The sequence below is a fragment of the Medicago sativa genome, chromosome 5 (assembly GCF_051527215.1).
Source record: "Medicago sativa cultivar Bolivia chromosome 5, Bolivia_mono, whole genome shotgun sequence".
In the NCBI taxonomy this organism is placed as follows: domain Eukaryota; kingdom Viridiplantae; phylum Streptophyta; class Magnoliopsida; order Fabales; family Fabaceae; genus Medicago; species Medicago sativa.
The window spans coordinates 71,404,724-71,464,484 of NC_140753.1; the positions used below are offsets into that span (position 1 = coordinate 71,404,724).

At 33.9% G+C, this 59,761-nt stretch overlaps 1 protein-coding gene, 1 long non-coding RNA gene, 1 other non-coding gene and 1 pseudogene across 4 annotated transcripts; all 4 read left to right on the forward strand.

Annotated features, from left to right (window-relative positions):
• The first annotated feature begins 11,395 nt into the window (after window positions 1-11,395).
• On the forward strand, window positions 11,396-12,694 carry LOC146924627 (uncharacterized). Its single transcript, XM_085711881.1, has one exon. The coding sequence runs from the start codon at window positions 11,396-11,398 to the stop codon at window positions 12,692-12,694; it is 1,299 nt and encodes a 432-aa protein (XP_085568007.1).
• A 7,310-nt stretch (window positions 12,695-20,004) lies between these two features.
• LOC146924628 (deoxyuridine 5'-triphosphate nucleotidohydrolase-like) lies at window positions 20,005-20,623 on the forward strand (annotated as a pseudogene). Its single transcript, XR_015011196.1, has 2 exons — window positions 20,005-20,164; window positions 20,263-20,623. The product of XR_015011196.1 is annotated as a deoxyuridine 5'-triphosphate nucleotidohydrolase-like (transcript).
• A 7,054-nt stretch (window positions 20,624-27,677) lies between these two features.
• LOC146924629 (uncharacterized) lies at window positions 27,678-28,299 on the forward strand. The gene is made up of 2 exons (XR_015010219.1): window positions 27,678-27,791; window positions 27,908-28,299. It is a non-coding gene; the product is annotated as an uncharacterized LOC146924629 (long non-coding RNA).
• Window positions 28,300-54,135: 25,836 nt separating this feature from the next.
• LOC146924630 (U1 spliceosomal RNA) lies at window positions 54,136-54,297 on the forward strand. Its single transcript, XR_015012994.1, has one exon. It is a non-coding gene; the product is annotated as a U1 spliceosomal RNA (small nuclear RNA).
• The last annotated feature ends 5,464 nt before the right edge of the window (window positions 54,298-59,761 follow it).

Genomic DNA, 59,761 nt, shown 5'->3' on the forward strand with positions numbered 1-59,761 from the left:
CACAAATTCTGCAAAGTGCAAACAATTATGCATAACCCATGCTATGCTATGTTATGGATGGAATTGGTGTTGGCCACAATGGAAGATCAAGTGAAATTATCTACAATGATTGAAACCCATGAATCTCATAACCAACACCATAAATCCTGTTAGTCTTCAAGCCGCTAACCATGATAAGGATGAAAAGTTCTCACTTGAGATCCTCATATTCACCAACTGCCATTCTGATTTATACATATAAGCAAAGTAGTGAATGAATGATTCACTAACATGAAGAAAAGAGGTTTTTCTTTGGTAGTGTACCCAATTTTTTTTTGGTAGTGTGAAGAAAAGAGGTTTAATATAAGGCTTTGTGTTTCAATCTTTACCCTTCTTTGAGAGAGAGAAAGAGACAAAGAATTAGAGTGACAGATGAAAATGGGGTTTTGTAAAAATAAGGATATTTTTAGTATTATGATTATATTTTAAAGAGAATTTTTGTGTAACCTGATATTTTTACGGTGTGACTAGAAAAAAACCATTCACTATTTAGAAATTTAGAAATTTTAATTTTAATGAAATTATCAACTATTTACAATAAGTTCTTAATTTGGAAAACTACTGTTTTTTTTCTTCTACAAATTGTTTGTTTGGTTTAATTGATTTGATTAAACTGTTTGAAGGAAATATTATTATTATTTTTTTATAAAAGTATCTCATCCATTAGATTTAAAATATAAATAAATAACAATCTATTCGATTTGGTTTTAAATAAGTTGGATAGATTGAATACAATCCATTAACTAAAATTTTATTGGATTAATTGTTGAAAAGCCATATAATATACATTTTCAAAATTTCTATTAGATTAATTGTTGAAATAAGCCATGTAATATACTATTTCAATCTTTCCACTATAATATTAAACTCAATTTTTACCATCATAAACAATGACATGATTCTTCATCCCTTTGCAAAAATGTAGATCTGCATCTACATTTTTAACAAAAGAGAAGAAGAATAATGTCATTGGGACAGCAATAGACAATAAGACATTGACATAGTAGACATAAACAAGTATGTATATACACTTGGAAAAACATGATATGTATCTTTACCAGCGATGTGGGACTAAAACACCATGCTTCTAGTTTCTACTATCTTCTACACTTCCACACCTCACTCACTTGCCACTTTGTAATATTAACATCATTAGTTCACTATACTACTTAATTACTTCCACTTCTATGATCGAACTGTACTGTACTGTGGCCTCTATGCAAAAAATAAAAGGAGGCTACAACGAGTTCCATATGCAAAAATTAAACTTTTGTTTGAGAGTTCATAGTGTTCTGTTTAAATTGCCAACATACAAGAGCCGGACTGAATCAAGATGACATCAAGTTCAAATTCAGCAATTACTATTAATAAACGGGATACATAACTATTTTGGTATAGTCTATTTTCAATACACCTAATTTAAATTCAAATCTATTAATTGTTAATTGTTTATTAAAAATATATGTTATGGATAAAAATAGAAGTAGAGAGAGAACTGAAATTAAAATCGGAAAAACAAAACCAAAACCAAGGTCAAGAAAGGTATGAAGAAATTTTAGACTCAATTTATACCATCACAAACAATGTCATTACCCCATGAACGCAAAACACAACACAAATTCTACATTGTATGTTGCGCCATGGAGTAATGTCATTGGGACAGCAATAGATACTCCTCTTGCAAATACACTTGATAAAGCATCGTGATTGTTTTATATATATGAGACAGGATCCGTTGACACCAGGTGTAAGTCTAAAGACTTACACCAAATATAAGCCATTAGATTAGATTGATCCAAAGGATGATATCACACCATCCTTGTAAAAGAAAAATTGAGAAACACTTGATCTTTGGTTTTTATCGTGATAAATCAAAACTATGGTGGTGATAACCATCAAATTCAGTCCCGCCATGCTTTTAATTAATCACCATCGTAATCCAGGACTCATCCCTCATTCTATTAGGTTTTTATATTTATGTCAAAAATATGAAAGACAATAGATTTAATGTTTTGCAATAAGTTTAGGCATCAAAATTGAAAAGCCTGTGCAATTCCGATGGTGTTTATATTAAAATTGAAAAGCCTGCGCAAAACTGCAAATGAGTTTTTAAGGTTATCAAATATTAAAATTATAAACAATGAAAACTCCATTAAAAAGAAACGGCAGTGGAAAGTGGGAATGTAGTTGATAAAAATTAAAGAAAAGAAACCAAGAGCGTGGAAGTATTCGGTACATGAGCGTTTTTTTTCTATTGCTGCATATTTATTATTGACCGTGTGATTAAATAGATCTAATGACTTATATTTGGTGTAAGTCTTTAGACTTACACCTGGTGTCAACGGATCCTGTCTCTATATATATATATATATACACACACACACACACACACAATAACTCCACTTATCTTTACTAGCAATGTGGGACTAAAGCACCATATTTCTACTCCCTACTTCCACACCTCACTCACTTGCTACTTGTAATATTAATATCACTATACTACTTGCTTCCACTTTTATGATCCAATTGTTCTATGGCCTCTGCAAAAAAAACTTGCGCAACAATTTCTCATTACATTTTTTTAGTTTACTCATCTTTGATTGAATACGAGAAGGCATATAATTCAGATGACAACCGATCCTTTTGTTTGTGAGTTCATCATAGTGTTCAGTTTAAATTTTTGCTATGGATAAATTTTAGTTAACAACCCAGAAATTGTGAAGTGAAGTCAGAAAAGGATCGTGACGTTTTACTTTGTCACACTTTTGTGTATTATGCAAAAAACTGAATTTTGATTGGTGTTCCTTCATTAGTTCAAAGTTCATTGAATAGGTAACATTTCTATACTTGTTGCATGGTGTATGTTTTTCGGTTTCTTTTATTTAAGAAAGTTCCAAAACCGAGAGCTTTTAGTTCAAGAAACTTGAGTCTACTCTTGCCAATAAAGTGATCATACAACGTAATGTTTCAGTCTAAGTAGTTATTGTTGTTTCTGGATTTCCAAACTGTTGTATTTGGATTTCCAAATTCTATTATCTACTAAGTAGTTATTGTTGTTTCTGGATTTCCAAACTGTTGTATTTGGATTTCCAAATTCTATTATCTACTGAAGTTGTTACTAGGTTGAGTCACGACCAGGTCGCTCTCTTTAAGACGTTTCGTGGCACTGCCCAAAATTGTGCAAGGCAGACTATCAACCACGCCGCTTCCAAGATAAAACAAGTCCAGCTACAACTGTTCGATTAACTACTGCACTGTAGAAAACCGTTCGAGAATTACACCCTCAAATATGGTACTAAGACCACTCTTTAATACTGAAACCATTTTAATATGGTACTGTTACCACTCTATTATGGTGCTGAGACCACTCAAATATGGTGTTACCACCATTCTAATTATTAACTTCTCCAACTATGATATTATGATCACTCAAATATGGTTTTACACTATTCTAACGTCTAACTTCTTCAAGAATCGAGGAAGAATATATTTTAAGATCATTCATAATTTTGAAGGGATATTATACCGAAAAGGGACTATGATCTTAAATTATTATTTATTTCGAAGGACATAAAGTTATCGAAGGGACTATGAACTTAAGACCATTCTTAATTCCGAAGGGACATTAAACCGAAAAGGGACTATGGTCTTAAGAACAATCTTAATTCCGAAGGGACAGAAAAATGAGATGAAGGGAAGAAAGACTCGTCAACACAAGTCAAGAAAGGGAGAAGAGAGAAAGAGTTCCTGACAACTCAATAAAACTCTTTGGTGTGATTTTCGAACTAGGTGAGCTCTCCTTTTATAGGGAGAGTTTGTAACTAATTTGGAGAAACTTAAGAATTAAGTAAACTTGAAAATTAAGCAACCCACAGATCAGCTCAAGTAACAAACTAATCGGATAAGTTTAGCAAGAAACAAACCCACAAGATTAGCTGAAACAAACTAATGAAGGAAAGATAGGAAATTCAGTTGGATTCTCAATCTTATCACAACAAACATAACCTAAGATTATGTGAAGTGATATCCATGAATAAAGAATAATAATAATTATTGTTTTCATTATTATTTTCATAATAATAATTATTATTTTCAATCATTATCAGGTATTTAAAATTAAATACCACTATTTAGACAATACTAATGTGTGTTCTATTTTATGTGGGACCTCCACACTCTATTTTTTCAATTCACACAACACTAGATCAAAGTTTAATTACTTAGTGTTTAATCTTCCAACCTTCCAATTTCTTTCCATTTTCACACCAATGTTCCAACAATCCCCCACTTGAATTTAAAAAATGGTTTCAATAATAACGTCAAAACGTTTCTATAAGGTTGCTAATAAACAAAGGTGTCGCCTACAACTTGAACCTTTGCATAACGGATAATATTTCGATTTACAATAGTTGCTTACAACATTGAACTCTATCTCAGACATAGAATCCACACACACATTAGTATTGTCTAAATAGTTTCTTTTCTCTTTGACTCAATACACGGAAGTTATCAAGCAATAAAAAGCAAGTTAAAATTCATGCTAAACAGTAAAAGAAGCTTCGAAAATTCTGCTCAAAATGTATAATCATTTCACGAGAAGGAAAATGGATGTAAGTCTGCTACCTTAATTGTCATATTTGATGGTGGAGTTTACTTTGAGCAACCAATATGAATTGAAGAAAACCAATATGAATTGAAACAGGCACCCAAAGCATTGTATACACCATACACATGCACACACTTTCTTAACAATGATTTTGGAGGAGCAACCGAATCAACAATGTGTTAAACGTCCAAGTAGAGACTTAGATACCACATTTCTACTAAAAACCTTGGTTTTGAGTATACAACTTACCTCACTTATATACAGTAGAAACTCTTTGAATTAATACTCGGTAAATTAATAAACTCTCTTGTACCAAAAAAAAAAATTAATAAACTCTCTAAAATAATAAATTTGTCCGGTCCCGACTTGGGCCAATGTAAAAAATTTAAAAACTCGATAAAATAATAAGATAATAATTTTTCGGGAGATCCCTTTATAATTTTCGGTCCCAAGAAAATCATAAATTAATAATTCATAGAAACTGAAAAAAAAAATATTAAGAATACATTGAACACATTTGTTCCTCTTGTTTACATTTATTGTACTTCAAAAGTCATTATTGATTTCCAATGCATATGAACACAGTAGTTACTAATTTACGTTGAGTCTCAAGGTTCGCTGCAACGTAATTCTAAGAGGCATAGACTAATTTGCCTTTTTGTTTGGTATGTACAGTATAATTACTTAAAAACTATTTAAATTAATAATTATTAATTTATCGATAAATTAATAACTCTCTAAATTAATAAATTTCTCCGGTCCTGACATTATTAATTTATAGAGTTTTAACTGTATTAAACAATTAGTTAGTTCATTGATAATCGATGTGAGACTAACCAATCACACTTGAATTCAACACTTATATGTCAAAAACAGCAAGCATATAAATTTTGTTTGTGTGTTTATAGTTATTCATGAGGAACAAACCACTGAATCATATTTCCTAAAAAACTAAGACTCGAAGTCCTTATTTCCAAACCGTTAAAAAATCATATTTTTATTCTTGTCTCCCTAATCCTTATTTTTATTCTGTCTCTCTGTTTGTATGCGTATTTTGTTTGACTTTTCATATTCAAATATAAGTTTGTAGTATTAATTAGAAGTATGTTTAGGAAAAAAAAATAATAAATGCACCTAGTAATTTGTATAGAGGCTTATGTTTACATATAAAACTGATTTTAAAATGGTGTTTATAATTAGTGACGGAGGGAGTAGTATATAAATGAGTTACATAATTTTTTTTTGTTATAGCTTATTTACAATATATACCTAAACATTAATTATGATTTAGTTGTTAAAAATAAATTGTCAAGGATAGTACTGTTTTACAAATAATTATGATTTAGTTGTTAAAAATAAATTGTCAAGGATAGTACTGTTTTACAAAAAACTTGAGTTGAGATCCTCTCAATTTATAATTCTCTCCATTTTTTCCATTTAAAAAATATAGACACAATTTTTTTTTAAAGACTACAATAATTAATGATGGCGGCACCCATTTATTAAAAGTATTTACTATCTTTATATGCTCCATTTATTTTGATAAATGGAGAGGAACCTTACTTGTTATTGAAGGTCAATCAAAGTCGATGGTTGAAGAAATTTTAAACTCAATTTTTGGCATCACAAACATTGTCATTCTGCCTTCACACCTTTTAACAAAACGTCTACATTGTCAACCAAGTGTGCAGGCAGAATGTCATTGGGACAACAAATACATTTGAAAAAACAGGTCATCATGTTATTATATATATAGAATAACTCTACATATGTTATGCATGATTACTAGCAATGTGGGACTAAAACACCATATTTCTACACTCTACTTCCACACTTGCCACTTGTAATATTAACATCATTACTTCACTATACTACTTACTTCCACTTCTATGATCGAACTGTATTGTGGCCTCTATGCAGAAAATAAAAGGAGCCTCCAACGAGTTCCTTATGCAAAGCTTTTGTGATGCTAAATGAAAACTTTGTTTGTGTGTTCATAGTATTCTGTTCAAATGGCCAAGACAGTATCATGATTCATGATGCAGGTTATGAAGATGACATCAAGTTCATATTGTCTAGAGAATTTGTCATTGAATTTGTTTGATATTCTTAATCATTAAAACTATTCTTTTTGTTATATGGTTGAAAGTTATGGACTATGGAGACATGTCACGGAATCATTAAAACTATTCTTTTAAAATTTAATTTGCTTAAAGTGATAGAAACTCATCAAGTGGCATTAGGTGGAAAATCTTCCATTATGCTTGATGTTAAGCCTTGGGACGATGAGACTGACCTGAATAAACTGGAAGAGGCTGTTTAGTGTTGAGATTCCCGGTTTAACTTGGGGAGAATGTATGTTAAGCTTTAGAGTTTGTACGGTAGGTCGAATTGAGACTAAAATGTGTCTTTGAGAGAAAAACTACTACTCTCTAGTTTAAGGCTATGAAGTGAAAAATAAATAATGTGGATCGGTTCATGAATCAAATCGTGGAGGCTAATGAGAGATTGTATCACTTAGCAAATTCAAATTTGTTATATTAATGAATTTTGATTGTTTTCACTAAAGATTTGTCATATTATTATACAGTACTTAGTTTTAAGTTTTTTTTTTTCCTCTCAAAAACAAACTTCTTTTCTTTTATAATGTTTCAAATTTTATTAGTGTACTTATCAAAATTTTCCAATATTAAACTCTTTGCTGATTTTGTAATTAAATTTCATACGGCGTGATTTCAGTTCACAGAATAAATAAAATAATTTGCATTACTAATTTCAACAATTCCGTAGTAGCGCAATGGAATATGTTCTCAACTTCAAAGTTGAATTAGGAATTAGATATCCGGGTTCGACTCCTACGGAAAGTATATCCGGGTTCGAACACAAACCCTTACCGACTCCTACGGAAAGTATATCCGGGTTTGAACACAAACCCTTACATATATTATGTAATGTCTACCAACCGAGTTAAACTCACTTGGACCAAATGAACATTTTTTTTGAGTTATCTTGTTATCCTTACATATATTATGTAATGTCTACCAACCGAGTTAAACTCACTTGGACCAAATGAACATTTTTTTTGAGTTATCTTGTTATTGGAATGAAGTTTTCACCATCTTTTAACGGCACACAAGACTGATTCTTCCTTTGTTTGAGAAGTTTAAACCCGTTACCATTTTTTTTATTAAGAAACCCCTTACCATTTAAACTAATTCATTGCTAGTAAATAAATAGCAATGATATATTACGAAGAAAATTGCATAGGAAATGCAGAAATAATTGATCGTATTTTTTTGGTCAAAGAAAAGTATGTGCACTTTTTAGAGGAAAGTAAAGTATGTATATGCTATACATTCAATTGTCGTTAGTGCTACTGTACTATAAAACTACATGTTACAAATAACCTTAAATTGAATTCACAAAGTTGCAAACTATTTCAAGTGATTCACCTACAATAATTTTAGTAGAGTAATGAAACCACTTAAGATTCAAATTGAATTCACCTATACAATGGAGTAGTGAATGTGTGATTCACAAACACAAGAAAGATGGGTACTCATCCGACCACAACCATACTTGGCACGCATAATTTGGACCCATAATTTGTTCTTGTCTGCCACCAATTTTCATGGGTTTGCAAATTTGTTCCCAAGAGATGAGATGACACTTCCTTTGTTCATTCATATTATCCCTAATGAAGTTACAACATAGTTTTTCCGCTTCGTTTGAAATAGAAGCAGAAATATCCACCGTTTGCAAGATATATCTTGGAATGCTAGCAAGTGAAGATTGAGCCAAAATAACTCTACGTGCAAAGGAAACAGGAGAGGTTATACATCATAGAAGCTCCAAATAGGTGCCATATCATCTTGTTTGTAGGTTCTTGGGAAGTTAATTTTGCCCCAGGACGCACCACAAAACTCATCCATCAAATTTTTGATCATATGAGCTTAATTGTTCTAAGGATGTTTTGTCAATAAATTAAAGACAAGGTCATCTGCAAAACAAACATGGAATAACTTAGGGCCCATCCTCTACCATGTCCTTGATTTTGGGACTTAATCTTTGGAAGGTTTTAAATTTTCAGTTCGAGCTCTACTAAGTTCTTAATCTAGAAAAGGGTCTTGCTAGAAGTGTTAAGGGAACTCTTTAAGAATTCTTAATTAAGAAAATGTTTATTGAAAAAATCGATTAGTTCAATTTTCAATGCATTAAATTCATCAATTTCTATAAAAGACTTACAAATAAGTTGGATGGATTGATTAATGAATACAATTTATTAACTAAATTTTTATTGGAATAATTGTTGAAATAAGCCATATAATATACATTTCCAAAATTCTTATTAGATTAATTGTTGAAATATAAGCCATGTAATATACTTTTTCAATCTAGCCACTATAACATTAAACTTAATTCCCTAAAAAAAAACATTAAACTTAATTTTTACCATCACAAACAATGAGATGACTTTCACTACCCCATTAACATATGGATTTACACCTACATTGTTAACAAGGAGATAAAGTCATGTCATTGAGATAGCAATTGACATTGACATTAGACATAAACAAGTGTATGAAAAACATGTGATGTTATGTATATATATATATATATATATATATATATATATATATATATAAAATATCTCCGTGTATGATATGTATCTTTACTAGCGATGTGGGACTAAAACACCATATTTCTACTCTCACTCACTCACTCACTCACTTGTCACTTGTAATGTGGCCTCCTTGCCAAAAAACTTGCACACCAATTTGTCATCACTTTTCATAGCTAGTAAATTTACCTTTGTTGTTGTGTGAGAAGTATAAGAAAAATTAAAAGGAGCCAAAACCAGAGGAAAAGTACCTTAATTACGAGAAAGTCTGCTCCAACTTATAAGTAAATGCATGATTTCAGTTCGACAATCATTAAATTGGCAAACAACAAAATGAATTTTAAGATATATAAAAAGGTACCATGTGAGAAAGTACCATATGAATACTACTTATCATTAAACATATAGTTATAATAATTCTCACCAAGCTAAATTCTTGTTGATACTTTCCTCAAGCACAAACAAATCAATGATCAGCTTCAAAAAAAGAGTGATAACTAAGAAACCAATCCAATCCTGCATTATTAACAATGAAATCAAATCACTATAATAGTCTTATTTAACCAAGGCTTCAAATTCAGCAAAGAGTTTGATGTAAACAAATCTTCGCTAGAAACAAGTTTTGATATCTCAACTCCATCATCAAAAGTGTGACCACTTTCCATCAATCATTGTTTGGGAATTGGATTAGGTGCAATCAAGATTGGATGCAACCATGTTCGTTCAACACCTTGGATCCGTCCAATCAAGATTGGGCGATTTAGATCTAAAATTCAGAGGTTGAAATCTAAACTGTCAGATCTTGATCGATTGGCCTCGAACTCACTGATAGCATGAGTGTACAGATTTTTCGATTGCATCTAAACTTGATCCCATTGTTTGTCTGTCCTCTGTAATTCTTATGTGTAATTTTCACTCACCTTTACGGGTCATTTACGGGTAATCAAGGAATTGCAATAAAAAAAAATTATACTATTAATAAGCCTTGAGCTGTTATCTTAAAAGGGTCCAAAGAACATTTATACCCCTATTAGTAAAGTTTTATCAGTTATACTTCTCTTAAGTAAGAAACTTTTCACGGTCAGTATATACAAATAAATCTAATAATTTATTAGTAAGAGTTTATATCATTAGTGCTTATGTTTTTTGGATTCTTTCAAACTCAATATCCTGCATTGGGTTTATTTATGTAAGTAAATGTTTGATTTTGATATTGGTGCTCTCTTCTTGATGGGTGTGCTAAATTAAGTCCTTATTTATATACTGTTAATTTGTTTTTTCTTCCAAATTTCTATTATTTTGTCAATTCAACTTGAAGAAGACACTCCGATCGTGAACTTGATGTGGCACTGCAGCGACAACCCTAGTGTTTAACGACTCTTGCTTCCTTCCAGTATCGATTAGCACGATTGAAAGGTGGTAGGTTGCCGAGGAATGAAGCCGTCGATGAATGGAAGGGACAGTGGTGGCTGTCATTTAAAATTTATGTCTAATCATTGATACAACAATTTTGCATTAGCAGTTCTGTTAAAAAAAATTAAATCAAGCCATCTAGAATAATGGAGAAGAGATGCAATGTTACAAAATTTGACTTAGTCTACTACTTGCCTATTAAAGATTTATGATTAGTCATTAAGTAAAATAAAGAAATATGTAGAACCACCTAGAATAGTTTTTTAACCGCCAATGTAAATTACTTAGCCATTAAGAAGTAATCTAAGTGTAGCACAACCTAGAAAAATCTAGTGTGCACCGCCACTTTCTACAAGGTGCAGCATCGCCTCATAATTGCTTATGTATTAAGGATTCTAAGCCTATAAAAGGCTGTGTAACTCTCCTCTCCATGTGTATCAAGTTTTCATGAATAAAAATAGAGTTCAATAGAAAGTCTCTCCTTTGTTCTTTGTTAGTTTGTTTGTGAGTTTGTGTGTTATATGTCCCATTGATATCAAATTGGTATCAGAGCAGGTTAGGTCCTGCAAAGTGTCAGCGTCAAAAATAGTTTGAGTGTGTGAGGAACAAAATAGTTCTCACTCTGTCAAAGTCAGTGTCAAAAATAGTCCGAGTGTGTGAGGAACAAAAGAGTTCTCATTGTGTCAAAGTTATTGTGAGCATATTTTGAAAAAGATATGGCAAACAATTTCAATATCGTTTGGTCCGGTCCCAAATTGAATTCTGAATTAGATTTCAATTATTGGGATTTTATGATGACAACACATCTAAAAGCTCACAACATCTGGAGTTATGTGGAGTCTGGTTTGCAACAAGGAGCTGATGAACTTGCTCGTAGAAAGGATCAGCTGGCACTATCACAAATTCTTCAAGGAATAGATTACTCAATTTTCGGCAAAATAGCAAATGCGAAGACTTTGAAAGAGGCGTGGGACATATTGAAGCTGTCACACAAAGGAGTTGAGAAAACTCAGAAATCGAAGCTGCAGTCTCTGCGTAGAGAATATGAAAGGTACGAAATGTCTAGTTCTGAAACAGTGGATCAATATTTTACTCGTGTTATAAATCTTGTCAACAAGATGAGGGTGTATGGAGAAGATATTCCGGATAGCAAGGTGGTGGAGAAAATTCTACGCACCATGCTGATGAAGTTTGATCATGTGGTGACTACGATATTAGAGTCCCACGATACCGATACCTTGTCGGTAGCAGAGTTGCAGGGGAGTATTGAAAGTCATGTCAACCGAATATTAGAGAAGACTGAAAAAGTGAAGGAGGAAGCCTTGAAAAGCCAGGTGAACCTCAACAACGCTGCTGAATCCAGTCAGATGGGTGAAGCCAGAGCACGTGACAATTTCAACAATGGAGGAAGAGGAAATTTCAGAGGTAGAGGCCGAGGAACCTTTAGAGGAAGAGGACGTGGCAACTTCAACCAATGGAGAGACAACAATTACAACAATTTCAATCAATCACATCAAGGAAGAGGTGGAAACAACTTTGGGTCCAACAATCGTGGCAGAGGAAGAGGTTATTACAACCAAGAGAGGACAAATAATGGTTGCTTTAATTGTGGAAAGTACGGGCACAAAGCAGCCGATTGCAGATACAAACATCAAGCAAACATGGCGGAGAATTCATATCAAGACGCTGGTGTGTCTTCTCAAAATCAACAAAGTTTATTTTTAGCAATCGGAAGAAGTTGGTATTTGGACACCGGATGTAGTAATCATATGTGTGGGAAAAAGGAATTATTTTCTTCTCTGAACGAAATGGTAAAATCTACCGTGAAGTTTGGTAATAATTCAAATATTCCAATTGAGGGGAAAGGCCAAATTGCTATCAAATTGAAAGATGGATCGCAAAATGTTATTAGTGATGTTTTCTATGCTCCTGGTCTTCATCACAACCTCTTGAGCATGGGACAACTGTCAGAGAAAGGTTACAAATGCGGATTCACAAAGGTTATTGCACTTTGATCGATAGAAATGGAAGATTCATCACAAAGGTAAAAATGTCATCTAATCGCCTATTCCCTCTGAAAATTCAACATGATCAATTTCCTTGCTTGAGTTCAATAATTCCAAATGATGATTGGTTGTGGCACATGAGATTTGGTCACTTTCATTTTTCTGGCTTAAATTATCTGTCACGAAAAGAATATGTTTCTGGTTTGCCTGTTGTGAACATTCCAAGTGGTGTATGCGAGACATGTCAAATTGGAAAGAAGCATAGAGAATCATTTCCAACCGGAAAGTCTTGGAGAGCAAAGAAACTCTTGGAGATCGTTCATTCAGATTTGTGTTCGATTGAAATACCAACACCTGGTGGTTGTAGGTATTTTATTACTTTTATTGATGATTTTAGCAGAAAGGCTTGGGTGTATTTTCTGAAGCAGAAATTAGAAGCTATTGATGCCTTCAAGACATTCAAAGCGTTCGTAGAAAAACAAAGTGGTTGTCCAATCAAAGCACTCAGAACAGACAGAGGCCAAGAATACCTCGTCGGCACAAATTTCTTTGAGCAACATGGAATCCAACATCAGTTAACCACCAGATACACTCCTCAACAAAATGGAGTAGCTGAAAGAAAGAACAGAACAATCATGGATATGGTGAGATGCATGCTGAAAGCCAAACAAATGCCAAAGGAATTTTGGGCAGAAGCAGTTGCTACTGCAGTTTATATTTTAAACAGATGTCCAACAAAAAGTGTTCAAGAGAAGACTCCCGAAGAAGCATGGAGTGGAAGGAGGCCCTCAATCAGGCACCTCCGAGTTTTTGGATGTATTGCCTATGCTCATGTACCAGATCAAATCAGAAAAAAGTTAGATGATAAAGGCGAGAGATGTATCTTTATTGGTTACATCTCAAATTCAAAGGCATACAAGCTTTACAATCCAGAGACCAAAAAGGTGATTATTAGTAGAGATGTGACTTTTGATGAAGGAGGAATGTGGAATTGGTCATCAAAGTCACAAAAGGAGCCAATAATCACTCCAAATGATTATGAAGAGGAGGCTGAGAATGTAGATACAACACCTGATGAACCAGACGAGCCTGATGAGCCAGAAACATCAAACAGAGCACAAAGAATTCGAAGATTACCAGCTCGACTACAAGATTGTGTTTCGGGTACTGATAATGATCCATCCGATGAAGAGATTATCAACTTTGCCTTATTTGCAGATTGTGAGCCAGTTACTTTTGAAGAAGCTGCTGGTGAAGAAAATTGGATAAAAGCTATGGATGAAGAAATCAATGCAATTGAGAAGAATAAAACATGGGAACTGACTGCATTACCAGCAAACAAGAAGTCAATAGGAGTGAAGTGGGTGTACAAGACAAAGTACAAACCCAATGGTGAGATTGATCGCTATAAAGCGAGGTTGGTGGCTAAAGGCTACAAACAAAAACCAGGTATTGATTATTTTGAAATATTTGCTCCCGTTGCGAGATTAGATACGATTCTCATGCTTATTTCACTCTCAGCTCAGAAAAATTGGAAAATACATCAAATGGATGTTAAGTCTGCATTTCTTAATGGTACTTTGGAAGAAGAAGTGTATGTTGAGCAGCCTGCAGGATATGTAGTTAGAGGAAAGGAAGATAAAGTTTATAGATTGAAGAAAGCATTATATATTGATCGCTATAAAGCGAGGTTGGTGGCTAAAGGCTACAAACAAAAACCAGGTATTGATTATTTTGAAATATTTGCTCCCGTTGCGAGATTAGATACGATTCTCATGCTTATTTCACTCTCAGCTCAGAAAAATTGGAAAATACATCAAATGGATGTTAAGTCTGCATTTCTTAATGGTACTTTGGAAGAAGAAGTGTATGTTGAGCAGCCTGCAAGATATGTAGTTAGAGGAAAGGAAGATAAAGTTTATAGATTGAAGAAAGCATTATATGGCTTGAAGCAGGCGCCAAGAGCATGGTACAAAAAGATTGATTCTTATTTCATTCAAAACGGCTTTCAGAGATGTCCATTCGAGCACACACTCTACATCAAATTCATTGATCCTGGAGATGTTCTTATTGTGTGCCTCTATGTTGATGATCTGATATTCACCAGCAACAATTCAAAGATGATTGTTGAATTCAGGGAGGCTATGATAAATTATTTTGAAATGACAGACTTGGGCCTAATGTCCTATTTTCTCGGCATTGAGGTCGTTCAACAGAAGGATGGAATCTTTATCTCTCAGAAGAAGTATGCAAGTGATATTTTGAAGAAATTCAAGATGGAGCAATCAAAGCCAATTTCCACACCCGTTGAAGAAAAGTTGAAGCTGACAAGAGAAAGAGATGGTAAAAGGGTAGACCCAACTCATTATAAAAGTTTGATTGGAAGCTTGAGATATTTGACTGCTACAAGGCCAGATATAGTATATGGAGTTGGTTTACTTAGCAGATACATGGAGGAGCCGTGTGTTAGTCACTTGCAAGGAGCCAAAAGGATTCTTCGTTATATTAAAGGTACTCTGACCGAAGGAATTTTTTATGGTAATAATAATGATGTGAAGCTTGTTGGATATACAGATAGTGATTGGGCAGGAGATATAAAAACAAGAAAAAGCACGTCAGGGTACGCGTTTCATCTAGGCACCGGTATAATTTCATGGTCTTCAAAGAAACAACATGTGGTCGCTCTTTCCACAGCTGAAGCATAATATATAGCAGCAACCAGTTGTGCTACTCAAACAGTGTGGCTGAGAAGAATTTTAGAAGTGATGCTTCAGAAGCAAAACACTCCTACGGAGATATATTGTGATAACAAGTCAGCAATTGCATTAAGCAAAAATCCAGTTTTTCATGGACGGTCCAAGCATATTGATATTCGGTTTCACAAGATACGAGAGTTGATTGCTGAGAAAGAAGTTGTGATCGAGTATTGTCCAACTAAAGAGCAAATTGCAGATATTTTTACAAAGCCGTTGAAGACCGAATCATTTTATAAATTGAAGAAAATGCTTGGAATGATGCAAGCTTGATTTAAGGGAGGCAATGTTAAAAAAAAATTAAATCAAGCCATCTAGAATAATGGAGAAGAGATGCAATGTTACAAAATTTGACTTAGTCTACTACTTGCCTATTAAAGATTTATGATTAGTCATTAAGTAAAATAAAGAAATATGTAGAACCACCTAGAATAGTTTTTTAACCGCCAATGTAAATTACTTAGCCATTAAGAAGTAATCTAAGTGTAGCACAACCTAGAAAAATCTAGTGTGCACCGCCACTTTCTACAAGGTGCAGCACTGCCTCATTTTTGCTTATGTATTAAGGATTCTAAGCCTATAAAAGGCTGTGTAACTCTCCTCTCCATGTGTATCAAGTTTTCATGAATAAAAATAGGGTTCAATAGAAAGTCTCTCCTTTGTTCTTTGTTAGTTTGTTTGTGAGTTTGTGTGTTATATGTTCCATTGATATCAAGTTCCACTTTATATAGCTTCCTTGTCTTTCGACCTCTTTATATAGTTGTTTTCTCATAACAACTTATAAGACTTGACAACTCATATGTGTTACGATCAAATTGTACTAAAGCCTATACTTTGAACTTTATGTCTAAGCAAAATATATTGTTCGTTTATTTGGTTATGACTAATTTCAATGATCGTGAAAGTGTACTCAATATTCTTGATGATAGAGTTGCATCATCAAAGTATATATTTAAAGTATTGAAGATTGCTGAACCTGAATTTTTAAGGTATTGTTGCATTTACGCCGTCAAATAATTCTATGTATCAGATTAATTTAGTGGTCGTAAGATTATCTCTTCTTTACGGAACCTAATCAACAAAAAATTAGCAGGCATAAACCAAACAATTATCCTACAAATGTAAGTGAAATCACAACAAATGTAGAGCTAGCTCTGTGAACCCTACTACAATTATCCTACTAAAAAATAGAAGTAGAAAGAGAACCGAACTTGAAATCAGAAAAACAAAACCAAAACCAAGGTCAAGAAAGGTATAAAGGAATAATTTTAGACTCAATTTATACCATCACAAACAATGTCGGTACTCGGCGAGTGTTTTGTACAACACAAAATCTACATACAGTTGATGCAATATGCAATAACTCCATCCAAGTAAGTATGATGTACAATATCATATACTTTCAATTTATAACCACTTCCCCTCACGGTTTCACCAATTCTCCCCGATGTGGGACTCGGTGTTAGTGTTTACACACATAAATCATCAATCTTGTTAGTTTTCAAGTTGCTAGCAACATCACCATCATAAGGATGAAAAGTTGTCACTTGAGTCCTCATATCAACAATTTCATTACTTCTCCATCTCATCCACAATACAATCCTTCAAGTGAATTAGAGGAAAACAAGTCACGTGCAACAAACTTCAACTTTGTTCTGTTTATGATTGTGTAAAACCGTTTGGACAGAACAATGGAACAAAAAACTCAATCCAAACTGATCGTAAGTACTAAAAGAATTAAATTGCAGTGATTCAAGTTGTGTTCTGACTTGAAAATAAGGAACAAATGAGGCTCATGAGCCACATACCTTGTATTAAAAACCTATGATTAAAACTAACTAGCAATGTGTGAAGAGATTTGGCAACATAATAGTAATTCATGCCATTGCTGAAGAACTTATAGGTTGGGATTAGAAAGTGGGGAAGACTTGTTTATGTTCCAAACTATCTGAGACTTGCTGAGTTGTCCAGTCGAATTTAAGACAAAAATAATTCCACATATGCTATGTACCTTTTCTACCGATGTGAGACTAAAACACCAGATTTCTACTCTCTACTTCTACACCTCATACACTTGCCATTTGTAATAATATCACCATGACTTACTTCCGGGTCTATGACCGAATTTTTTTTTGAAAGGATATGACAGAATTGTAATGTGGCCTCTACGACAAAAAACTTGTGCAACAATTTCTCATCGTCACTTTTCATAGCTATAGTAAATTTGCCTTTGTTGTTCTATGAGATCTATAGGAGAAATTAAAAGGAGGCTCCAACGAGTTCCATATGCAAAGCTTTTGTGTTTCTAAATTAATGGTATTTTGTTTGTGAGTTCATAGTGTTCTATTTAAATTGCTGACATAGTATCATGAGCCAAATTGAATCAAGATTACATCAAGTTCATATTGTCTAGAGAAATTTTCATTGAATTTGTTTGATCTTCTTAATTTGACATGTTCTTTTGGCCTGGTAAGGACATTTTGTTATATGGTTGAAAGTTATGGACTATGGAGACATGTGACAGAATCATTAAAACTATTCTTTTAAAATTTAATTTGCTTAAAGTGTTTGAAACACATCAAGTGAAAAATCTTCCATTATGCTTGATGTTAAGCCTTGGGACGATGAGACCAACCTGAAGAAACGGGAAGAGGTTGTTTAGCGTTGAGATTCCCACTTTAACCTTGTCTCAATTCGACCTACCGTTAGAGTTTGTTCCGTAGGTCGAATTGAGATAAAAATGTGTGTCTTTGAGAGAAAAACTACTACTCTCTAGTTTAAGGCTATGAAGTGAAAAATAAATAATGTGGATCGGTTCGTGAATCAAATCGTGGATGTTGGAGGGTTCCTTGAGTGAGAGATAGTATCACTTAGCAAATTCAGATTTGTTATATTAATGAATTTTGATTGTTTTCACTAAAGATTTGTCATATTATTATACAGTACTTGGTTAGTTTTAGCTTTTTTTATCCTCAAAAACAAACTTCTTTTCTTTTATAATGTTTCAACTTTTATTAGTGTACTTATCAAAACAAAAATATTAAACTCTTCGCTGATTTTGTAATTACATTCCATACGGCGTGATTTTACTTCACAGAATAAATAAAATAATTTGCATCATTAATTACAACAATTCCGTAGTAGCACAAACAGAGTTTTTCTCAACATTAAGGTTGAGCTAGATATCCGGGTTCGACTCCCGGCTACGGAAATTAATTTTTTATTTTTATATAAATGGGCTTTTGGTTTGAGTTATGTGGAGGATATTGATTTTTTTTTTTCACCAAAAGTAAAATTGTGATGTCATTCATTTAATTTTTAGTACTTTTGAGTTTTTGGTAAAAAATAAATAAAGCAATTTCATCTTTTATAATTTAATTTTGGTTTAGATGAACATCTTTTTTTTTTTTTTAACTAATCTAGTGCATCAAATTCATTTTTTAAAGTGAATGAGTGGGGTGTTCAGGTTTTGAACTTCGTCCCCACATATTACAATGCATTGTCACTACAAACTAAGTAATACTCACATGAACAAAACAATATAAGTGGGATGTCCGATGTTCGAACATTAACCCATATTTGGTCCTTGGAAATACATGGATTTTTTCCTTTTAATCTATATAAAAATATATTTTTTTATTTTAGTTCTTGCAAATTTATCTTGTTTTGTCGTCAACATCAACAACAATCAAATCTCATCCCATTAAGTGGGGCCGGCTACATGGATCAAATTACACACCAAATCTTATCCCATTAAGTGGGGTTGGCTACATGGATCAAATTACACTAAAGTATTCTATCATAAACCATATTTGGATCCAACTTATTGACCTCTAAATCTTTTACAATAGTTTCTTTTATAGTTCTCTTAGGTCTTCCTCTAAGATGGTTAAAAAATTTTAAGGAACGAAATTCAAATCCCTCAAAGATGGTTAAAAAAATATCATTAGTGTCAATTTAATCAATAATAATTTCTTAATTTTCCAATACAAAATATCCTATTATACTTTTGATCCTATAGTTTTATTTTGGCTTAATAGCACTTTTGGCCCCCTATGTTTTCAAAAGTTGCGATTTTGGCCCCCTATGTTTAAAAACTACAAAACCGCCCCTTATGTTTCGGTTTCGTTGCACTTTTGGCCCCCATGGTCAATTTTGACCTGGTCCACGCTGACATGGCACCCACATCACTTATGTGAGGTGCCACGTGGAATTTATTTTATTTTTTATTTTATTTTTAATTCTTTTTCGTTTTTTTCCATTTTTTTTTGGAAAAATTAAAAGAAAAAATGGAAAGAGAGGGTCACGTGAGTATGAATGAATAGAGAATGATGATGCGAATATGTATGCTGAAACTCGACCATGGCGAACTCATCTCTCTCTCAAAGCGCATCACAACCCTTCGATCTCTCCTCCCATTCCACGCCGTCACAGTCACCACCGGCAACTCCACCAACCCCTTCATCGCCGCCAAACTCATATCTCTCTACGACACTCTCAACAACCATCTTCATCTTCCACACTCTTCCATTCCCTTCCTTTCAGCTCATCAATTGGAAGAAGTAACCTGAAACAAATGGAGCGGTTATACCTTCTCGCGGCTCCCCTCTCTCTGCCGGATACGATCTCTCCAGCGCCGCCGATTCAAAGGTTCCGGCTCGCGGCAAAGCTCTCATCCCCACAGATCTCTCCATCTCCGTCCCTGAAGGAACCTATGCTCGTGTTGGTAATTAATTACTATTTTCCCCTTTTCCAATTTCAGGTTTTTGACTTTTAGGGTTTTTGAAATTTAGGGTTTTTAATTGAATTGAATGATTTTTGCAGCGCCGAGATCGGGGTTGACATGGAAGCATTCGATTGACGTTGGTGCTGGAGTGATTGATGCTGATTACAGAGACCTGTTGGGGTTATACTGTTTAATCATTCTGATGTTGATTTTGAAGTGAAAGTTGGTGATAGAGTTGCTCAGTTGATTATTGAGAAGATTATTACTCCGGAAGTTTCCGAGGTTTTGGATTTGGATTCTACTGTTAGAGGTGAAGGTGGTTTTGGATCTACTGGGGTTTGAGTTTGAGTTAGAAAAATGATTGATTTTAACAGTGTGTGTAGTTGGGGTATGTGTTAATCTTTACTATTTTGTTGTGTTAAGGAACCTATTCTGAGAATATTATTGAGTATTTTCTCATTTTATGTTCTTGTTTATACTTACTATTTTGCTGTGTTAAGGAATTTGGGTGATTTGGTTAGTGGAAGGTGTTTGCATGGTTTGGTTGTGACCCTCTCTTTCCATTTCTTTTTTTTAATTTTTTCAAAACAAAAAAAATGGAAAAAAAAACGAAAATGAATTAAAAAAATAAAAAATAAAATAAATTCCACGTGGCACCTCACATAAGTGATGTGGGTGCCATGTCAGCGTGGACCAGGTCAAAATTGACCATGGGGGCCAAAAGTGCAACGAAACCGAAACATAAGGGGCGGTTTTGTAGTTTTTAAACATAGGGGGCCAAAATCGCAACTTTTGCAAACATAGGGTGCCAAAAGTGCTATTAAGCCTTTTATTTTAGCGCCTACAAAATTTGTTCATATAAAATATGTCCTTGTTATATCTTGTAATATTTATTTTAGTCTTTTATCTCTCTAACATCAGAGGAACTAAAATCAAATATTTATATATTATAGAGATCAATTTTAATATAGTTAAATTTTGCATACGGAAAAGAAAAATATACTTTTATGCAGACAAAAAACAAATAATGATATATTTGTTTGGGAAGAGGGGAAGGTTATGGAGTCTTGTTCTTTATTGGTTTTTTTTATCGCATGATAATATGGCAGATAAATGTATTTGGAAATATTATCCACATGAAGGACATTCAGTTAAAAAAAGAAGTTTACCATATTCATGATACAAAATGAGCAGCTGGACTGTACCCCGCTATAGAGTTAGTTTGGAACAAAACAATATCTCTTAAAGTATCTCTTCTTGCATGGAGAACTTTGAATAAGAGGATTCCGATCAAAGACAATTAGCCTCGTCGTGGGGTTGTTCATTCGGGCTCTTTTTTGTTTTCTGATGGGCGGAAAAGAGGAATATATAAATCATTTGTTATCGGAATATAATTTATTTAGAAGCATTTGGACTTGTGTTTTACATTGGTTGGTGATTTCTTCTGTTCTTCTGGGAGATGTCTCCATGCACACAATGCAATTTGGTGGTTCTCATTTGTTCATGAGGGATATTAGTCAATGTTTTTCATGTGATCTGGTTGACTTGTCGCTGGATCATTTTTTTTAAGTAAAAGTTGGTAGCAGAGAGCTAACCAACCCAAAATATATTAAAAAGAAAAGATATAAACAAGGAGGGGACTAGGCCAAAACTCCCAAAAAGTTAGTTACAGAATCTAAAATTAGGCCAACCTAATTTGTTCTTTCCAAAAGATTCTCTAATAAAAAGAGGTGTTTCCTGCCAATACATTTTTTGATCATAATCTAAAGCAAAGTTGGCCAAGATGTCCGCTACTTGATTCCCTTTCCTATAAATATGAGTGATAATGAAAGTCATAGCACTAAGCTGAGTCATTGCATTACTCCATCTGTTTCTAAGGCTCCAAGGAATAAGTGAAGAGTTCTTAATGGCCATAACTACCAAGGAAGAGTCTGTCTCAAACCAAACTTGGTTCCAATGGTTCTGATGAGCAATTTCTATCGCTGTCATGATTCCACAAAGCTCAGACTTGTAAGAAGATGAAATGCCAAGTGGTTCCGCAAAACAAATAAGCATGTTTGCTTCATGGTTTCTGAAAATACCCTCACAAGCAGAGGGGCCAGGATTACCTTTAGATGCTCCATCTATATTACATTTGATCCAACTAGCAGGAGGGGTGCCAATCAACCTCTATGATTTGAGGAGCTTTCGGATGATGTATAGAAACTTTGAGTTGTTTAAGAATAGTAAAATCTCTGATAGAGTTATTAGAGTTTTTCTTTGTGTAGTTACCTGAAAGAGATGTGCTGGCCAATATCATTGAGATTTCAGACCTCCATGAAATGTTGTTGTTATTGAACCTCATTTGGTTTCTTGCATACCAGAGAGTGTTAAGAATGTTGACCAAAGCTGCTGTAATCACTACCTTGCATTGCGGTGACCATGAAAGATCACAAAGATTCCACATATCCTCGATAGAAGAGAATTGCAGAACCTTATCAATAGCACAAGCAAACCAAGACCACACTCTAACCGCAAAAGGACACTGAAAAAAAACACTACAAGAAACACTCTAACCGCGAAGTTCTCTCAGCATTTGCACCATAAAGAGAACACATAGAGGGGATATGGCAACCTCTATTCATCAACTTTTCATCAGTGGGAACTTTCCCATGCATTAATCTCCACACAAAGAGAGATATAGAAGGGGCAATGTCACAACTCCAAATAGTTTTAGCCCAATATACCTCTTGATATTGCTGATTTTTAAAATTATAAGCTTCCTTCAATTGTAAGTCACCTGATTCTAAATGCTTCCAAAGGAGCTCATCTTCAGTGTCTTCCAAAGGGATGTGAATCAGATTGGCAAGATTAGAAATTGTTGGAAACCATTGAATAATTTGAGGAGGGAAATTCCATTGGAAGGAGAGGAACTCTCGTATCTTCTCCAAAAGAAAATCAAAAGAATTGTCTTTTTTATCACTTTCTTGATAAGATTAAGCTTCATTTTTTGTGGTTGTTAAAGGCGCACACACTAAATATTAAGAAGTGGACAATTGTGAGTACGAGTCCACCCTAAGAAATTAAATATCCCTGTCCTATTTTACCATTTCAATTGTATTTACATGACAATTCTTTTATATTGTTAATGCATATTAAATAGACTCTAAAATAGTCCAAAATTGTTTAGATACTCTATGTATATTATAGTTTATTTTGCGTTAAATGTCAAGTCTTCCGCAGTAGCTCATCTTGGATAATTCGATAATTGAATTCTGGGTTCCGGGTTCGATTCCTGGCTGCAGATTTTTTTTAATTTTTATTTTTATTTTTATTTTTTTAAAATAAACACTTTTCTTGTTCCAAAGCAATCTTTCAATGGTTTTATTGTGATTATTAATGAACACTCGAAATTTCATTGTCTTTTGTCTTTATTGCTTAAATCAGAAACTTATTTGTTTAATCATATATCCAATTTTGGGAGATTGTTATCATTTTGTCCAAAAAAAAAAGTCATACATCTACTATTTTTACTTGAATAAATAGACTATTTAGTTCGCAAACTATCAACATTTCGCAAATTTAGTCTCTAAACTATTAAAATCAATTTCTTAAAAAAAACATTAAAATCAATTAAAAGATGCATAAGTTTTTTTTTTTTTAACAAACAAAAATGGAATATATATATATAATAACAACTGCAATTATCCCCGTACAAGGTGTGCTAAAGAGGATAACCAGTTAAGAGTATTTACAAGAATAAAAGATGCATAAGTTATTCTCTCATCTAACTATTTAGCCCTTTATTAATAAAATAGCTATTTAGTCCCTCATTCATGATAGTTTAAAGACTAAATTGATGTATTTTTCATATCTTTAGGATATTTTAGTTGATTTTAATAGTTTAGGGATTAACTTGATAAAAGAATGTTAGTTTAGGGATCAAATTGACCGTTTATTTTTTTTGTTTATGCTATTTTATGTGAACTTTGTATCCTCTGTGAGCAAATTTAGAGACTAATCTTTCAAAAATACTCTCATCAATAGATTTAACATTGTTGCACTCTCCTGATTATATTCAAATTAAAGATATCTGATCAAGGTAGAAGAGATTTTTTACCATCTCATTAAAACGTTTTTCAATTATTTTTATTTATATTAAAAACATATACAACAAATTTATCAACACATTTCATGCAACATACTACATAAAAATTTAAAATAGCATATTGAAAAATAGTGATTAAAATTAAAATGCTAAAGTTTCAGGTCAAACAAATGTCCAAATCAGTATTCATGACTTACTTGTATAAAAGGGTGGCATAAAGTTGTTAGGCCTAAAAATACATTAAAGGACAAAATCAATTATACTAGGACATATATATATCATGAGAAATGTTATTTTGACAACTTTTGGACAACTTTCTCTCTCATACTCACATGATGTTGTTATCCTCTCTCTTCCTTTTTCTCTCTCCATTGTTTTTGACCAATAAGAAGTGAGAAAAACAAGGTTGTCAACAAAGTTGTCATCAAATGGATGTCAAAATATCATTACTCATATATCATCACCCTGTCGTGGTTTTTAAAGGCTATTTCATATTGTTTCCGGTATAGGCAAGACTATCTATCTACTTCAATGATCAATGGTCCTGCCTAATTTTGGTGGATCCATTCAAATTTTACAATACTGACGACATCTATTATATGTCCCTCATGCATGACCAGAATTTTTCTAAATATAAGTTTGAATATTTTAATGACCCATCATATTTAAGTTCAAGATAGTAAACTCATTTTCAGTTAATAAAATTAATTAGTCCATCGTTAATGAAGTTGAGTCCAACGAAAATGACTAAACTCTCATGACTGACTAAAAATATGTCTCAAATATGATTGCATATGGGCCATTTTTCTTAATTTTTGTGTAAATTAATTTTCTTTCTTTCCTTGTTAAGTCACTACTTTGTGTTTTTAAATATTTATACACCATTAGGCCGACATCATTTTCCATCCATTTCTGGTATATATTTTCAATTTTTCATACAAAGAATGTGACACCACTCAACATCAATATTATGCTCAAGGTGATTTATAATTTGGTGAATATTATGCACAATGTTGTATATTTTGGTGGATATATCCCTGTAACTGTTTTTATTTAAATATAAATAAACTTATTTGACAAGAAAATAAATCATTTATTAATTTGACACAAAAGTTAAAATAAAGTACCTCATGTGACATTTTTTTTTTTCTTATTAAATCGAACTTGATTTAAAGAGGAATCGGTGCATAAAGATAAATCAATTTCTAGGAAATACCTATCAATCAGTAAGGGCCCCAAAGCATGACTCTATCTCTTAATTATCAGTAGGGTTCCCACTATGCTGCAGCACTACGAAAATCACCAAGACTGTGTCTACGTAATGATGATAACTCCTTTAGGAGAATGTTAACCAGTGCCCCCGGGCATTGGTTAAGCACCAAATAAAGTAAGTTTTCATCAAAAAGTAATGTAACTATTACTTGATAAAAAGTGGCAGTTTATATTTCCAAGACAGAAATTCTATTTATGGATTCCTTAACCAGTGCCCCGGGGGCACCGGTTAACAAGACCCATTCAAGTATGTGATGAACAATTTCCTAATATGAATGAGCTAAAGATTGTGGTCTCTACAAATTTCATTGGAAGTTAGGAATTTATATGGCCACTAGGTTGTAATGTTTACGCTAATATAGACCAAAGCTAAAGAGTAAACAAATTGATTGTCTTGCTCAACCAACATATAATGTTGAAGGAAGATGAAATTATGGATATTTCTGAAAGCTTTAATTCCTTAATGCAAAGGGTTGTTGATGTTTTTTATGGGTTCGAACGCATTTTGATTAGGATAATTTGACTAGGTTTGAGATGGTATCATGATTTATACGGAAGAAAATGAATTTGAAAATCTAACAAGTAAAAAGGAAAAAGCTGCTTGGTACGATGGCAGAGAAACGAAAAGCAACGAATGAATTATATCCATTAGATTATTTATAATAGCCATTGGATTGGATTTTGATTTTAACTTTTATTTATTTCAAAAATATAAACCACAACCACCGTTTATCGTGTGCAGGTCGTACTTGTATCAATTGCACCATATAGCACAGCTGAAGTAAAAATGATCACAAATGACAAGCTCCTAACTTGTGCATTAGAAATTCCAACCCTCTTCAAAGTATGCTCTAAAATGGGATTATATGAGTGATACAAATCATACAAAAGATAATAAATTTATAGAGTGATATTTTTTTTTTTAATGTGTATAGAGTGATATTGTTTGTTTAGTAATTTTTGAGCGATAAACTTATATACATAGGTTAAAGACACAAAAAAAAAAAATTGTGGGTTCAACTCCATCAAAAAAAAATTTAATGATTAATTACTTAACAATTATCATTAAAAAACAAAACTACTAAATTTATTTATAATAAAAAACACTATTAGGGAACCGGTGAGAGTTGCATTCAAATTGATCTAGTGATTATGAATCTAGGTTCGACTCCTCTCTAAGAAGTTAAATAACTTTTCTTGGTGGTGGTCGTGGTTTGAACCCTGAATCTTGCATATACTATGTATTGTCTCTACCAACTGAGTTAAATTCACAAAGACAAAAGAAGTTAAATAACATAAACGAATTGAATAAATCTATCTACAATTTTTTTTTTTTTTGAAGAGCTACTAAATCAAAGTAATTTTTACAAGGCCAAATCAACTTATACATAAAAATGTGTTGTCGTGCCATATGGCCCAACAAAGTTGTGGTATGAAGGAATTTTAAACTCAATTTTTGCCATCACAAACAATGGCCTTACTCAAATCACCTCTGCATGCAACACAAATTTTATATTATATCGTATGCAATTGAAAATGAGTAATGTCATTGGGACAACAGTGGACACTCCTCTTACAAATACACTTGATAAAGTATCGTGATGTTATATATAGAAAAACTTCACTTATGTTATGTTTCTTTACTAGCGATCTGGGACTAAAACACCATACATCTAGTGCTTTTTTTAGCCCACTTATCTTTGATTGAATATTCGAGAAGGAAAAGTAATTGAGATGGCAATCGATCTTTTTATATATAAAGAAAAAGAAATCCTGAAGTGAAGTCAGATTGGCTCAAATTAACTTTTGAAAAAGTGTTTTTTGTGAGATTATTATTGCGACAAGTTTTAGATAACAACTGGTACTATATATCTTGTATTGAAGTCATCAATCTTTTTCTTAAACCTGGGGAGCATGTCTGTTACAAACTTAAAATTTTCATCAATCTTTTTCATGCATATTTGATGCAATATACATTATTCTATGAAGAATGAATTACTGTCTGATTAAAATAACTATTATGGAGGGTAGGAAATGTTTTGTTACATGGTTGAAAGTTATGGAGACTTAACTTAGGACAGACTCATAAAGACTATAAGTATAAATATATTTTCTTGCTTGAACTGTTTGAAACTCATCATTTTCTTTTTTTCTTAGGCAAGTCTTCCAATCTGCTTGATGTTAAGCCATGGGATGATGAGACAGACATGAAGAAGCTGGAAGAGGCTGTTCGCAGCGTTGAAATTCCCGGTTTAACCTGGGGAGCATGTATGTTAAAAACTTGAAATTGCTTCAATCTTTCTCACGCATATATATGTAATCTACCTTCTATAAAAAAAAATTAATTCCTATGTGACTGAAGTGGTTTGTTGCATTTGTTACAGCCAAGCTGGTTGCTGTTGGATACGGAATCAAGAAGCTGCAATTCATGTTGACCATTATCGATGATCTTGTATGTTGAGCCAATTAACGAGTATGTACAGAGCTGTGACATTGTCGCATTCAACAAAATTGAAGTTGAGTTATTGGCCATTTTCAAGCGGCTGATTAGACTGTTATTTGCTGATAGTTTCCTCCCTTCCCCTCTACTCTTCTCGTTTCTTCTTTCATGTTTGGTGTGTTTCAGTGAGAGATGGAGATACTTTATGGTCTAACTTGATGTTATTCATGTATGTCAAACACCATGCACATTTGTGTGATTAGCATCACTGAACCATATGCTTCTATTTAATTTTTGATAAGTTTCACTAGAACCGTTTATTGAATCTATACACAATATGTAGTCTGTTAGTTTGCATTGAGTTGTTGCATCAGTCAATCACGTTTTGCACGTTTTCATGCCATGGCAATTTTACTCTGTTGTTGAGTTCATGGCAATGTTTTCCTGTGATTTTCATCAAAATTCAGAGGCACAATCATCATATTGGCGTTTTTGTATTCATTTTGTCACCAACTCTACTTCAAAACCATTGTCATGGTTTTCTCGGAAAATTATTAGCCCGTTTATGTAAGTGCTAGTATGCTGCTATAATTTTAGTAGAGTAATGAAACCACTTCGAGTCAAATTGAATTCAACTATCCTTTATTATAAAAGCTAGACTTGGTTAGCAAACATGTTGCCCTAATTTGCCCTAATCCCTAGCATTTTTCCCTCCTAAACATGCTAATCTAATCTCACCCGTTGATTCGATCTCTATTCTCAAACTCCTCATTTTCAATCATATAACTTAGTTAATGCTAATTGAAAACCAATAACACACTTTTAATGCAATTGAAAACGAATAACACACTTTTAATGGCAATTGAAAACGTAGTTAATGCCAATTCGATTGACAACCCCCTACAAACTTTTAAACCACATCCTCTCCTCATGTTAACTTGAGAAACATTCAATATTAACGATTGCATACCAATTATCCCCTCCTACCATCATTTTTACATCAAAACAGTTTAGACTTAACAATGGAAAGTGATGCACTAACTCTCTTAGCATTGCACTGCTTGAAGGGTACAATGTTTCATCTTCTTTCTTGATCTCTTATGTGTTGTTTCGTTTATATTTTTCAGCTTGCGCTAATTTTTTTGAATCTTTGATCTTTTCAGCTCCATTAGATCCAAATCCTATAACAGATTTGGACAAGTTTGTTAACAGATTACGAGTTCAATATAGAAAAAAAAATATTGTATATGAAGGTGAGAAAAACACAAGAAGGGGGGTTGAATTGTTTTTGAAAAATTCTTCGTTTCTCCTAAAAACTGAACACACTGATCAGAAGCTAAGTGAGACAGCTTCTGAAGTGATGGTCAGAATCTAAATGCAGCGGAATAAAACAGAGAGAGAGAGAGAAGAAGAACGACACAAAGCAATTATACTGGTTCCTTCCACAATCCGGAAGTAGTCCAGTCCCCCTTGCACTTCCAAGGAGATTTCACTAAGAGTAATATCTGATTACAATTGCTCAAGCACACAAGCAAGAGACTTCCTTTGCTCAAGCACACAAGCTAGAGACTTCCTTTGCTCAAGAACACAATCAAGAGACTTCCTGCTCAAGCACAACTGCAAGAGACTTCCTAACTAAACAAAATTACACAGAAAATTGTTTAAGGTTGAACACTTGATATACAATCAGAGGTGCTCACAATATAAATCAGATACAGACTCAATGGACTTAAGAATTTCTAAGATATGACTTTGAGACACAGAAATTCTAAGTGAATGCAGAACAATTTCAGCAGAGATTTGGCACTTGTAAAAATATTGAGAGTCTGTTGTTCAGCATTAACAAATCTCTAGGTCTTCACTCCTTTATATAGAGGTGTGAAAGAGACGTTGTGAAATTGCCAGCATACCAAAGAGTCGTTGTTGAAGCTTGATCTTTCACCTTTGATCTTTTGTCTGATTTGGTTGTTGTCCTATGAAGAACTAATTTGAAATCCATTCCTTATCCAAAGGAACATCTATGCAGGCGAAGCCGTATTCTGGAGCTGTTTTCTTGTCTTGTAGCGTGGACACAAAACAGAGTAGTGGAGAACGTGGTTGTACAATTCGTACAAATGTCAACGCTTTCGTCCAAATTGCAAGCACATGCCTTCAAACACCTTTGAAATGACCGTTGCAAAACTCCACTAATCCTTTGTTGTATTTTCGAATCCAATAGACAGCTTTTGCAGTGATAATTCTTCAATTCTTGAATCTTTGCAAATCCAGTTGATATTCAGCTTCTGGTGAAATAGCTTCTGATGAGGCAGCTTCTGCAGCTTCTGATGATGCAGCTTCTGATGAAATGACTTCTGGACCTCTTGTCTTCAGGAGCACTATTCTTACTTCAGAAGCGACTTAACTTCAGTAGCGCTTTTTCTCTTCAGTAGCAAGTTGCCTTCAGGAGCGTCCAAGCTTCAACTTTTGTTGTTTCCTTTGCTCTTTATTTGCTCATTCAGAACCAATGATGATGTAACTTTTTAATTATGGTCCTGTACACTTGAACAAATATTAGCTAGTCCAATTTACAATTTTTAATACCTTGTTATCATCAAAACTCTTTAAGGTTCATTGTTAAACACATTTTGTTCCAACAATCTCCCCCTTTTTGATGATGACAAACAAAAGTATTTAAAAATTGATCAATTGTTGTTAATCTAATTAACAAGTTGACTTTGGGGTTCTGAGGTTTGTAAGCTCAGAATCTGAGGTTTGTAAGCTCAAACTCCCCCTGAGTCTGATAGTCTTTAAGGTGAGGTTTGTAAGCTCCCCTTAAGTTCTATCCAGGTTAATTAAATTCATTTTTTTTTTCGCACAATAAAATTATCAGAGCCAAAAAAAAAATCATTGAAAGAATTAACTTATAGATAAGAAGAATGGTTCAATTAATTTTACTTGAATTTTGATACTCCTTCTTTCGTTCATAGCTTATACCAATAAGGTAAAAAATGATAGAAGTTTTTCAAAAATTTCAAATGCCATTAATGGGGCTCAGAGCCTTTAAATACTTGTCACATATACTCCCCCTTTTGTCATTATCAAAAAAATTGAAAAAAAAAGCATAAAAGACAAAAAGATTTGAGAAAAACTCAAACATGAAGAGAGTATAATAGGAAAATAACTAAGTCAATCAGAGCAATGTATATGAACAAGAATATCCAGGCATTATACATAAATCAGAAGCAGCTAAGCAGTCAGAACCATTAAGCATTCAGAAGCATAGAGAAATAAAACAAGATGGTTTCAGAAGCAAGGACTAAGAATTTAAAACAAACAACAAACAAAAGATAACACTAAGGTGTGCAACTAAGGGTTGGTTTGTTGTTGTTTCTTCATCTTCTCCATTTCTTCAATTTTCTTCTGCAATTGTTCTTCAAGAAATTGTTGCCTTTGGAGAAGAGCCTGTTCCCTTTCTCTAGCCTCTTGCTGCTGCTGTGCCATCTGTTTCTTCAGAAGCTTACACAACCTTGCTTCTCTGGTCAAGTAGTCCATTTCTAAGAAGAAGGGCTGGTTGCCAGGAGCAGTGTAGGATTTCTAACTCTGAGACTCTGATTCAGATTTTCCATAAGCCTTCTGACTGAAGCTTGCTTGACTCTGATGCACTTAGCCTTTATGTTTTATCTTGGTTTTCGGGTGTCAAACATTGATTACGTTTGAACCTTTTTAACCGGTGATATCTCATTTTTTCTTGGGAAGGGAAAAAGTAAGCAAAACCCTTTGAGAATCGAGGTCCGGGAGTTGTTTTCGCTACGGGAAGGTGTTAGGCACCCATAACGACTATAGTATCCTATAGGAACCATCTTTAATTTCTACGCGCGCGCTTCATTTTTAAATGCTATTTGAAAGTGTTTATTTAAACCTAAGAGTTTCTAAGTGAAGAATTGGAGGGAGAAGAATGTGTTTGAATTTTTATTTTATTCGAATTGAAGGAATTTTGTTCCTTGCCTACGTACCCGTTTAAGGGATCAAATCCGTCGTAGTTCGCTTCCAAAAATGTTTTTGTTTTTGTTGGTTGATTTTAAATTTGAAAATTGGAGTTTGAAGAATAAGGGAGAGGCCTCAAGGGCATGAGATTATGAAATTGTGAGGTTGAATTAGTTATTTTGCAAAATGTGGTCTAAGTATGGTTAAGGTTCATTAAAATTTGATTAAGAAAAAAAAGGAAAATTCAATGGGATTTTGATCCCAAGGTTTCTTTGGAAAATTATTTGAATGATGTTGTTCATATTTTTTTGGGAAAAAGAATTTTTCTAAGTATCGTGACTCCTAAGCATACATCTAAACATACATTCCCTAAGCATACATCTAAAGTATCCATGTGATGCTGTGCATGTGTCGGTGCTTGTGTCGGTGTACATCATTAGAGTCCATTGTCCTTTACATCATTGGCCTAGATACATTCTATGGTCTTGCAAGAATTAAAAAGCATAAGAAAAATATTACAAAAATTCCTAAGTTTTACATTCTAATCTTTGCATGAAATTGAATTGCAAGGAGAATAAAGCTAAAAAACACAAGATGGAAATAAAGGGGTTAGTGAACAAAAATGCATGATATGATGGAAATGTTGCATAAAAGAAATGGTAGAAAAAAACTAACAAAGTGCACTAGAAGTATATACAATCACATAGAGTTTTTTGGAGAGTTTTTTTATAAGCACTTGAAATGGTAAAAAGCATAGAAATATAGAACATACAAGAGGCAAATTCACATAGAAACATAGAACAATAAAATTGTATCAAGCACGTATTTAAAGTATTTTTGAAGGGTGAAAATTAACACACAAAAGACCAAAAAAGCATTAAACACATAAAGCTTCATGTGTACCTAAAGTCCATTAGAACATTAAAAAACAAGAGAGGAAAAATTGGAAATCGAGTGCAAGAGACGACACGTATCTGTTGAAAGGAATTTGACAAGCACATACATTCCAAAAGTTGAGTCTCAGGTACCCAAAATTAGTTAAGAAAAAGTTCACAAAAAACTTAGAAGCTTTAACAAAAATTGCACAAGAATTAAACCACATTTGAATCACAAAAACACAAAATATTCCTCACACAACTTTATCAAGATTAATATGCAAAAAAAAAATATCAACATTCATCAAGAAAACAAGAAGATAATTGCACGAATTTTTTGGGATTTTTATGGAAAAATTTTAGGCACACAGGGGTGTAATGAACATGCAAGGGGATATACAGTAGCAAAATAGTAGACATGGGGCTTAGAAGCAAACTGCATATGGGCTTGGGTTATGGGTCAGCCATGGGTCGGTTGGCATGGAGCATGGGTCAAAAATATAAGTTGTTATTGTTAAAAGAAGACAAACGTAATCTTCTTCCTCTCCATGTTCACCCCCGTTAATCGATCTCCTTCCCAAACCAACACATAAACTCCACTACTGCTTTCAAATACCGGTGCGGTAGTGGTCGGCCTAACAGGCGGCGCCACCGCACCGGAGAAATCAAAGTGCTCTGGTTTTAAAATCAAACACAGATTCATAGATCCTTTTTGATGTTGAAGACAAATCTGCACTTAAACTTCGAAAAACTTGCCTCAAAATTGCTGAACTTAAACTCAGATTCGAAGAAAGAACAAAAGGATGCGGAAGAACGAAAGAGAGAGGGAAGCAAAACTGATTCGCAGTTACCTCTGTTCCTCAATCCTCTAAATTCGGTTGCACCTTCCTGATCAGCAGCAACAGAGCCTTCAAACGAGACTCGCGAACGAAACCTTCGTCTTCGTCATCTTCTTTCTCCTTGCTCCGATCCAATTCTGTTTGTGGTGAATTGTTGCTGGAGTTCGTCGGATTCGGCGTTGTTGTTTGCGGTTCCGAGCTTCCTCTCGTCGAACTTCATCAACTCCGATTCAGTTGATATTCGTCGGAGATCTTGTTTTGAAGGCAATCGCTCTCAGATGCGAATTGCAGTGGAATCTTTGAATTGAGAACAAAACGATGAATATCGTGTGCCATGATGACACCGTTAACTTACTGGCTCCATAACCGAAAGTTCTTCTCATCAAGCTTGATTGTTAGAGAATGCGTTAATCCAGATTTCGTTGAATCTTTGGTAGTAACTGGAAGAATAACAGAATCAGTAGAGTTGTGGTTAGGGTGAAGACGTAGCGGTTATGGATATTGTCGATGCTTTTGGCTATGGTGGAAGGTTATTGAAGATGAAGTTGTAATGGTTTTGTGGTTGTTTTTGGTGGTTGAAGTGATGAATGTGGTTGTTTATGGTGGTTGAAGTGATGAATGTGGTGGATGAAGAGTTAGTTAGGGTGGTTTGAGTGGTGGTTGGAAGTTTGTTAGGGATGAGAAAGTTAGTTAGAGGAGAGGGAAAATTGAGAGAAAATAAATATGAATTTTGATGATTTTTTGTGGAGTTTTTTGTGAAAAATGATTAGTTGTTGAACCTTGACCAACTTTGACCTATTTATAGGTGATGTGGGAATGCTTGGACCAATGAAACAATGCCATGTGGCACTTGACTTGTAACAAACCTTGACTTTGACTCTAACAAACTTAAAAAGGATTAAAATGCAAAATAACAAAAGTACGAGGACCAAAATGAAAATTAAACTAAAATTGAACTGAAAAAGTAAATTGAAAATTAACGTAAAGCGAGACGATAAAAAGCAACAAAGCAGATTAAAACGAATCAGAGTTGGAATGACCAAAATGCCCCTAGGGACTAAAATGACTCGAAATGACTCAAATGCAATTTTAAAATGATTTTTTAACAAGGGATTAAAGCAAGAGTTTATACAAGCAAAGTTAAGAGACTCAGAGACAATTTTTAGAATTTAAATAGAGTTTTGACACATGAAAAGACCAAAATGCCCCTAGGGCAAAACTGACTCAAAATGACTTCAAATGCAATTTTTGAAATGGATTCTGACATAGAACGAAACAGAGACTTATTCAAACCAAATGAAAAGACTCAAACAAATTTTTAAAAGACTGAAAGAAGTTTTGACATAGGAAATGACTAAAATGCCCTTTTTCCATGAATTTTGCAAATAATATTGAAATAAAATGCAGAGAAAGATGTAATTGATCAGAGACAGTTCAAATGACTTGGAATGCAAGAAAAGAAGAATTGAGTTAGTATTTTTAGGTCCAAAATTAGGGTATAACACTTTATGTCTTCAATAAGCTCAGCTGCCCGGTTCTGAAGTGATGCCCAGGAATCTTCATATGCACTGGTGAGATCAATTGACCTTCTTTGATCCACCAGATTATGCATTTGACTTAGGATTGTGAGAAGCTCATAGTTAATATATCCAGATTCCAGGATGTTTGTGGGTGGTTGTTCAAGGGTTTCAAGATCAGAATCTTTGTGAGTAAGGTCCTGAACAGGGTTAGGAACTGGAATGGTAATGTGTGTTTGTGTGGTTGAAGATGAAGGCTGGTAAGAAGCAATGTGTGCGGTAGAGGTTAGGTCTTAGACATTGACTTGAGAGTTGTCAATATCCATGGGAGTTGGTTCTGGGGAGTGTTCAGGTAAATGTTGAAAGTCAGTTTCAGTTTCAGTTGGTGATTGTTGTGGTGAAGTTGTTGTTTGATTGTTGAGTTGGGGGTCAATGGATGCTAATGGTGATTGTGGGGGTGTTGTGGGTTTATGTGGTTCAGGTGTTTGTTGATGGGGGTTTTCTGAAACAACATTTTCAGAAGCAACTGCTTCTGGAGTTGTTTCAGAGGCTTTTTCTGAGGTGGGTTTGTCTATAGGTAACTCACCTGAGTAATGGAGAGCAAGGTTGTCTAAGACAGAAGTGTCTTCTGTAGGTTCAGGTGCAGGTGGTGAAGAGGATGAGATGGGGGTAGAAGTAACTAGAATCTGAATTACCTTGACTGAAGAGCCAGCTACTGACATGATAGCATCTGGTGCGCCAGCTGAAGGAACAGATCCTGAAACATCAGCTTCTGGAGTTCTAGGATTCTCATTCTGATCCATCTGTCCTTGCTCTTCTCTTTCAAAATCCTTCAGAGCTTTTGCTTCTCGCCTATTTGCTAGGAAATCATCAGAATGTTCCTTAGTCATTCTCTTCATGGCTGGAGTCACTTGAACCATAGAGCTTTTCATATCAAGTGGAGCCTTCTTTCTTTTCAGCTTAGGCTCAGCTTCTTCCTTTTCTATTTCATCCAAAGCTTCATCCAGTTTTTCCTTGTGATAAACTGTTTCAGCTTTTCCCCTCTTTCTTTTAACGTCCTTCTTTTGCTTTCCCTTATCAGTAACTGCTTCTGATGCAGTAGCACTCTTAACCTTCTTCACTTTAGCAGGAACAACTTCCTCCTGAGTGCTTGCATCTTCTTCCAAGACATACTCAGCTACTGATTTAGCCAAGATTTCAGGATTACTTTCCTCAAAGATTGAAGGAAAGTTCCTGATAATCTCAGTTTCTTCTGTGGTCATCTCCAACCACTTTTCATCTTCAGGGGCTTTCTTGATAAACTTCATAGAGAATAATCTCCTGCTACTGATAGTCCTTTCAGCAGTAGACACTTCGAAGCATTTATCAGAAGCACTCCTTGTATTTCTCAAGAAGTCCAGCACTCTTCCTTGATGAAAGATCTCAGACAATAATCTTCCATAAGGCACTTGCTTCCTTCCTCTGATAGTGCTTTCATTTATAGCCCAGCAGAGATGATCCATTACATATCTTGGGAAGTTTATCTTTTCCAGAATAGCCATGAAGTAAATTGCTAGCTTCTGTTGGTTGTTAGGTTGATCAGACCCTCCTGCTCTTTGAAAGAAGCAATCATTACTGAATTTCACCAACATCCTGTTGTGAATCTCCATTTCAGAAGGCTTGGCATCTTTCTTCCCACCCAGAAGGGTGTTGTAGTAACCTCGTAGCAGGACATCTTCCTTCTTGACTATTTCTTGGAATCTTCCCTCTGCATTCATTCTACAAGCTTTAGCTATAACGTCCTCAGTGATGGTTATAGGAATGCCCATCACTTCAGACCTTATTTCTAAGCTATCAAATGATGTAGGATTCATATCCATGGTCATTTTCCCTTTCTTTGACCCAGATTGTTTGCTTACGACTTTTGCAGGCTTTTCATTGTACACTTCAGCTCTTAACCAAAAGTCCTTGACCAAGTTCACATACGTTGGCCCATTTAGCATCTTGAAATACTCAGACAGCTTCTGAGTTTCTATCAATCCTTCCATTTTCACTTCGTACTTCTTGAGTGAAGCAAAATCCACCGGTGATTCTACTTGAACTATTAAGGATTTCCATGGAATATCCATAGTCTTTTCTTTGTAGACTGACCCAGATTCTGGTGCGCTTTGCATGTTTGATGTAGATTCTGAAACTTTTGAGCTTGATGATGCCATTGATGATGTTTGAAGAAGTTTTGTAGAAGATGAAGATTTTAGGGTTCTAGGGTTGAGAGAATGCGCTTACTTCGCAAGAGGTTTGAAAGCAAATATGTTTGTTGTGAGTGAGTAGTGTGTGAATTGACAAAGTGTTAAAAGTAAAACGATTGCAATTCAAAAGAGACAAACAAACATAACATTAATGACAAAATTGGGGGCGCGTGAAAAGTACTTTCAAAGCTATTAAATCATCATTGCCCTTTTAGTTATACACCAACACATACAGGCCACGTCAGAAGTTCACAGAGTAACTACCAAGTTAGTGGGCCAGAAGTTACTTTTAAAAAGTAACTCCCAACGTTTCCACTAATTCAACTATTCAGAAGCAACAAATCCAGCTTCTGGACTTCAGATGCTGACGTCATTATTATCAGAAGCGAGTTTTCCTCAGAACCTCAATAAAGAGCTTCTGATGGACTACTGCTTCTGAACTGACTTCAGAACCTAAAATCCTATTCAGGAGCAAGCAAGCATTTAATCAGATACAAAGTGCATGTTCAAATTTTTCTTTATAAAATCAAATCTTTCAACAGTTAAAGGCTTAGTAAATATGTCAGCCCATTGATTTTCAGTATCAATGAATTGTATATCTAAAATTCCTTTTTGAACATAATCTCTGATAAAATGGTGTTTGATTTCAATGTGCTTAGCTCTTGAATGCAAAATTGGATTTTTAGACAAACAAATAGCAGCAGTATTATCACAATAAATGGGAATACTGTTAGCAATTATCTGATAATCTTCCAACTGATGTTTCATCCAAAGTAGTTGTGTACAACAACTTGCAGCTGAAATGTATTCTGCTTCTGCTGTAGACATAGCAATAGTTGTTTGTCTTTTGCTAGCCCAAGATATAAGATTATCACCCAGAAATTGACAATTGCCACTGGTTGACTTTCTTTCAATCCTATCACCAGCATAATCAGCATCACAGAATCAAATTAGCTTATAATCTAAGGATTTCTTATAAAGGAGTCCAAGATTAGTTGTTCCTTTCAAATACCTGAAGATTCTCTTGACAGCAGTCATATGAGATTCTCTAGGATCTGATTGGAATCTTGCACACAAGCATACACTGAATAAAATATCTGGCCTAGATGCAGTGAGGTATAACAAAGAACCAATCATACCTCTATACAGCTTCTGGTCAACTTTAGCTCCTTCATCTTCTTTGCTTAAGGTGCACGTAGGTTGCATTGGAGTGTTCATCACTTTACAATCTTCAAGCTTGAATTTCTTCAGAAGCTCCTTTGTATACTTAGACTGATGAACATAGACTCCATCTTTGCATTGATTAATTTGAATGCCCAGGAAGAACTTCAGCTCTCCCATCATGCTCATTTCAAATTCATCCTGCATTAACTCAGAAAATTCCTTGCAAAGAGATGCAATAGTAGAACCAAATATTATATCATCAACATATATTTGCACAACAAGAATATCTTTCCCAGGGGTCCTTCTGAAGAGTGTTGTATCAACCTGTCCTCTTTTAAAATCATTCTTGATTAAGAAATTACTTAGTCTATCATACCAATCTCTGGGAGCTTGTTTCAAGCCATATAGTGATTTCTTCAGTTTAAAAACATGGTCAGGATATTTAATATCCTCAAATCCAGGAGGTTGCTTGACATACACTTCTTCTTCTATGACACCATTTAGAAATGCACTCTTGACATCCATTTGATATAATATTATGCCATGATTAACTGCATAGGAAAGAAGTAACCTGATTGCTTCCAATCTTGCAACTGGAGCAAACGTTTCAGTGTAATCAATGCCTTCTTGTTGACTATACCCTTGTGCAACAAGTCTGGCTTTGTTTCTTGTTACTTCACCTTGCTCATTCAGCTTGTTTCTGAATACCCATTTTGTTCCAATAATGTTCTTGTGCTGAGGTTTGGGTACCAGATCCCACACATCATTTCTTTGGAATTGATTCAACTCTTCTTGCATAGCTAGGATCCATCCATCATCTGAAAGTGCTTCATCAACTGTTGTAGGTTCAATCATTGAGATTAGTCCAATCATTGACTCTACTTGTCTGAAATGTGATCTTGTTCTTCTTGGACTATCTTTGTTTCCAATGATTAGCTCCTCAGGATGTGAAGACTTGTGTTTGAATGTGTTTCTGGGAGGATCTGCTTGATGTGAGCCATCTTGTGCTTCATCAGAAGCAGTTTCATCTTGCGCTTCTGATGTGGGTTCAGCTTCTGGTCTATCTTCAGATTCAGCTATCTGATCAGGTTCTGGAGTAACTTCAGGAACCTGTATCTCTGCAAAACTTTCATCTTGCTTTGAAGTTTTATCTTCAAGCTCCTTGTCATCAAATTTAACGTGCATAGATTCTTCAACACAGAGTGTTTCTGAATTATACACTCTGTATGCCTTTGACCTTTCAGAGTAACCTAAGAAGATTTCTCTTTGGGCCTTGGCATCAAATTTCTTTAGGTAGAGCTTGTTGTTCAGAATGTAGCATGTACATCCAAATTGATGAAAGTAAGAGATATTGGGTTTTCTCCCTTTAAAGAGTTCATATGCTGTTTTCTCCAAAATAGGTCTAATATAGATCCTGTTTTGAACATAACATGCTGTATTCACTGCTTCTGCCCAAAAATGTTTAGCCAAATTGTTTTCATGGATCATGGTTCTGGCCATTTCTTGTAAAGTTCTATTCTTTCTCTCTACAACCCCATTTTGTTGTGGAGTTCTAGGAGAAGAGAATTCATGGATGATTCCATGTTTTTCACAAAAAGCTTCAAATGACTCATTTTCAAATTCTCCACCATGATCACTTCTGATTTTCAAAATCTTTGACTCTTTTTCAGTTTGAATTTGTGTGCAGAAGTTACCGAATACCTCATATGCATGATCCTTACTTTTCAGGAATTTCACCCAAGTCCATCTGCTGTAATCATCAACAATGACTAATCCATATTTACTTCCATATAAGGATGCAGTACTCACTGGTCCAAATAAGTCAATATGGAGTAATTCTAAAGGTCTTGAGGTTGAAACAATGTCTTTGGTTTTAAAAGATGATTTCACAATTTTCCCTCTCTGACATGCACCACAGAGTGCATCTGAATGATAGTCAATGTCTGGTAGCCCTTTCACAAGTTGTAACTTACTAAGCTTAGAGATTAACCTCCAGTTAGCATGTCCCAACCTTCTGTGCCACATCCATTTCTTATCATTCACTGATAGTAGGCAAATCAACTTCTGATCAGCCAGTTCAGAAAAATTGATTTTATAGACATTGTCAACTCTTTTTCCCTTGAACACAATGGATTTGTCTTCCTTGTTGATTACTGTACAGTTGGGTTTTTCAAAAAGCACAACATAACCATTATCACAAAATTGACTAATGCTCAAAAGGTTATGTTCAAGACCATCTACCAACCATACATTATTAATTGAGGTAGAGGAATTACCAAGAGTTCCTCTACCTATGATCTTGCCTGTCTGGTTGCCTCCAAACTTCACATTTCCTCCCTCTTTCATTGTTAGGCTGAGGAACATGGACTTGTCTCCTGTCATGTGTCTTGAGCAACCGCTGTCTAGGTACCATGATCTTTGCTTTGGCACTGCTCTTAGACATACCTGCATCATTGACATTTTTAGATTTAGGTACCCATTGTCCTATGGGTCCTGAAAGGTTAGTACTTAAGGCTTTACTCTTCACTTCTTGTACCTTGTGCTGTGAGTTGGGTTGCTTCTGATTAACCATCGCCTTAGGTTTTGGTACTTCAGAAGCAGTAACTGTCTTCTTCTGAAACTTAGATTTCAGAGCCTCAGATTTTGGTTTCACCAGACTCTGAGGAATAGGTTCTGATCTTTTCAGGATCCTAACCTTTGAAGTCTTGGAATCAGATTTGATCATAGCCTTTGACTTAGAGTTCTTTGGCTTTGAAGTAATCTTAGCCTTAGAACTAGAAGCTTCAGGTTCTGATTGAACAACAGTTTCCAACTTAGCCCCTTCTGGTACAAAGAAGGTTTTCAGACCTTCATTGATGCATTCACAACAAGATTTTAGGTTGGTTTTCTCAAGTTTCACTTCTGGAAAACCAATTCCTCTGCCATTGTTCTTGTAAATGCAATAAATCATAAAAGCTACTCTGCTTCTATCAATGCCAGATATAATAAAATCTTCAAGAGCAATTTCATGGTTACTTAAAGGTTTTTCATTACACTTTTCTTGTAGCTTCTGACATAAGAACCTGAGCTGATCTTCATATGTTTTACACATGAAGTCAAAGCCCCTAAGTCCTTGTTCAGAAGCTTTCAGATCCAATAGAGTTGATTTTTACTGTTGTACCAAATCAGCATATTTTTCTTTTAAATCCTTCAACTCATTGGTTCTTACTTCAAAATGTGTAAGAAGTTCTTTAAGTGACTCAACAAGTTCATCTCTGGGAATTTTGGAATATACCTCGTTTTCATTTTCTGAGTCTGAATCTGATCCAGCTTCTGAAGTTGCTGTTGCTACCAACCCAACAGCTACCTTTGCATCTTCATCAGCTTCCTCTTTATCAGATCCAGATTCACTACCCAAATCATCCCAGGTTGCCATTAAACTCTACTTAATCTGCTTCTTGAATTTGCTTGGTTTGAATGTAGACCTCTTTGACTTGTCCTTTGACTTTTCTCTTTGAAGATCAGGGCATTCAGCAATGAAGTGTCCCGGCTTCTTACAGTTGAAGCATCCCTTCTGATCTTCTTTCCTTGAGCTTCTGGAGTTACCCCTTCTGGCGAGAAACTTTCTGTTCTTCTTGGCCAGATATTGAAGTCTGTTTGAGAGCATGGCCATTTCAGCAGCATCTGGTTCAGAATCTGAACTTGATTGTTCTTCCTCTTCAGATTCAACCACTTTGAGAGCTTTTGATGACTTGCCTTTGGATGGAAGAGCTATTGATTTACTCTTCTTAGTAGACTCATGTTCATTAAGACTTAACTCATGAACTTTGAGAAAACTAACAAGATCTTCGACACTTAAAGTGTTTAAATCTTTAGCTTCCTCAATGGCAGTCACCTTTGGTCTCCATCTGGCAGATAAGCTTCTGAGTATCTTGCTTACATGATCAGAAGCAACATAGCTCTTCTTTAGAATCTGTAGCCCAGAAACTAAGGTTTGAAACCTTGAGTACATCTCCTCAATAGTTTCATCATCCTTCATCTTGAATAACTCATACTGATGTACAAGCAGGAGAGCATTTGCTTCTTTGACCTTCTTGCTCCCTTCATAATTTGAACAGAGAGAAGCAAACATAGCTTTAGCAGTGGATTTGTCACTCATCTTCATGTATTCTGCTTTGGGTATGGCAGTGACAAGGGCTCCTCTGATAATATGATGCTTCATGTAGAGTTTCCTCAGTTCTGGAGTATGTTTCTTTCTATCCACAACAGCTCCTTCTTCATCAAGGACTAAATCACCAACACCATCTTCCAGAATATCCCATAATTCTTCATCTAGGCTCATGATGTAACTGTAAAAGTTGGTCTTCCACCAAGAGAATTCTTCAGCATCTCCATTGAATTTTGGAATCTTTCCAACACTGGATTTCTTACTATCACTATAATCATGTGAGACATTTTTATAGCTAGTATCACTAGAACCAGTAGGAGGAAGAGTAGACATGTTTTTCTCAGATCTTTGACTGTTGCACGGTTAAGTGTTACACAACAGACCAAGGCTCTAGATACCAATTGAAGGTGAGAAAAACACAAGAAGTGGGGTTGAATTGTGTTTTGAAAAATTCTTCGTTTCTCCTAAAAACTGAACACACTGATCAGAAGCTAAGTAAGACAGCTTCTGAAGTGATGGTCAGAATCTAAATGCAGCGGAATAAAACAGAGAGAGAGAAGAAGAACGACACAAAGCAATTATACTGGTTCCTTCCACAATCCGGAAGTAGTCCAGTCCCCCTTGCACTTCCAAGGAGATTTCACTAAGAGTAATATCTGATTACAATTGCTCAAGCACACAAGCAAGAGACTTCCTTTGCTCAAGCACACAAGCTAGAGACTTCCTTTGCTCAAGAACACAATCAGGAGACTTCCTGCTCAAGCACAACTGCAAGAGACTTCCTAACTAAACAAAATTACACAGAAAATTGTTTAAGGTTGAACACTTGATATACAATCAGAGGTGCTCACAATATAAATCAGATACAGACTCAATGGACTTAAGAATTTCTAAGATATGACTTTGAGACACAGAAATTCTAAGTGAATGCAGAACAATTTCAGCAGAGATTTGGCACTTGTAAAAATATTGAGAGTCTGTTGTTCAGCATTAACAAATCTCTAGGTCTTCACTCCTTTATATAGAGGTGTGAAAGAGACGTTGTGAAATTGCCAGCACACCAAAGAGTCGTTGTTGAAGCTTGATCTTTCACCTTTGATCTTTTGCCTGATTTGGTTGTTGTCCTATGAAGAACTAATTTGAAATCCATTCCTTATCCAAAGGAACATCTATGCAGGCGAAGCCGTATTCTGGAGCTGTTTTCTTGTCTTGTAGCGTGGACACAAAACAGAGTAGTGGAGAACGTGGTTGTACAATTCGTACAATTGTCAACGCTTTCGTCCAAATTGCAAGCACATGCCTTCAAACACCTTTGAAATGACCGTTGCAAAATTCCACTAATCCTTTGTTGTGTTTTCGAATCCAATAGACAGCTTTTGCAGTGATAATTCTTCAATTCTTGAATCTTTGCAAATCCAGTTGATATTCAGCTTCTGGTGAAATAGCTTCTGATGAGGCAGCTTCTGCAGCTTCTGATGATGCAGCTTCTGATGAAATGACTTCTGGACCTCTTGTCTTCAGGAGCACTATTCTTACTTCAGAAGCGACTTAACTTCAGGAGCGCTTTTTCTCTTCAGTAGCAAGTTGCCTTCAGGAGCGTCCAAGCTTCAACTTTTGTTGTTTCCTTTGCTCTTTATTTGCTCATTCAGAACCAATGATGATGTAACTTTTTAATTATGGTCCTGTACACTTGAACAAATATTAGCTAGTCCAATTTACAATTTTTAATACCTTGTTATCATCAAAACTCTTTAAGGTTCATTGTTAAACACATTTTGTTCCAACAGTATAGATATCACGAAAAATCTTCTATGGGCGACAAATAATTGATGCAGTATATTTTTTGTTAAATTTTCTGTTTCAATTATTTACGGAAATGGTACTTTTTTGATGCTCTCCGTTTGTCTTTATGATGTGATTTAAGATCAAGCAATGCAGGACTATGTGCAATTCTGTTAACAAGTAGTCAATTTTATTTTGATACTCACATTTACCTGCAAGGATAAAATGAAAATTACCACGTAGTTATTGCTAATTGAATAAAAGAAAACAGATAATGATATTTATGGAACTTAATGACATTTCAAGAAGAGTGAAAGAGAGATTAGCACATAGCTATTACAGAAATCGAATTACTAATTTGACTGTCATCCATGTAACAATTCAAATTTCAAAAATTTTTGAAATTGATTAATGATATTTGATTGTGAATAATAGAAACTTATTGCTCATTATTGCTAATCGTTAACATCATTGTGAATAAAAGAAACTTATTGCTCATACGAAATGGAAAAGGTTAGTAGTGCTAATCGAATAAAAGAAAAAATTAATGAAATTTATGGAACTTAATGACGTTTCATTTCATGAAGAGGAAAAGAAAGATTAGCACGTCCTTATTTCAAAAATTAATACGTATCAAGATTAATTGCTTTTATTCAGTATGCACTAATAGCTTTTATTGCTTTTCGTATAGGAATTGCTTTTAATTGCTATAACTAATTACTTTTAATTGCTTTTCGTATAAGACTTGATTGCAGAACCGTTTTAGGCGCATACTTTCGTATAGGAATTTCTTTTAATTGCTTTTATGCAGTATGCACTAATTGCTTTTCGTATAGGAATTGCTTTTAATTGCTATAACTAATTGCTGTTAATTGCTTTTCGTATAGGACTTGATTACAGAACCGTTTTAGGTGCATATTTTCGTATAGAAATTGCTTTTAATTGCTTTATGCAGTATGCACTATTTGCTCTACCAATTACTACCTATTAAAAGAAATTATGACTGCAATAATGATATTAACATAAGACTCTCCAACATTTATGCAGTAATTGCGTTTAATTGCTTTTATGCACTATGCAGTAATCCACGAAATGTTTGGGAATTACTTTTATTTACAAGGTTAGTAGTGCTAATCGAATAAGAGAAAAAAGTAATGATATTTATGGAACTTAATGACATTTCATTTCATGAAAAGGAAAAGAAAGATTAGCACGTAGTTATTGCAAAAATCGTTTAGGAGAGTTAACTGTCCTCCATGTAACAAGTCAAATTTCAAATATTTATGAAATTGATTAATGATATTTGATTGTGAATAATAGAAACTTATTGCTCATTATTGCTAATCGTTAACATCATTTTGAATAAAAGAAACTTAGTGCTCATACGAAATGAAATAGGTTAGTAATGCTAATCGAATAAAAGAAAAAAGTAATGATATTTTTTGAATTTAATGACATTTCATGAAGTGGAAAGAAAGATTAGCACGCAGTTATCGCAAAAATCAAATTAGAAATTTGACTGTCCTCCATGTAACAAGTCAAATTTTAGATATTTATGAAATTGATTAATGATATTTTATTGTGAATAAAAGAAACTTATTGCTCATTATTGCTAATCGTTATTTCAGGTCATGAATAGATGGTAAATTAGTAAACTTTCAAAGACTTGCCAATTACCTATTTAAATACCACTCAGTTGTGAGAATACAACTATTCTCTTCTTTCAGCCAATTAATATTTTTATCGTTGGTTAGACTTCCTTTTATCACGAAGTCTTTCGTAATGTATCTTAATGGTTAATGTTCAAACCTTTTTGTTATGTATGCTACCATTTTATTTTGTTGCTATTGTTGTCTTAGAAGTGAACATATTTTTAAAACTGATATAAAACTTCTATCAACTATATATGTTTACAATATTGCTATTGATTCAATTAACTTCTACGTGGTATGACCCGTGCGGTAGCACAGGTCAAGAGTCTAGTACAATTGACTAATGAATGAATGATTCACAAACACAGGAATGAGCAAATTAAGGAAGTGTTAATCTTATCTCTTGAGAACGAATTTGTACACCCAAGAAAGAGGGGAGGGGTATTCATCGGACCAAAACCATACTTGACATGTATGATTTGGACCCATAATTTGTTCCCGTCCGCCACCAACTGCCATGTAAATTTATACATTTAAGCATTATTCAGAGTTATGAGAAGATTGAGCCAAAGTCATTTGTGATGCGATTATGCAACATAGGAGCCAAAGTTATACTTCTGCTCCATTCTCAACACATGGCTAATATTACTTTCCCATGTCATCTGGCAGGTTCTTCATAAAGAACACTTTAGATTTAGAGAAGTTCATTTTCAATTTGGACCCACCACAAAAATTCATACATCAAGTTTTTGATCATATTAGCTTGTTCTAAGGATGCTTAGGCAATAAAGACAGGATCATCCGCTAAACAAACATGAGATAACTTAAGACCCATATGCCATTACCAAATTTTGATGGTTTCCATGTTCCATCCTCTACCATGTCCTTGATTTTGAGACTTAATCTTTCAATCGCAAGGACAAAAGGACATGGAGATGGTCGATTCCATACCATGTCTAACCAAGAGTTTGATATTATCATGAATATGTAGTTTATCCATGGAGTCCAAAATGAAATTCCAATCAATTCGATCATAAACTTTTTTAAGATAAATCTTCAGAATCATAAACACTATTTTTATTACGCTAATATGTGTAAATTATGAACATTTGTTTTTATGAAATTTTAATTTTGATTAAAATAATAGATAAAGATATTTTACGCTTTGATATTGTAACACATTATATTTATCTTTTTAAATGACACCAACAACATAAGAAATATAATATAAAATCTTGTCTTTTTTTTTGTTAAAATCGACAATATAACATCCTATAACAATATACTTATATTATATATGTTGTAGAAGTGAAAAAATTATCCAAAAACCATGTATTCTCTTTATATTTACTAGCGTTTAGATGGGTACGTCCTACCTCTGTTTTGTCTTTTGATTAAAATCATACGTATAGATAAGAGATATTCTGCAATTTCATATTTTAACAAACTATATTTATCTTTTCCAATGATACCAACAATTGAACAATAAAACAAATAAAATATAAACTCTTCTTTTTTAATGACGTCAAACAAAATAATATTTTTGTAGTCAAATTTACGTAAGGATATAATTGAAAAGAGAAAAAAATCAGCTCAAAACGACCAATTTTCTCTATATATAGTATAGACATAATATTTAGCTTTAATTAATTCGTTTTTTTCATCTAAAACAAAAATAATTTTTTAAGAAAGTTTTAACTTTTATTAATGTACTTAAAAAAAGAATTTTCTGTTTAGAATAAAAAATTAGTTTTGATATTGTAATTATTAATTAATTAGAAATCGGCGTGATTTCAGTTATCAGAATAAATAAAATTATTTGCAGACGTAATGACAGCAATTCCGTAGTAGCACAATGGAATATTTCCCTCAGCTGTAAAGTTGAATTAGGAATTAGAAAACTGGGTTCGACTCCCAGCTACGGAAATAAACTTATACTACGGAAATAAACTTTTACTATTTTTGTTCTATAATTGATTGGGCTTTTGGTTTGACGAAAGAAAATTGTGATATTTTTATTTTAAGAATTTTTTATTTTTTGGTAAAAAAAAATTAATTTCAGTTTCGACTCCCAGCTACGGAAATAAACTTTTACTATTTTTGTTCTATAATTGATTGGGCTTTTGGTTTGACGAAAGAAAATTGTGATATTTTTATTTTAAGAATTTTTTATTTTTTGGTAAAAAAAAATTAATTTCAGTTTATATAACTTAATTCTAGTTTAAATGAACACTTTTACAAGGTTTAAATGAACTTTTAATCAAAAAACAAAAGACAAAAAAATGAACTTTAAATCGTCATTTTATGCCTAAAAAAAATTGGTAAAAAAAAACTAATTTCAGTTTATATAACTTAATTCTAGTTTAAATGAACACTTTTACAAGGTTTAAATGGACTTTTAATAAAAAAAAAAGACAAAAAAATGAACTTTAAATCGTCATATTATGCCTAAAAAAAAAACTAATTTCTTAGTCTCTATTTTTCTATAAAAAAAGACAAAGATTGTTTTAGTCTTATATTTTTAAACTGTATATTTTCCCGCCTATTTTACAATTTTAATTAACTTCTTCCTCACTCAATTTGTCATGTCATTAAAGACGATGCCATATCAAAAAGAAAATTTCAAAATTTAGTTGGAACTTAGAAATTTGTAAAATAGGACGATAAAAAACTCAATTTTTAGATGTAGTGGTGGTGGAGGGACCAATATATATATATATATATATATATATATATATATATATATATATATATATATATATATATATATCTGTGTGTGTGTGTGTGTGTGTGTGTGATATTAGATTAAACCGTAATTTTGCTCCCCTATTTTCAATCACTCACGGAATTGATCCGCTCATTTTAAAGTAACTCAAGAATTTTTTGTTCCCCTATACCCCTTCAATACTTCAAATATATGACAACAGACTTTGATGATGCAACTACATCATCAAGAGTGTTGAGTACACTTTCACGATCCTTGAGATTAGTCATAACCCAATAAACAATATCTTTTGCTTAGACATAAAGTTCAAAGTATATAGGCTTTAGTACAATTTGATTTGATCATAACATATGTGAGTTCTTCAAGTTGGAGTGTATTCTTCAGGTTGAAATTGACAAAATAATAGAAATTTGGAAGAAAAAACAAATTAACAGTATATAAATAAGGACTTAAAGACTACTAATTAGTTCTAGGAACTAAAATGCAATGGTTTGTTCCTTATGAATTAACTATGATCTTATTGGTAATCTGGTCAATATAATAGCATGATGCTCCTATTTATAGAGTAGACGACTAACTGTGAAGAAACAAATTTGGTTCTCTAGAGTCTATTTAGAAAACCAGTAAAAAAAGGTCTATCTAAAAATATAGACTAATTTAAAAAAAAAATGCAATATTGAATAAAATACAAGAGTTGAAAATCAAAGTAGAGTTTAATCATAGCCCGATCCATCAAGAAGAGAGCACCAATATAAAAATCAAAAATATACTTACATAATAAACCCAATGGGGGACATTGAGTTTGAACGAATCCAAAAAACATAAGCTGAGATTTTGACACTAAACTAAACAATACTTTGAATAATCACACACCCCACAACACAAATCTACATATACCTTGGTTATGTGATCCAACAATTGTTCGAATCTTGCTATCGAATTAAAAAATAAGGTTAATTAAATATGTTTTTATCCTTATAAACATACAAACTTTTCGTTATAATTCCCCTAAAAAATTTCTTAGACTTTTAGTTTCACAAAAAAAATTGGTCACTACTATTAGTCCATACATTTTAATCAACTCATTTCTGACTTTCATATTTTTTTAATAAAATTTACCAAAAAAATGTAGGATATTATGACAATCTCTCCAAAAAAAAGTGAACATATCTTTTGTTTTAGTATCTCAACTCTACCGTCAAAAGTGTGACCACTTTCCATCAATCATTGTTTGATAATTGGATTAGACGCACTCAAGATTGATGCAGCTAGGTTCAGTCAACACCTTGTCTAAGGTTGAAATCTAGACTGTTTATCGTGCTCGAGCGACCTAAAACTCACTGATTGCATTGAAACTTGATCTCATTGTTTGTGTTTCCTCTGTTTGTGTCGATGTAAGATGGCGCTAATAACTCGTGTGCAATTTTCACTCGAAAGCTGCACTTACCTTCACAACAAGCAAGCACAAAATTGCAATGAAAATTTAAACTATTAATAAATGGGATACATAACTTTTTTGGTATAATCTGTTTTTAATATACCTAAATTAACTCTCAATCCATTAATAATTATTCAATTATAAAAAATATATCTGATGGAAAAATATAAACTATAGAAATAAAAAAAATAAAAAAAATCATTCAAAGTCAATGACCAATGAAATTTTAAACTCAATTTCCGTCATCCCGAACATCATCTTAAACTTAATATTTGTCATCACAAACAATGTCATTGTCCAACAACTGAAACGAACAACAAAATTCTACATTTTCATTTGTTCGTACCATTGTTGAACAATGTCATTGGGACAACAATAGACATGCCTCCTACAAATTCACTTGAACAAGCATCATGATGTTATATTATATATATAGAATAACTCCACATATGCTATGTTTCTTTACTAGCAATGCGGGACTAAAACATCATATTTCTACTTTCACACCTCACCCCTTGCTACTGCTTGTAATATTGAATACGAGAAGGCATGTAATTCAGATGACAACCGATCCTTTTATACATGGGAGAAATTAAAAGGAGGCTTCGATGAGTTCCGTATGCAAAGCTTTTGTTTGTGAGTTTATCATAGTGTTTCAGTTTGAATTTTGGCTATGGATAAATTTTATATAGTTAACGACATGAACTATAGATCTCTTGCCATAGTGACATTTAGGCAATCGTTGGATCATTTATAAAGTAATACTTCTATAGTCGCAAACATTAGATTTAGGCACAATCACAACTAATTATTAAAAGTACAAGAGAAAATATTATGATATCAATAATACTAACAAAAAATATATTATTTTCTCTTTTACTATTTATTTTTATGATTTGTGAGTTTGCCTAAATCGAAAACACTTGTATATAGCTAAATATGCTTTAAGAATTTAGATTGCATATGGATCGAAGAAACTCCGCCTTGTATTTCTGCAGTCTTGGCATTTGATTTATTGTCAGACTTTCGTTATTGAAATTGTCTTTAACGTCAAAAAAAAAATCGAAAACACTTGTAAGCATACTTATCTTGTAGTTAATGTATTTTAGTAGAGTTGTGAATTGTATAATACTGCTGTAATTAAAGAGTTGTAGATTTATCCGATGGTCTATATAAATCTTTAATTTTCAGTTTTGGTCCAAAACGACATTTGTTGCATTGATGTTCCTGATTTAACTTGAGGAGCATGTATGTTAAAAGCTTGAAAACTCACCAATCTTTCTCATGCACTCTTTCAAAAAAAAAAAAAAAATCTTTCTCATGCATATTTGATGCAACCTACCAATTTATAAAAAATAAACTACGGTGATTAGAATGGTTTTGTTGCAATTGTTACAGCTAAACTGGTTGTTGTTGGACACGAAATCCAGAAGCTACAGGTTGATGTCGTAAATCCGCAAGTGCACGGTTTACCGAACTAGTAATCAAGAGTATCGTTCGGACAGGGGGTTGTGTGTTTGATTCACTTTTAAAATATCGATTAGAAGAAAGTACAAAGGTTCAAAAGTTGGGATTTTTGTTTAATTGAAAATAATAATAATAATAAAAACGCCTTGGGATTATTGGTTCATCTTGATGACAATTTTTCACAAACCAAACCCTAAACCTAAACCTTACGTTGAATCTATTTTCTAAAGACAAGTTTCTATTTGGCTTTTCATATCTCCTTTCGGTCTCAATGAATGTATTTCAATAGCAACCACACCTATTCTCATGGTTGATTGCTATTGAAACCCTTTAAGAACGAAACTTTAATGTCTCAAGGTTTGCTAGACAATTCTCATGTTTTGCAATCCTTGTCTAATTTCACTTGTTCCAATATCAAACTTCATCTTTCGATCCTTCGCTTAATATTTGTGATGATGAAATAACAACTATTAAACTTCACCTTTCGGCCCTTCGATTAATACTTGTTATTTCATTAGAAAAACGGTGAAATAGATTAGAAAATAGATTTACAAAAGATTAGGGTTCTAGGCTAGGTTTGATAGGGATTAGGTCATTAGACTCATCCAACAATCCAAAGATAAAGAAGTTTATTCACTCATGTTCATTGTAGACATAGAGAAGAAGAAGAAGAACATAAAAGTAAATAACAAGAAAATAAAGAAGAACTTTTATTCAAAAAAATAATTGTCACTTAGAATTTCCAAGAACAAAAGATGATTAGATATGTCTACTAGCTGCTCTATTTATAGCCTATGACTAACTTAAGCCCCAAGAAATACATCACTAGAATGTTCCACAAAAAATCCATGGGCTTTTAGGTCAGAAATAAACTAAAAAAGGCAGCTGGAACCTTGGCACGGCAGTGCCACCACAGACACGGGTCGTGCCAGCTTGACTGGCAAAACAGCAAAAGGGGAGGCTGAGTCGTGCGCCTGGAGGCACGGGTCGTGCATGTCCTTCTGGTTTGTGGCCTCCTTTAATATATTGGAGGCACGGCCACGCATTGCTAGGCACGGCCGTGCCTGATATTTTTGCACAAGATCTTCATATTTTTGGCCTCAATCAGCTCCAAAACACATAAAATAGCAATTGTAGTAAAATAGTTCCAGAAAGTAAATAAAAACACATAAAATCTAAATAAAATAGATTCAAATAACCAATTAAAAACACTAAATTATTGACTCATCACATATCATGTTGACCATTGTCGATGATCTTGTATCTGTGGACGACCTCATTGAAGAAAAATTGACAATTGAGCCAATCAATGAGTATATTCAGAGCTGCGACATTGTCGCATTCAAGTGGCTAATGAGACTGTTATTTGCTGATACATTACTTCCTTTCCCTCTTCTCTCTTCCTTTCATCTTTTATGTTTTGATATGTTTCAGTGGTGGTTTTGCTGATACGTTACACAAATGAATGTTATAGATCAAAGAATATTTTTCAAAATTCCCCAAGAATATATTTTTCATATTAATTGCTGGTTGGTACAATACAATGTTGTCTCTTCACGTCTTGTTGCTAGGTATATTCTGTTCTCTTCATTTTTGTTTTTGCTTAATTTTATTATTATTTGCTAATTGTGATTTGTTTTTACTGTGATTTGATAGTTAATTTTCCTTCCTATGAAGGAACAATTAATGAGATTCTTTGACGAATAACAAAGTCGGAATTCAAAATGGTGATTTTCCCATCAGAAACGGGACAATGGAACAAAAAACTCGTGTTTTGCCCAAACAGTTTTACACAATCTGCCATTTTGCCGCCCGTAGTAGCACACTAGCACATGAAAACTAGTATTCTGGTGTATGACCCTTTCTACAATGATGAAAAATGTGACCTCATTAATTTTTCAAGTGACACATTTTCATAGGATATTCTTTTTATTGATCATGTTGGAGTGTGTTGTGGAAATATTCCATTAATGGCTTCTTTTTGTACTCTTCGAAGCCATGTAAAGGTGTCGGAATCGAAAAAGGATTGAAGGATTGTATTGTTGATGAGTTATTGATGACATGGGGAATGAATTGAATTGTTGATATGAGGACTCAAGTCAAAACTTTTCATCCTTATGATGGTGATGATTGTGATGTTGTTATGGGATTCATGGGTTTCAATCACTGTAGATGATTTCACTTGACCTTCTTTTTTGGCCAACTACAATCCCATCCATAACATAGCATCGCATGGGTTATGCAGAATTGTTTTCACTTTGCAGAATTTGTGTGTGGTGTGGCACTAGCAACTAGCAAGAGTCCCACATCGGGGAGATTGGGCGAAACAGTGAGGGGAAGTTGTTATAAATTGAAAATGTATGATATTGAGAAACATACTTACCTGGATGGGGTCAATGGATGATCAAGAAGGTCCATGGCCTACGTTGGTGACCTCCATTGCACTTAGGAGGGGTGCCTGCCTAAGGTGTTCTCAAGTAGAACAGCCTACATCAAAATTTGTTGCAGCGGGTGGCCTGCGTTCGCGCGGCCCCCTTAATTGTAATCCAAATTTTTTATGTCTTTGGTGGTTAGTTTACTAATTTTAATACACGGAAATTTAACTTGCTTCATTACTTTATAACTTCCGTGTATTGAGAAAATGAACTACCTTTTACTTTGTCATGCTCAAAAATTGAATTTGTATTGGTGTTCCTTCAATCATGATTCCGTCGTGATTATTTCGGTTGCTAGAAATAGCATTGCTCATATGAAAATAATTTGATTTATTGTATCTTCTTCGTAATTATGTCCATTGTCCGACTACAAGTTTGCTGTCAACATAACATATTTCTGTAAATTTTGTGGTTAAATGTATCAGATTGTTCATTCCCATCAGTTGTGTCAGATTTGTTAATTGTTAATGCAAAACTATATCCATGCTCAATTGTTCCTTTTCATGAAATGAAATTTAAAGATGTCACTTTGGCTCAAAAAGCTGATTTCGTCTAACAAGTTATCCACGAGCACGACTTGAAAATGATTCTAACTCTATGTATAAACCTTGAATGCAAAAGCAAGAGTTGCGTATAATTTTAAGAAAATACCATGCCAATGATTTTGAACTAGAGTTTGGTGACAACGGACAAGGCAATCCAATAACATAGTAATGCCTTCAGTATTCTGAAAACAGTTAGCAAAACGGACGAGACATTGAGGGTTCATTTCTTACATCCATCCCAAGATGGAACAGTAAATGGATGACGCAACCTGGCATATGAAAGGCAGTAGCGATGGGTAAAATTGTACCAGAGAGTGATTGCAAAGATTGCGTTTAAAGGAGGTAGTATCTTATTCGCCGGAAAAATTGAAGCAATTAGTGATAATCTTCTGCTGCTTTTCAGTAGTTTTGTTGACGAAATAGACACTCATCATTTGATTTAATTGTATCAAAAGATAGTGAATGAGTATATGAGATGCTCTATATGCAGAGCTTGTGAGACACTAACAAACTAACTAACCTAATAAGAAACTCTAACTAACTAAGTAACTAAATTTTAACTAACTTTATCTAATAGTTTTAGTCCCACATCTAGTAAAGATACACAACATATGTGAAGTTATTCTATATATATAAACAATGTCTTATCAAGTGTATTTGCAAGAGGAGTGTGTATTGTTGTCCCAATGACATTATTCCACCCAACTACAGACAAGACAATGTAGAATTTGTGTTGTCTGGTGGGGCTGTGGGATAATGACATTGTTTGTGATGGCAAAAGTTGAGTTTAAAACTTTAATTAACTTTAATTACTTTCTTATGATCTGTTTAGATTGAATTATTTAAATATATCTACTAACATAATCATTTCATTTGTAATACTTATTGAGAGTTTTGAAAGACCAGTTAAAATTAAGTACTACATAAAATAATGAAGCAAATTAAAAGGGGCAGCACTTTGGTGCCATTAATGGCACCGTACCATTAAATCTGGGTCATTAATGGCACCAAGATAGATGTGTTGTGTGGCCTAGATGCAATGACAATGTGTTTGTATGGCCCAGATTTAATGGCACGGTGCCATTAATGACACCAAAGTGTACCCGTTAAAAGGTAGTTCATTTTCTCAATACACGGAAGTTATGAAGTAATGAAGCAAGTTAAAATTGCAGACAAGTCTTTGCAATGAATTCTCTATAATTTTGTTTGTGATATATATCATTTCTATAAGCTATTTTCATAAGTTATACTAAAAATTAGCTTTTGGTCATGTTGTTTTCATAAACTCTTTCAAACAATCTTACACTTTTTCATTGCACTTTTTTTTGACAAAAAAAATAAGTTATACTAAAAATTAGCTTTTGGTCATGTCTTTAGTTGTTTTCATAAACTCTTTCAAACAATCTTACACTTTTTCATTGCACTTTTTTTTGACAAAAAAATTGAAAGAAAAAAACTTTTTTTTACTAATGTTTAGACAAATACTAATCAATGTTGATGTCTAAAATAATTTTAAACTCAATTTGTGCCATTGCAAATCAATGATTCCACCCTACTCAGACAACAATCACAGACAACAATCAATATTCTACATTGTTAACTTAGTGATGGAACCATGTCATTGGGACAACAATAGACGAGCCTCTTGCTGTCTTGCAAATATACTTTAACATAGTGAAATTATATGAAGATCAAAAGTGCATTTAATTCTTTGTTTTTAGTTTAGTGATAATTCAAAATAATCTCATATATATATAATAGATATGTGTGTCTTTTAGAATTTCATTTAATTTTGTCTCTTTCACTCACTCGTGGAATTGACCCCCTCATTTTAAAGTCGCCCAATTTTTGTCCCTCGTTTAGAATTTTCAACTTTAAAATTGTGATATATCATTTTTAAATTGAAGTTTTTGGTAATTTCATGGTTGTTAATCATTATGCATCATCGGGTTGTATGAGACGTCATTTAAAATGTCATTTTAAGTAAAAAAAATATGAGAAAAAAGACCAAAAATAGGTGATTTAAAAAAGGAGGGACAAATTTCGTGTGTGAAAATGATCGTCTATTCAATGAAAAAATTTCGTTATTAATTTATCAACTTATCTAGCTTCATATTCTTAAAAAAAATCCATGCTAAAACAGTAAAAGAAGCTTGAAAAATTCAGCTCCAAATGTATAATCATTTCTATTGCTGCACAAAACCAGAGGAAAAATGGATGCAGGTCTGCTCCAACTTATAAGTAAATTCATGAATTCAGCTCGACAATCTAATTTGCAAACAAAAAATGAATTTTAAGATGAGCAATGATAAACAGACACAAATTTTAAAACACAAATACGACACCAAGGTTATTTTCGTAATTTCCAATAAAGTGCAGGGGCAAAATTGATTTTTTTGCTGAACCTTCTCTCTTTCATCTTCCTCCTCTCTCCTTCCCTCTGCGTTTTCTTTCTGTTTCTCCCAACCACCATCTTCCACAACACCTCTGTCTTCCTCACCATCCTCAACCACCCACCGTCCTCACTACCATCGATGTGCTCAGCATCCTCAACCACCACGTCCTCACCAACATCAATCTGCTCACATCTGTTCTCTCTCATCTCTCTCATGCCGTCGTCGGCATCCTCTTCTCGCCGGTGAATACCTTCTCACAACACTACGACCACGCCGGTGAAGACCTTGCAACACCGCCTTCCCACCATCTCCTCACGCCGTTGATGACCCGTTAAGACCTGCAAGTGACGGCGACGGAAAAAGACAACACCGGTGACGATGTCGGTGGTCGCGAGAGAGAGAAAGGCGTGTGAGAGAGGAGGCCTTATTATTTGTTTTTTGTTACAGAGAGAGGCGTATGAAAGTTCAAAGAAAAAAAAATGATTTTTTATTTTTTTTTAAATATAGGTATAAAGGAACAGTAAAGATGGTGTCTGTATTGTGTTTGTATTTGTGTGTTCAATTATCATTTCTGATTAAACATATATAGTTCTAATAATTCTCACCAAGCTAAATTCTTGGTGATATATACTTTTCTCAAGCACAAACAAATTAATGATTGATAAGTGCTCAAAAGTAATATATTTCATGTGGAAAAAGAGGCATTTTCAGTGACTTGTTATGCAAGTTATCTACGGAAAAGCAATCAATTGTTGTAATTATACCATTTATGCTTTATATGCCTAATTCTACCCAATTTATGCAGGAAATGACAAGCAAGGACCAAAACTCAAGTTGTGTGAACCAAGCAAATCTCGCTTACGCGAGGTCATCTCGCTTAAGCGAGATTCCTCCAGGGAGAAGCTCAACCTTCGCTTGCATCTCGCTTCCAGGGTCGCTTGTGGATTTTGGCATCTCGCTTACGCGAGATCATCTCGCTTACGCGAGATTTCTCCAGGGAACAATTGTAAATCTCGCTCCCATCTCGCTTCCAAGTCGCTTAAGCAGGATTCCAAGGCGGTTTAAGTTTCAAGCAACCTCGCTTACGCGAGGTCTAACTCGCTTGAGCGAGATGCAACTTCATCAAGGAGCAGGGCTACGTGGCAGGATCTCATTGGCCATGGTTGGATATTTATGATTCTCGCTTGAGCGAGATGTATCTCGCTTAAGCGAGATTACACGTTTTCAGCCCATTTAAATACAAGTTTTCCCTCTCTCTAGGACTATTCACTATTCCATTAAAACATTTTACACATTTCTAGAGAGAGGTTAGAGCTATTTCATAGAGAGAAACACAAAGCAAGTGATTAAGGAGTAGATTCAACCCTAGATTCATTGAGACATCAAGGATCTTGGCATGGAATCTTCATCTTTCCTTCATTCCTTGCATTAGTTTACATGTCTATATGTAACTAACCTTCTTTGTAGTATTGAGGTAACTATCAAGCTATTATGTAATCTTTTGATCTTTTAATATATAAGGTTCTAGCTTAATGATTCAATATTGTTGTTATTCTTGCTTTTAATGCTTTCAAAGAGATTCAAGATGATTTGGACACAAACCCTTGAATCTAGACCTAGAATAACAATCTATCTTATGTTATATCATTCTTGACAAGTTTGTAAACCTTTGATAATTACTTTTAATCAAGCTTTTAATGCTTTCGGATACTTAATCAGGCTGGACACGGTCGATTAAGTCATCCGATCGACTTTGTTATCGTTTAAGGAATTTGGACACGAATGTTTAAACGATAACCTAGAAATAACGATGTCGCTTTGGACACGAAGGATATTGTAGAAATGATTGTAATAATATTGGTTATAAAGCTAGAGTCTGTTAATCGATCGAGAGATTGCTGCTGTTATGCTTGCTCGTTATCTTATACCGCAAGCGAAATAGTTCGATCCCCTCTCGTTTTTACTTAAATGTCAAATATGGATATAGTGTTACAAACAAACAATTTATATCCAAACCCTTAATGTGAACTATTGTGTAAATGCTTATGATTAACGTAACTCCCTGTGGAAACGATCCTATATATACTCACGTGTACATAGTTATATGACGTGTAGGAAAACTCTTACATCAATGATCAGCTTAAAAAAAGAGTGATAACTAAGAAAACAATCCAATCCTGCATTATTAACAATGAAAGCAAATCACTATAATAGTCTTATTTAACCAAGGCTTCATATTCAGCAAAGAGTTTGATGTAAACAAATCTTGGCAAGAAACAAGTTTTGATATCTCAACTCCATCATCAAAAGTGTGACCACTTTCCATCAATCATTGTTTGAGAATTGGATTAGGCGCACTCAAGATTGGATGCAACCATGTTCAGTCAACACCTTGGATCAGTCCAATCAAGATTGGGCGATTTAGATCTAAAATTCAGAGGTTGAAATCTAAACCGTCTGATCTTGATCGATTGGCCTCGAACTCACTGATAGCATGACTGTACCGATTTTTCGATTGCATCTAAACCTGATCCCATTGTTTGTCTGTCCTCTGTAATAACTCTTATGTGTAATTTTCACTCACCTTTACGGGTAATTTACAGGTAATCAAGGAATGCAATAAAA

Bases quoted from the DNA above. Each gene is read 5' to 3' on its own strand.
- LOC146924627 (XM_085711881.1), top strand. From the start codon at position 11,396: ATGGCAAACAATTTCAATATCGTTTGGTCCGGTCCCAAATTGAATTCT.